Source organism: Tenrec ecaudatus, chromosome 15 (assembly GCF_050624435.1).
Source record: "Tenrec ecaudatus isolate mTenEca1 chromosome 15, mTenEca1.hap1, whole genome shotgun sequence".
Classification (NCBI taxonomy): Eukaryota; Metazoa; Chordata; class Mammalia; order Afrosoricida; family Tenrecidae; genus Tenrec; species Tenrec ecaudatus.
The window spans coordinates 92,561,456-92,633,544 of NC_134544.1; the positions used below are offsets into that span (position 1 = coordinate 92,561,456).

A 72,089-nucleotide genomic window follows, 5' to 3' on the forward strand; every position below is an offset into this window, starting at 1 on the left:
TCCAGAAGTCTTATCCCTGTGTTTTCTAAAACCATGTGATCCCTATAGATCACTGTCATTATGTCAGGGACATTGTGTTTGTGACGGCACTGAGTCCTCTCACTGTTGCTCTCACACAGCAATGGACCGCTGTGGCCTCGGGGTCATTGTGCTCAGCTGCAGCGAGAACTGCTTGGTGGGCATTCTGGAGCTTGAGCATCACTTCCTTATGGATGGGTGGGGTTTCTTCTACTAGAATATATCGCTCACAAACTACTAAAACCTCTTCTGCAGGTTTTGGGAGTTCCAGCTCTGGCAACATGGAGTCATCAGGCACCGTGAAGCTTAGGGAGAGGATCTGTGAGGGATTCATCACTCCTGGGTCCAAATCTTGGACAACCGGGAAAAGGGAAAATAATCACTGATGACAAGTAATGGAATCCTATGGCAACCTATTTTTGGAATCTTGACACGACTAGTGAGAAGTGACCACTAGGCAGAAGACTTTCCACAGGAAATTCATGACTTATGGACAAGGTCAGTGGATCCTACAGAACTCTGCTCGTGATGTAACATTTTTCACTATGCTTGAAATTTCACCTGGAAATGGATGAGGTACTTTGCATATTAGAAGCCCATGGAATAAAGTACAGATGTTCCTAGCCTTCTCAGACACTGAAAAGCGAAAGGATGACCCCATCATCTTCTTTGGGATAAAACCAACGTGAAGTTCACTGCCATACAGCTGATTCTGACTCATAGCGACTCTAGAAGATAAATTATAATTTTATGTTGAAAAGCACTCAGGAAAAAGAAATGTGTGAAAAGCATGCAGGAAAGGGGGAGCTGAGTACAAGGATCTACATGTGACATCCTCCCTGGGGGATGGACGACAGAAAAGTGGGTGAAGGGAGAAGTCAGACAGGGAAAGATATGACAAAATAATAATTTATAAATTATCAAGGGTTCATGAGGGAAGGTGGTGGGTAGGGAGGGGAAAAATGAGGAGCTGATGTCAGGGGCTTAGGAGGAGAGCAAGTGTTGTGAGAATGATGAGGACAATGACTGTACAAATGTACTTTACACAACTGATGTATATATGGATTGTGATAAGAGTTGTAGGAGCCCCTGATAAAACAATTTTTTAAAAAAAGAAATGTGTGACATGGTACCAACATGACTCTTGCTGAGAAACAAAGACAGGAGCTGCATGACAGTGACAGGGGTCTGCTTTCCTTGGAGCGAGCAAGGACTGAGCAGGAAGATTCCCCAAGGTAAGCTCCCGAAGAAGACAGTGGACCAAGTTTACAGTTTTAGGCAACTATACCAATAAATTGGTATTTATAGGATGTAATATATAGGATGATGAATGTTTAACACATTTCACAGGGATGGTCAGTGAATACAAATTAGGGTGGGGTTACGATTCTTTACAAGATAGGGTCTTTGTAGTTCGTGGTTCCAAATGTTGTCTTATTTGGTCTGGTGACGTATCTATGGTGACTTTTGGTTCCTTGAACAAAGTTCTTCTCTTCCATGTGATCTGTGACCTGAAGGTGGACATGCTAGCCTGGCCAGGGATAGTGAAACTGATATGTATGTGGTGTAAAGGGATATTTTTCTGAGGAAAGGACTCAACAGAGGCAGAGTCTCAGGAAAGAAAATGCAGAATAATTCTAGGCAATAAATGAGGTATTCCGACATTCTGTGACAACATCCCATATCCAAGGGGAAGCTCAACAAATTGTGGGATCTGCACTTTTACACAAAGTTAAGCAGGTTGGGGAATGGGCTCAAACAGATTGTTCAATGTTCATGATTGTTCTTATTCTGTAGTCAGATTCCCTCTAGCTATTTATTATATTTACAATAAATAGAATCTTGCCACAAAAGATTAGTTGTTGAAGGCATAAAGATAACTTTTCCCAGAGATGGTAAGTCCATTGTTATTGTTCCTTTTCTCTCTCTCGTTCTTTCTTTTTTTTTAAGGAATTTGGCAGTGATTGGTAAATATCATTTCTCAAGAAATGTACATAGTATTTCCTTTTTCTCTTCCTCCTTCCAAAGACCAAACTGGAGTTTGAGTTAATAATCAAACAGTTTATTGCAGGAACCACGCAATCCTGGAATGGACAATAATAATTGTAAGGATCCACAAAGTACTGCAGTGAAGAACTTTTTCAGAGTTTAAATTCCAAAAGATCCTGACACTTCCAAGAAAACTCCAATTGTTTGATATTTATTACTTTTGTCACAAATAGACAAAAGATTGAGTACTTTGAAACGTTTTAATTTATTTTGTTTTTTAATATTGGGGGTGAGAATGAATGCTCTTCCTCACTGCTGTTGTGAGAGTAACTGGGAGGAAGGAAGGAGGATGACTGGAGGTTTCCTGAGCTATGCTGATTTAAAAACTCAGTTCAAAATAAACAGTAATCATATATAACTAAAAAAGAGTTGGAAACTTGCCTGCATCTTTTGTAAAAGCCTTTCCTTGTTTGAAGAGAGCTCTTTTGCTCTCTTAACAAGGAAAAATAAAGTGTTGATGGGGAGAGGGGGCTCACAAAATCATGGCTGGTGGCAGGTTAACTAAACACGGCCTCAGGTTTGACTTCCAGAGGAAGCAAAGGACCATGATTAGGATGGGGACAACAATGAAATTTTAACACCCCACAGGATTGAATCACAACCTTCTCTTTTCCAGATGTGAATCATGAAATGTTAGCCTACTACTCCAATATCTGTCAAACGCAATCCAGGATACGTAAGCTCCAGAGAAAGTGCTATAATGAGTAAGTCTCTCCTCTTCCATCCAGAAGAGACTCACCAATACCCTTCAGAACTTTACATGACCTTTTTTACATTGCAGGTCAGGGGTCAGAAATAAGCCATCAAGGCTGAAAGCATGGAGATTCAAACTGAATTTAGTGGGCTCATTATGCTCAGGTGAATGAAGGTACTAGTAAAGGGTGCTGCTAGTACTATGGATTTCCAGAATAACAAACAGATGATCTTTGGGTTCAAGGATGGCAAGACTTTGTCTCATGTACCTTGGACATGCTCTTGAGAGAGAAAGTCCCTGGAAAAGGACAACATGGACGGAAAAGCTGTACAGCAACTCAAAGAGGAAAACCCCCAAGAAGATGAATGGACACATTGGCTACAACAATAGGCTCAGACTGAGCCACAATGTTCGGGATGATGCAGGACTTGGCAGTGTGTCAATCTGTGAGCATAAGGTCAGTGATTCAGACCTGACAGGAGAGCACTGTGTTAGTCTGGGTAGACTAGAGAAACAAATCCTCATAAACTCATATGTATATAAGAGAGAGTTTTATATAAGAGCTGAGTGTACATTAAGAAAGCAACCCAACTCAGGTCAGTCGAATCCCACAAGTCCGACCATTAGCCCTTATGTCCGACAACAGTCTACAAAGCCCTGCTCAAACTCACAAAACACACGCAAATGTGCTTCAAATGCAAGCAGGGTCACCCAAAGAGAACACGTTTCAGCAGGGTTTCCAGACTAAGAGGAAACCACTGAGAAGGAATCCATTGCCACTCCAGGCCCTGAGCCGCACCTCCAGGCCCCACCCTCCAGGTCGCCCTCATTATCTCCAGGCCACGCCCCTTCGCTCAGACACCACCCCACCCCCTCCCAGGTGATGCAATTTCCTGCTGACCTCACTTCTTCTGCCTGAGAAGGAGCCCAGTGAGCGCCCCAGGAGTTTCTACCAGTGGGTGAGTTTCTGCGTTTCTGTGCGGATCCCGGGCGCGGAATCCCCGCAGGCCTGGCGTCCCCAGCTGTGTCCGGCTTCCCCCGGACTTTATGCTTCCCGCACTCTGTCGGTCAGTGTTTTAGGTCGCTGCTACCCCCTGGGACATTTCCGGTGAAACCCTTTCTGAATTGGGTGCAGGCCTCACTTGGGTCTGGAGACTGCTGGCCGCTTTTCTTGCTCAGAGCTCCTCCTGCACCCTCACCCCTGGCTCCAGAAAGGTGCGATTGGGTGGGGTTCTTGCCTGGGCCCTTTCCCTCCACGTCAGGTCTCGGGCAGGAGAGCAGGGGACCCCGGAATGGCCTTTACCGAAGGGAGAGGCCAGCCTTGCAGTCATCAGGCCTCTCCACTGCTGACCGAGGTCTGTGTTAGAGCTTAACTTCTCAGCACCTTCCTTTGAAAAACGGTACCATAGCAGTGACGGCCCCAGATCCCCGCACAGACTGAGTCCTCACTGGAATTGCAGAGTCCCACATAGAGTAAACCTCATTGAATGCCTTCTGACCAGGAAGCAAAGTTGTAGGTAACTTGACCCTCAGGCAGAGGGTGTTAGCTAGCGAGACCCTCCCCAGTCCACTCACTGAAACAGAGATGGAAACGTTAAGGCTTTATTCAGACAAATTTGAATCTGGGCTCTCACCAGCAACTGAGGCAGGCTCAGTCTGTAAGGCGAGAGCACCGAACAGCTTCAAAGGGAAGTTATTATACTTCCTTGTGGGGCGTCTTGCCAAGCAAGGGGAGGGGGAAGGCCAGTTCTTGTGTGAAACTGGCAAAGCATTCTCAGAAAAGTGAAACAAAACAGTTTTTAAGTCTAACAAAATAAGTTTACATTTAAGGTCAGTTTGAACCCAGTGGTCTGCCAAACGATACTGTAGGTAGGCTAGGCTGCTTCTTGGAGCGTAAACATCCTGGGCAGGCTGCAATTTAAAGATTTTCCATTTCTGACAGGGGAGGGGGGTGTCCTGCCTGTTAGTGTTACATGGCACCCATTCTTGACTAAGCCGGGGTGGCCTGCCTGTTATTGTTACAGGGCACAGTGTCACAGAGGGCTTTGGAGAGTGTTTTTGGAGTGCGGCCAGCTCCAGTAAAACTTTCCATTCGATCCTTTTCGGAGTGGTCCTGATTAATCCTCAGACCTCCATAGAACAGTTTCTTGGGACCAAATTCTAAGTATGTAAATGATTTTTATCCTGTTGGATTTTTTCATATGTTAACTGTTTTTTTTTCATTTTCTTTGAATTTACTATGCAAGAACTGTGCCCTATTAATAGCAGCTCATTTTAAAAATTGTGTCATAATCATTTCTAATAAAAGGCAACATCCAAATATATATATATAACTCATATATAGTAAGAAAGGATCTTATTTAAAATCTACCATTTTCTCTGTGCCCCACTGCATGGTAGTGCTTGAATGTTCTAGCCTTTTATCCACGTGTTCTTGATAAGAGGCTTGTTTTGTCCACTGCTCTACAGTGGGTTCTGTGAGTGATGCCATAGCACCTTACACTCCTCCTTAGGGTTTCTAGGCTATAGTCCATGTGTTACCAATGGCCACCTCATGGAACACAACTGCTTTCATTTCATATAGCTGCCAGTCCTCTAACCACTGGAGCAAGATGGCTTCTTCACAGACTAATTTAGATGGGCCACTCTGACATGTTTTTCATTATAGACATGGCGATTCTTAATGGGAATTATGTTTGTTATTCTGATTTAGTCATATTTCCAACACACTATCCATGTGCATACATAGACATGAATATGCGATCATCATGTTCAATTTCCCCTTTGGTTAGGTGCCATGAAGTTAATTCCATCTCGTGGCTATGTCATGTGAGTTCCATAGTGTTTCTGGAGCATCATATTTGTGGAAGCAGATCTCCTGTGCTTCCACAGTAATGCGGGCTGTTTACCCCATCAAGCCTCAGTGGAACAGTCTAGTGCAAGCTATTTGTGCCACCTAGAAACTTTCATTGTCCCTAACCCGCCAAAATAAACTCACTGCCCCAAAGTCAATTCTCACTCATAGTGTTCCTTTGTAGGTGTGCGAGATCAAAATCTGTACAGAAGCAACCAGCCTCATTTTCCTCTTGCAGATGTGCTGGTGTGGTTGAACTGCCAGCTTTCAGGGTAGCAAATGAAGCCAGCATTCATTTTCCCCCCTAGAAATGAACCAAATCAAGCAGATGCCCTGAAACCCACACCAGCTCCTGCAGACTCCATGTGAGTCAGAGTGCAGGGATATTGCAGAGGGGTTTGTGTGACTGGTTTCTCAAAGTGCATCACCCAGGCTTTCTTCCCTGGAGACCCTGAGTAGACACAAACTTCCAATCTCTTCTTGAACACCTATCCATGTTAACCATCTGTAATGCTCAGGGACACCAAAAACTAAGCAAGGGACACGTGTGCAAATACACACACTTAGAAAACCCAGAACCTATATAAGTTGGAAATCTTTCAGAGAAGGAAAACTCAGACTATAAAAAACTATAAAATGAGGTTGAATTTCTAACTATAACATGAGAAACCACACAGTTGAATTTGTAAAATTTGCAGGACCCAGAAAAATAGTCATTCCGTTAATTTTCGGATATCAAGTTTTATGTGAATTGTACAGATATACTGTAACCTAACTGATCTCTTTACCATAGCTAGATAATAAAATCAATATCAACTTTAATAGATCTTCAAGAGAGATGGTATATGTAAATAGCTTAATATTCTTCCTGAGTTTTCATGGAAGATGAACAGGTATCCTAAAGTTTTTTAAGATGTACAATATTTGAGGAATTAAAAATGTATTACATTATTCTATTTAGCATGATCCTGTACTGTGTAGCATAATCTATTAGGAACAGATATGCAGTGGCTTAAAAGGTTCATGGATAAAGTCCATTTTTATTCCATTTTTCCTTAACCTTTTTGAAAGCCCCTTGTGCATTCATGGCATAAAGGATTGGCTACCAATGAGCTCCTTGAATCTCAATTAGATAATACTTGATAAATACCATTTGCCTATCATTGGATTTCATATGGTGACTATGTGGTTTCAGAGTAAAACTATACTCCGTAAGATTTTCGTTGGCTAACTTCAGAAGTTGGTCGATTTCTTCTAAGGTTGCCTTCATTCTCCAATATTTTATTTGGTAGCTGAGCGCTCAGTTGTTCCCACTACTCAGGGACCTCCTTTAAGGACCTACATCTTGAAGTGTGAGTGCTTGCTGTCAGAGCCCTGTGTTGTGTCAGGAATTAACGTCCCTTACAGATTGGTGGGCCTTTTCTGGGGCTTCTTTTCTTTTTCTGTTGGTCTTTTATGTGTTCCTGTAATGATACTTTATTGTATGTGGGATATATGAACAAGGGAACTTTTTTGTCACAGTGCGTTAAATATTGGGCTGCTGACTGCAAGGGCAGCTGTGCAGACTCACCCAAAATGTGCAGAAGAAGATGAGTCTGCCTGCTGCAGTAAAGATGGGCAGGTGTGGGAGTCCTACAGGGAGTTCTACACTGTCTGATAGCTCTGCTGTGAGTTGGCCGGATGTGGTGGGAGGGTTATGTGTGGACAGCGCCAGGCCTTGTTCTTGACCACTTATTAGCTATTTGAGGCTAAATGCAATTAGATTCACCTTTGGTGGACTGTTGTGAAGTGCGAAAAAAAATTTTTGGTGACAGTTTTGGGAACTGATCTATTGGTGAAGAATAGTTGTTGTGGAATATGCTATTTTTAAAAAAATCATTTATTGTGGGCTCATACAACTCATCACAATCCATACATACATCCATTGGTCCGAGGTCTCCCTTCACCCACTTTTCTGTTGTCCATCCCCCAGGGAGAAGGTTAGATATAAATATATATGTAATTGGTTCCCCTTTTCGCCCCAGCGTCCCTCCACCCTCCCAGTTTTGCCACTCTCAGCACTGGTCCTGAAGGCATCATCTGTCCTGGATTCCCTGTGTTTCTGGTTCCTATCTGTACCTGTGTACATCCTCAGGTCTAGCCAGATTTGTAAAGTAGAATTGGGATCATGATAGTGGGGGTGGGGAGAGGAAGCATTTAGGAACTAGAGGTAAGTTGTATGTCTCATCGTTACTACACTGCACTGTGACTGACTCATCTCCCTGAAATTCTTCTGTACGGGGATGTCCAGTTCCCTACAGATGGGTCTTGGTTCCCAATCTGCATTCACCCTCATTCACAATGATTTTATTTTTTTGTTCCGATGATGCCTGATTGCTAATCCCTTCTACAGCTCGTGATTTCACAGGTTGGTATGCTTCTTCCAAATTTGGGGCTTTGTTGCTTCTGAGCTAGATGGCCACTTGTTTACCTTCAAGCCTTTAAGACTCCATATGCTGTATCTTTTGATAGCTGGGCACCTTTAACTTTCTTCATCACTTTTAATGATATATCGATTTGTCTTCAGTGATCGTATTGGGAAGATGAGCACATAATGGTATGATTTTTTTGGAACATGCTACTTTTTTATTTATTTCAGTCTTTTTTTATTTCTTCATTGAAGTCTCAATGACACACCTTTCTGGCGTCCTTTATCCTTATTTAAATTTATTAGATCAGCCTGGGGTTTGACTATCCTTAAAACAAAATAAATACTTTCCTTCCTGATAGCCTGTGGTCTGGTATTTTCTCCTCTAGGAACAAACTCTTTTGGGCTATCCATTGGTTAATTCCCATCATATCCTTCAAATCACTGTTTTCAATGAATTCAATTAATTAGACTACTGAGGGCAGATAACGAAAACCACCACTAAGAAAAAGGGCCCGATAGGCAGGTACGCAGAATGATTTCACAATGGAAATCAGCTGAGAGAGTGCCTATGTTCAACCCCCCTCTGTTTTCAACTTGTGCACCCATGGTGGTGTAGTGTGCTATGTGTTGGGTTGGTACCCACATGTTCAGACATTCAAAACTGCTAACTGGTCTACAGTAGAAAGATGAGGCTTACTACTCCCTTAAAGCCTCGCAGTTTCAGAAACGCACTGGGCCTGTTCTACACTGCTCTATAGGAATGATTTGAGTCCGAATTGACTCAATGACAGTGATTTTTATTTTTAATGTACAACAGAAAAACAAAACAACAACAAAACATGCCCTGTGACCTCCGTACTCTGAGTTCAACATGGTCAGCTTTTTTCTCTGAGACTGAAATGGTGAGTTTGGGCTCATCACAATTTTGTCATGAACCTGAAAGTCCTCATTTGCATTTCTTGTAATAACGCCTCTTTTGTTTTACTTTCTTGCTAGTGCTTCTTCATGCTCCATTTATTTTTCCTGTGTGGGATTTCCAAGAATACTTATTGCTAATGAGCTTTTCATTTGGTGGGTGATCATGGAACTTCCCTCTCCTGGCCATGAAGACCTGGGTGCTCTGAGACGCCTTTGCTTGTACGTTTGAGAAAGGAAATCAAGCTAAGTATTTGCAAACTCATCACAGAACCCCCCTACATTGTTAGAATTTCCTCATCATGCCAAGGTTCACTGGCTAGTTTCCTAAAGTGATCATGATTGGTCATGGTTTGCTTTGATTTGCTCAATGCTGTGTCTGCTTTGTCTGGGTGTTATATTTCTTCAATCAGTTGAATAAATGCAAGAGCCAGTTACATGGGCCTGAGGTAAGCAGTATTGTTTGAGACTCATGGCTTTTACAGGAAAATGAGTTCCAGTTATCTGAACTGAATACAATGTTTTCTTCATCTCCTCCTCGTACTACACAGATCTCTAGATAATCTCTGTAACCGATGACTGACAGAATAACAAACTGTCGGTGTATGAACAGAAATGTAGTTGCCAGGCACTTAGTTGTACGTAGACATGGGAACTTGTATGCTGACTCGATTCAACAACTTACCATTTGAGCAGTACTGAACATGTACTTAATGGTTCGTGACTTTCTTCAGCTATATCCCATTGGAAGCAACATCTACTTAAAAGAGACAAGAGACTAAATGAGCCAATGTGGCCATATTTTGGGGGAAATTGCTTCAAAATCGTGGTTGCGGAATAAATGCAGTGTTTTATCATGAACATGTTGTGTGGAAGAGACTCTAGTGGTTCATTGGTTGAATTGATTGGTTGCAGGCCATACCCTCTGTGGCTCCAGCATACAGGGCGCATCAAAATAAGACAATGAGGCTGCATGACGTACAGACTGGGAAACACTAACGAGCAGTTTCACTCCCTGTTAAATGGTCAAAATGAGTTAGAATGTACTCGACAGCACTACATTTGGTTTGGTTCATCATGAAGGAATGGGAAGGCTTTAAAACATGGCACCTGATGCACTGCTGTGGATGAGATTTTGAAAGGCTCATTGGATCGACATTAGGTTACACTGTTGTAGCAGAATTGTAGAGTGACGGGGGCAGGTCATGTGACTTTATGTTATAGCTAGTTGGCGATGCAGTGAAATTTTATCATGAAAGTGAAACCTTTTCTATGTTGTTTTTAGGTGGCATCATGTCCATTCCAACCCCTAAAACCCTCTATTCAACAGCATGAAACACTGTCCTGTCCTGCACCATCTTCACAAATGTACCCACGTTTGAGCCCATTGTGACAGCCCCTGTGTCGATCCATTTTGTTGAAGTCCTTTCTCTTCTTTGCTTCTCTCTCCCTTACCAAGCATGATGGCCTTCTCCAGGGACTGATCTATCCTTAAAAAATGTGGGAACAAAAGTCTGACAAGTCAAAGAGGCCAGTCCCACAGCTGAGAGAATGCTAGTGGTCATCATGTTCAGCTAGTCTGCCTTCCATGACCTGCAAATGTGAAAAAGTCTTTAAAAAATCTAAAATGTGAAAACATCTCAAAGCCTGGTGTGTGAGTACTAGGATCCTAAGACAGTTTACCAGTCAAATGCATTGAAGTTCAGTCTACTTATACGAAAATTGGAATCGAACTATATTTTCCAAATCAGCAAAAAGAAGGACATGCTATTATGATATTTCATAGATTGTGCTCTTTTGTCAGTATATCCTGTGAGCTTGGAGTATATTTATGTGTATGTCCAGTGTTTTTTGAGGGGAGCAGTCCATAATAATTACATGACAGTAGCTTTGTGTCTCAGAGTGGGAAAACTTGGAGGATACTTATTCTTTTTGTTGAGATTCTTTTTTTAAAAAAAATCTGTATATTAGGGGCTCATAGAACTCTTATCACAATCCATACATACAACATATGTGTAAAGCACATTTGTACATTCATTGCCCTCTTCAATCTCAAAACATTTGCTCTCCACTTAAACCCTTGGCATCTTACACTGCCCGAAGTCTCCCTTCACCCCCTTTTCTGTTGTCCTTCCCCCCAGTGAGAAGGTCACATGTAGATCCTTGTAATCGGTTCCCCATTTCCACCCCACCCTCCGGGTATCTCGACTCTCACCACTGATCCTGAATGGATCATCTGCCCTGGATTCCCTGTGTTTCCAGTGTACAGGTGATATCTATATTTTATTGTTACCTTTCACTCTTGCCCCTTTCCCCTTTTTTTTTTTTTTGCCCTGTTTCCCTGCTAACTCCAAGGTTAGCGGTTCAGAATTACAAGTCACCCTGGGGAGAAAGGCAGAGTTTCCAATCTTGTAAAGAGTCACAGTCTCAGAAATCCACAAGGAGACGTTACACCTCCTTTTAAAGGGTCGCTGTAATCAGAATCCACTCGCTGGAACTGAGTTGGGCTTAAGGTTTTTGTTGCTGATGACAGTGACAACTCTGTCCATTTGCTGCATCCCCACTTTGATTCAACTTCCATTGAATTCTTTCTGATCATTAACCAAGAATGTTGATCATCTTCCCCTTGGGGAGAATGCCTTAGAAAATAGATTGTCTGCACTCCTCTCCAGCCAGTTCTTTCCCAGGGCCTGCCTAGATGTACCCTTGATGGAGCTCACCTTACTGAGGACAGCACAGGGGCCGTTGTTATGAGTCTGGCCTTGATTGCCTCAGTTTGAAGGCCCTGGACCAATCTTTTAAGTCCTTCTATCTAATAATGTGCATGTCCCAATTATGGTCCCATTCCTGCTGCTACTGCTCCGCCTGTAGCTGTGATGTATTGATCTGCCACCAATCATGATCTGTGACATGGTCTTTTGTTCTGTGCCCTGTTTATCCAGGGTCTCGACTGAATCCTCAGTTGCATTTGAACTGCTTATGGCCTCCCTTATCCATATGATGTATGTGTGTGTTTCTTTTGTTGTCTCTTAAAGTTTAGTAAATGTTCTCCTTAAATTATATTTGACAAAGGGGTTACTTTTCTACCCTAAAGCACAATTTAGTCATTAGTGACTCAAGGTACAGTTCTTTGAGACAGCATCTTGACAGCCACCCTGCAGGTGAGGTCAGGCCCTGCAACCCCCTGGCTTCTGTCCTGAATGGGCATATGTTACAAAGGTCTTTTCGTTCTGCGGATAAATGTTCACTCTGCACATTAGCCTTACACCAAACACACTCATCTCTATGTGGGTTGGCAAATCTAGTTGCCCAGATAAGTACTCGGATGTACCCCCAGTTCACCTCCTAACCTCCTGCCCAAAGGCACTCGGGTTTCTTCCCAGGCCACAGCTACACTCTGCAGCGGAGTAGAAAGCCATGTCACTCATGGTAGAAGGAAGCCCCATCCTGCTTTTGAGGAGAAATTGGTGGTTTCCAACTGCTACCTTGCAGTTGGCAGCCCGACAGTCACCACTATGCCACCAGGGCTTCTTTGGAGGAAGTTAAGGGGACATAGCTAGAAAGACTGTATACTTGTATAGGCCAACTGTCTAACTCAGTGATTTTCAGCCTTCCTAATGCCGTGCCCCTTTAATGTAGTTCCTCATGTTGTGACCCTCCAACAATAAAATTATTTCTGTTGCTACTTCATAACTAATTTTGCCACTGTTATGAATCAGGCGACCTCTGTGAAACAGTCGTTCCACCCCCAAAGCAGTCTGTACCCGCAGGTTCAGAATCGCTGATCTCACTGCATTAGGAACTACAAATAATGCTACATTAAAAACGTTGATCTCTATTGGGATTCAAAGTATACTTGCTATTGGGGAAAGTATACTTCTTTATTTCAAAATATATACATAAATTTCAGTCTAACATGTCATGTGTTTATTATGGAGCCTTGGCTTTGACATGTGTTAACAGTTGGACTGCTATCCTCAAGGTCAGAGGTACACAGCCATTAGCTTCCTATCCTGGCTTTAGAGTCTCGGAAGCCTGGGCCCTATCTGCAGATTATATGTCTAACTCTACTTGATGGTTAGTTTTAAAGTGTTTCTAAAGTGATTTTACGATTTATAGTTCTTCTATGAAATAATCTTTCATTTATAATAGCTCTTTATATATCCCATTTTAAATGTTTCCAGATACTTTACTTAACATAGTCATCTTCAAAGTTCATTGATTTGTTATTCTCCTGGAGAGTCACACAGTAAGGAATTGGTAGTTCTGTATGGGGTGAGGTAGGTATCCAACTTTTTGGTTTCTTCCTTTTTGACATTTATATTTGATTGCCCAATCTCTATTTGTTATAAAGTCATCTTATATTCACATGTTTGAAAATTTTGAGATTTACATTTATTGCTCATTCAGGGGTCCTCACACTACAGCCCGTGGGCCACATGTGGCCTGCCAAGGACATTTTTCCGGCCCGCCAGGTGTTTTTGCTGCCGCTGCCTATCCTGCTTAGCAGCTGACTCTCCCAGTGTGCATAGGAATTTGTTCAAAGTTTTTTTAAAACTATAGTCCGGCCTTCCAATGGTCTGAGGGACAGTGAACTGTTTTAAAAGTTTGAGGACCCATGGCTCATGTTATAAGCATGCTTTCCATCACTCACTAAGGGAATCATTAACATTATTGGGGACTTGGTGTAAGGAGAGGGACAAAAAAGTAACTGCATCTGGACCTACAGGTTATGTATTACTCACATTGTATTCTCTCATCAACCGGCAGATTGTGCATCACCAGGAGCATAGAGAAAGGAGGAAGAAATGCCTGATTCAGATGTTATTATTTTGGGGAGATCCTCATAAGAGATTGTAATTTGTGAACATAATTGAAGCTGATCAGATGGGACAAACATAAAGCATCCCAGTTGCCGGCAGTGTCCTAAGGACCTAAGAAGATGACCAAGGCCCAGGTGATTCTGATGTGTTTTATCTTTTTCTGTATTAACTACTAGGAATGTAGAAGCCTGGATAATACTGATTCCGCTCAGTGGGAAAGTCAAAATTTGAAATTAGAGATAAACTTTGACTCTGACTTCAACATTTGGATGGAGAAGATTGAGAATATTTTGATCATAGGATTAATACATCAATGACGATTCTTTGGATGACACTATCTTCCAACTCATAATGCATCATTCTGTGGCCAGCTCATGAGAAGCTTTCAAATGATATGCTGTACGTAGTTTTTAAGGTGAAATAAAACCACGTCTTTAGGAGAATTCCCTATTCCATCGGATTTTTGTCTGATTAAGTGTCTTTAACGCTTCTCTTTGAAGGTGATATTTACATATTTTCCTGAACAGCAGCATTCTCATTAATTCATCTAAAATGGGCCTTGTAGCGATACTGGTTTAAAATTGGTTTACACCTTCTCACCTCCTGTAACTATTACCTGCAGGAGAGAGGATCAACCATCAGCAGCAGCTCTGATTCCTATATGGGAGAGCTTAAACATACCTGTACTCTCCAGTGGTTTTCCAGTTCTGACACCAGTATCTTTGCCACAGCCCTCTCCTACTCAGCTCATTAATTTTTTCCAGTGGTCATGGCCTAATTGCAGCTCAGAGTCACAGGTACATGTTTTATTCAGTACCAGAATATAATTTGGTGTCAGAATCAATAGGCTACACATTGGGATTCATATTACAGAACCATGTAGGCAAATTTGATCTTCTTCAGGGTAGGTTTGTTCTCTCTGTCCCTCTCAGACATTTTACCCCCTGAAGTTAGGCTCATTTCTTTCTTCCATCTGTATAGGCTCCTCTCAGCTCCTTGAGGATATCCTCCTCTTCATCTTGCCTGCCTGCCCCACTATGTTGGCTGAAAATCTGTTCTGGACCTGCCACCATTGGCTCCGTTGCTGTGTCTTTTCTGCCCTGATCAGTATCTGCATTGGTACAGCTCTTGACCCATGAATAGTACAGTTCATTTTGCAGGAGCAGTAGTAGACCAGTCCCTAGGAGGTAGAGGTTTAAGCTGTTCTATGATTTTCCCTGCAGTATCTCAGAAAACTAAATAGCCATCAAGTAAATAACTCTTCAGGATGTGGAAGCTGGTGAGTCCCAAATTTGTATAGAGGTCAGGGATCAGTCTGTAGTGTTCTCCTCATTCGTGTGCTTGCCATGGATGATGAACCAGATCATCAGGGCAGAACTCAGTCCACTGCCTCACAAAGTGAAGTTATTGAATCTGGTCAGATAATAAGTTGTAGCGGCTGAGGAATCCAAATGGGAATGTCAGGAAGCAGGCTGTTGGCTCATAGAGTTGAGGGAGCTCTCAAGTCAGGTCACGTAGGCAGCTTGCAGTTGCCATTCAAGGAAATGGCTCATGAATTTCTGGAAGCTGGCAAATCTCTAATCCAAGGGTTCATTCTGAACTCCGAGACTATAGGGGCTAACAAAACCAAATCAACAGATCAAATGACAGGCCAATGTCTCTGTCTCTTCTCAAACCATGCTTGCAGGCAGTTCTCTCTCTCTCTTGATATGATGGCTTCTTGGGTCAACCTAGCGCCTTCCCTGCCTAGGCAAGGTTAAGAGAGCTGCAGAGGTCGAGCCAGTGGAAGAGAACTGCAAGGGAGAGCATGTGGTGAAAGATGGCAGGTCCAAGAGGACCTTGCAATTAAAGCTAAGGCAAAACTGTGTGAAGGTGACTCAGAAGAATTTGTCCTAAGGTTGTCAAGAGGAGCTTGTGCTCCTCTTAAGAACTTAAGAACTTAGAAAGTCATTCTGCATTCAGGAAGGGAGATATTGCCTCTGAACATTCTGCTCTTGGTTCGGAGATAGAGCTTCTTGTTTCTGATCCCAAGGTGTACCTGTTCATTAATAGACCCCTTTGAGCTATTTAGTTTTGTGTGGCCATAGCAACAGATTTTCAAACCCAGAAGTGAGACAAAGAGTGGTGTGGGAGGAATGACTTGGGTAAGAGTTGACTAAAAATATTGGTGAACTGAGGTGTGTTCGACCACCCCCATATGAACTGTTCCTGATAATCATTGCCACTGGAGATACTGAGCCTTTTATAATGGTGATACTGCTAGAATTCCCAATTCCATTTCACAATGTACTGTAAACTTGTTTGTTAATATAAACAAGTGTGTGAATATAAATCTACTTTGTGTGAATATAAATCTCAGCTATTTCTAGCACATTCAGGTAATTTCACTGGTATTCAAAATTCTAATTTTATGAGTGGTTGCATTGTTTTGGGGCATGGAGGTCCCCAAGACTTGAACGGTGATCCTCAGGAGTGACATTGCAATTGTGGCAAATATTAAAGACAGCGCAGTGGGGCATGGGGCTCCTCATCCTATGTCAGGACTGAGAAAGTGAATGTATTTTCCAGTGGGTATATGTACTGGAGTTTACAGATCTTTCCATAAGGCGTACATGCCATGCAATTAGTGTATACATAGTCAATGGGTAATAATATCGTAAGTGGGTAACATAATAAGCAAGACTGTGATTCACCATCTTGACCTAGTGCTAGTTGACTTGAAACCCACCCTGTGCCCTCCCCAGGCATTTGCTACATTTATGGTGGGTTGGCTACAGAACCTGATTGCTCTGATCTACAGAGAACCTTCAGGCACAGTGAAGTAGCCAGGCACAGAAATGATTCATCTACTATGAGATCTCCTTTAAGACTGCTCCTTAATGGAGAGCTATTTTAGGGGGTGGGGCTGGGGCACATTATTTGGCCTGGAGAATGTGTATTTGAAAATATTTATCAGAACAATGGAGATCTTTCTGAAAATAGGGCTAGTTTTCCGTCCCATAATTGCGAATGTAGAAATAAAGTTAAATACTTTCTACCAAGTCCTCAGTTTGCCACACATTATGGAATATACAGTTTTTACTACTGTTTTGCTTTCTTTACTGTAAGATAGTTTTAAAAAATCTTCAAATGGAAAGTACACCATTAAATCGACTCCTCTTACTGTAGGAATCACTGACATTCAACGATGTGGCTGTAAAGTTCACCTGGGAGGAATGGCAGCTCCTGAACCCTGCTCAGAAGACCCTATATCAGGATGTGATGTTGGAGAACTATCACAATCTGGTTTCCATCGGTGAGGAAAATTCTGAAGTCATTGGCTTTTCCTAGCTTATGTGTTCAAATCTTTGTAGTGTCTGTGGTGTTCTCAAAGAGGGAGATTCTTGTTGCATTCTCTGGTTCTAAGTTAGTAGGTAAGGTCTCCTATGCTTGAGAGAACACCCTTTGCTTTGTTCCCTTGAACATGCTTTTCGTAGAAATACTGTATTCTGCACGCTTTACAAACTTTAGGTTAATTTTGCTGTGTCTAAGATTCTGTAATTTCTCATGAACAGGTTATCTAGTTGTCACCCCAGAAACATTCTCTCAAATGGAACAAGAGAACTGTGGTCGGTATTAGAAACAAGCTGTAGTGGGATTTTTTTCAGGTGCATGGTCAAAATACCTTAAGGGGAATTGGCTGGGGGCGTTGATTCAAGTAGTAGAAGGCCTCACATCCAAGACAGGTGTCGGAAAATGCATAAAAGTGTGTACTTCTTTGAATAGGAGAACTCACTTTTCCTAGAAGTTGAGAGAAGTACTCCTGTAGCTCTTGAGATTAGATTTCCATTTATTTGATTTATAGTACTGTTTGTTTGCTTCCCTAATTTTCTGTCTTTAAGATTCTCAAAACCTACCCTTTTTTATATGCTTCTATCTTACTATGAAAATCCATCTTGCAAGCCTCTCTCCAAACAGAGAACTCTGATTTTGTAACTGGCCTCGGAATACAGCACATTCCTCCCCTACTGAGTAAGAATGGCTTGCCCTTTTGTTGTTCGCAACACAGTCTAGGTTCTTGAACTCCCACCATGAATGAGTCCGTCTCTTTTGGGCTTCCTTAGCTTCCCCCTTGGAGTTTCTCTAAAGGTTTTAGTGTCCATTTTCTCATTTGTTTTCCTGTTTCTTTAAAGTTTTCTTCATTCTGGTGAAATAAATTCTTTCTATTTTCCTATAGAGATGGTCAAATTGCCTTCTCTGTTGGAATTCTTCAACAGACATGTTTCTCCATATTTTGCTCCTGTTGGTGAAACACGTTTATGGCTTCTGTTATTTTCAGGTCTTTAAAATCACCTTTCTAACAAGAAAATTGTTATCAGCTTAGGATATACTTTAGCTCTCTACCTCCAATTTTGTTCTACTTGGAAGATTTTATTTTATTTTTTTACATTTTCGAATGCTCGGTTTATTCACTGCAGACACATATCACACCATCCAAAAATTAATAACTCAAACTACTAAAGATAAAAGGATTGGAGCAAGTGTGATCATAAGTATGAGCATAGTATCTACTTGTAAGATTTTAAAAACATTTCTGTTCCTCCGATAATTTTTAAGTGGAAAGGACATTTTAACATCCTGAGTTGTTGGTTTCTTCATTAAACACATATCTACTATATATTCCTTACTGTGCAGTGTGCCTTCCTTAGGCCCACCCCGAAAGATGACTTTTGATGCTTCTAAAGAACATTTTTTTCTGTATGTTCCAACAGATTTTTTTGTTGTTATTCAAACAATGCATAGTATATTCAATATTGCTCTCTCTCTTCTGTCTTTTGAGTAGCCTTTTGGTTTTCATATGTAAGATGTCTTTCGTGTTGTCCCACATCTCATCTCTTCTCAGTCATTAGTCTTCTTTCAGCAGTCTTTTTATTTTTTTAGTAATAGAAAAATCCCCAGAATTTATTTTCAATTTTGGTCAGTGAGGATGTAAATAATAAAGAAAATCAACCAGTCAACAGAAGTATCAAAAACAGGACAGTCATTCAAATATACAGAAGATATAAACAGTATAGATTCATTTCCACTTGATTTAATCCTATTTACACATTTAAAATACAAAACAGAGTTTAATTGGTCAAGGATCTTACACAATTTGCACCAGGAAAGGAACTTTAGTTCATTACCACGTCCTCAGTATCTTGGCACAGAAAGAAATCTCATCTAATCGATATGTATTACCATCAACAATTAAAAAAAAATCTGGAGAGTAATTACTGTCATCCCCAATTCCCCGACGATGCAGAGGGATCCGTGTCTTCAGCTTGATGGTGCTACTTGATGTTTCGGACAACCCTCCGACAGTGCTTTGTTTTCATCTCTCCCAGTGCTTGTTCCAGCTGCTGCACCAAATGGAACAGGGTCACTTGGTACAGTCTGCAGAACTCTGGTGGTGTGATCTCTATTCTGATGAGGTGTAGCTTTATAGTCACTGATGACTTAATCTGTTGCCTGAGACTTCTGCTTGCGAGCTGTGCATCTAATCTCCATTCAAGGCTGTGGTAACTGGGGAGCCTTGATGCCAATTCGCTCAGAATCGTTCAGATCTCCTTTCGGTTGTCCAGGTAAAGCTGAAGCAACAATCTGTTCAGTTCTTCAGAGAATCCCAGAACAAACACGGAGTCCTGGAAATCCAGTTCGGAAGTCATGAGCTTCGAGCTCTCATTGAGGAGATATGTTAACCCTTCCACAATATGCTGGAAGGTGTCCCTACTCACGTTGAGTTTCCTCGCGGCGCCTTCGTCGATCTTGGGGTTTGACCCTCACCGCAGGAATTCCACCGCGATGCGCCCGAACTCGGTGACCACTGTGAGGGAAGCCAGCGCGCTGGATCTGTCAGCAGTCTTTTATTCCTCAAGTTTATTCTTTACATAGTCTCTCAGCTCTGTGATCTAGCTACTTTTCCTAACTTCTACTTGGATTTGAGCAATTGATGATCTGTTCCACAGTTAACCCTTGGGTGTGTTTTGACTAATGAGCTTCTCCACCATTTCTTTCTATGGATATGGTGGATTTGATTTTTGTTTGTTCATCCATATGTATAGTTTCCATTTCTTTTGTTTAATAAAAATTTGCTTTGAATTCATCATTAGTCTCAAAATTTTATCGGTAAACTTGTGTGTCATTTCTGTCACTAAGGCTGCATTTTCCAATTACTTATATTGTTCCCAAATTTTACATTCATCTGTGTACATGATTGTATGTATGGTTGATCAATGTCAGGCTGCAAAAGGTATGCAAAATTTTCTAATGTATATATATTTATTTAGTTAATTGTATTGATACTACCATGGTTTCAAAATATTTTCTTCTTGAATTCCTTGATATCACCTGCCCGTATTCCCTCCCTCTCCCACCCTCAATTTCGTTATTGTGGAAAACAGAACCTGGATGAAAGTGTAAGCAACCTTACCTCTATACTCCTGACTTCATGGCTTGGGAGACCAGTACTAGTGTTAGAAGAAAACCTCCAAGCCCCAAGGATAAAGCTAGAGCTGAAATGCACAATCTCCAGATAGAGTGGTCTCCACAACTGCTCTCCAGTAAGATGTTAGAATATAGCTCCTACAGGGACCTGACTTCTTGCTACTCAGCTAAAAGATGCCTAGCTTTAAAAGCAATCAGGTTCCCTTTGTTGCTATCACTCAAGCAATCAACTATCACTTTGTCTCTTAAATTCCCTCTGGATGGGTCTTAAGGGATGGTTGTATAATTGAAGGGCAGACATAAAAAGGCTTTGTATTCTTTCACCAATTTTTATAGTGTCAGGGCATGCAGCCCCGCCCCCACTCCTTACTCACAGTGATGCCTACCTACTTAACAAGGTAGGCAGTGGCTTTACCCTGAAGGTCCCTGAAGTGATTGGGTGAGCAACTAAAGACCAGTGCTGAGGCTGAGGGCAAGTGAGGGAAGTAACTATCCACTGAGCAGGGAGAACAATAACAACATATCTGCTCTTATAGTTAAAGCTGCTCGCAGATGGTAATAGTCATGTGTTGTATGAGGTATCATTAAGGTAGCACTGTAATGAAAGGATATTGTGGGGATGATTTTTAATTAGGAGAATGTAATTGGGGCTCTTCTCCAACTTACAAATGTGAATGCTTCCCTCCAACCAGATACCTGGCCTTGCAATCTTTAATTCTATCTTTAATTCTGAGAATAAAGAATTGGTCTGCCTCCAATCTCTTCTTGATCTTGTTTCCCACAGCCTGATACTTATCATGAAGTGTTCTAAAAGAGTTCAACATATTCCCACATTCACATCTGTCTGTTCTGTTGTCCATGCTTTCTGGAGGCTCGCACACCTCGCTGCAATATAAACTCACTGGTAAATGACCTCACTATCTTATTACAGCATCGGAGATGAAGCCACTCTACCCCGTTTTTGCTGTCTGCTTTATCTTTCTTACTTGCACATGCTATTCCTACGAGCCTTTTGACTCTGGGACTGGACCCCACACTTTGTTTGCTAAACAGTTGGTGCACAAATCTAAATAACACTTTTGGTAACTGGTCTTACTTGCAGGCATATGAATGTTAACCATCTGCTGACAGAATTACACTTAAGGGAAGATCTTCCCATATACTTTTTGATGAAGAATATGATTTTAGTCTTCTTTAATTTGTCAATCTCAGCTTTATAAACCACTTGATTATCTAATTAAAAAGAGCCAGTATCAGTCTATTTAGTTGAATAATTGGCAAGCCTTATCACATCTGTGGTCTATTGGTCTCAATTTCTTCCTTCTTAGGCAAATACCAAATCTGTGTCCATTCATCACTTTCATAGCCAACCTGATTTCTACAATAAGTTAACTATTTAGATTGTTTGCACTGTTGTGTTACCTCCAATGGGCAATAAACATTAAGCATAGTGTTTTATTCATATAAAAGGGTTGTCACTAAAGATCTACTTTGTATCAATGCATATTTTAAGAGACCTGTTGTCAATCAAGATGGTGAAAAGAGTCAATGTTCTTTTGCTTTACAGAAATCCACAAAGATGATGATCATTTGCTTGAGCACTCGCAATATGAAAGTTGCATAGACAGAACAGAACGGTGTTATAAATTTAATGCATTGGAAAGTATTGTTTCTCAGCACAAAAATAATTTTCCTCCAAAGGAAAATGATGAGATGTTTGGCTTACATGAAAAAATCGTAAAATCATATTTAATCATCCTGGAATTAAATCAGAATAGAAGCAATAAAATACAGAAGTCAGTTGTGCTCAGTGAAGATGAGGAAACTTTTCTCCATGTTGAACAAGAGCAATGTTGTACTGAAAAGGAATTCCCTGAGTGTGAACAATCTAGGCTCATGAAGTCACAATGCCATCAGCATCAGAAATCTGATGAAATTGAGAAACCGCACACAGGTGATAAATGTGGGACAACCTTCATCGAGGAGTCTGTGTTCTATGAGCACCGGATCACTGATACACTAGGTAAGACCTATGAATGTACTCAGTGTGGGCAAACATTCAAGAAGATTGAGGTCACTGTTCATCAGCGAACTCATACTGGAGAGAAACCCCATGTGTGTGGTGAATGTGGAAAAGGCTTTATCAAGAAGACTTCTCTCACTGTTCATCAGCGAACTCATACTGGGCGGAAACCCCATGTATGTGGTGAATGTGGAAAAGGCTTCATTCGGAAAACAAATCTCAAAACTCATCTACTAACTCATACAGGAGAGAAACCCCATGTATGTGGTGAATGTGGAAAAGCTTTTATCGGGAAGAAAAACCTCACTGTTCATCAGTGAACTCATACTGGAGAGAAACCCCATGTATGTGGTGAATGTGGCAAAGGTTTCAACTGGAAAACACATCTCAAAACTCATCTACGAATTCACACTGGCGAGAAACCCCATGTATGTGATGAATGTGGAAAAGGCTTCATTCTCAAAAAACAGCTCAAAACTCATCAAGTAACTCATACTGGAGAGAAACCCCATGTGTGTGATGAATGTGGAAAAGGCTTCACTCGGAAAACATATCTCAAAACTCATCTACTAACTCATACAAGAGAGAAACCCCATATATGTGGTGAATGTGGAAAAGCCTTTACCTGGATGACTTCTCTCACTGTTCATCAGCGAATTCATACTGGAGAGAAACCCTATGTGTGTGGTGAATGTGGCAAAGGTTTCAACCGGAAAACACACCTCAAAACTCTTCTACGATTTCATACTGAAGAGAACCCCTATGTATGTGGTGCCTATTGCAAAGGCTATATCAGGAAGACTGCTCTCACGGTTCATCAGTGAACTCATACTAGAGAAACCCTATGTGTGTGGTGAATGTGGAAAGGCTTTTACCTGGATGATTTCTCTCACTGTTCACCAGCAGACTCATACTCGATAGAAACTGTACATATGTGGTGAATGTGGAAAAGGTTTTATCAGATAGAAGGACCTCAGTGTTCATCAGGGAACTCATACTGGAGAGAAACCCCATGTGTGTAGTGAATGTGGCAAAAGCTTCATTCAGGAAGGAAATCTCAAAACTCAGCTACAAATTCACAGGAGAAAACCGCTATGTATGTGGTGAGTGTGGTAAAGCTTTCAGCCAGAAAACATAGCTTATAGCATATCAGAAACTTCACACAGAAGCTAAACCCCATGTATGTGGTGAATGTGGGAAGCCTTTTTCAGGAAGAATAAGCTCATCGTTCATCAGAAAACTCACCATGCAGAGAGAGAAACCCTGTTTGTAGTGAATGTGTCAAAGGCTTCATTCAGAAAGCACATCTCATAACTCATCTATGAATTCTTTGTGGAGAAAAACCTTAATAGGTGTTGAGTGTGGTAAAGCTTTCAGCCAGACGTGATGCCTTACAGTACACCAGAGATTTCACAAAGAAAAGAAGCTCTTTGCATGAGTTAAATGTAAAAAATCTTATATGTGGAAGTCAGGTTTCCTTAAACATTAGACAGTTTCCAAGAAGAAAACCTTTCATTGGAGTTAGTGTAACAAAGCTTTCAAAAGAGAGGATGAGGTGCTAGAGTTTGGCCTGGGCCAAGCGTGGGAACAGACAATTGTGACCATATGGGGATCCATGTTCTGCATTGCTGTCCCTCTATTGGCATGACCACCCTTGTGGGGAGAAGACCCTCCAGACTTCCACAGAGTGCATAGGTACCTCATTGCTCTTCCAGTTTTCAGTACCCGAAAGAGAACAGAACCTAGTGTTTCTGGATCCACAGCTATATCACGCAGTAGAGTGCCCACCCAGATGACACTTGTACCTGCCCTACCTGCATGCTCTTTGTTAGCCACCAGAGACAGCACAGAAGTACCATAAAATAAGAATAAAGAGAATAGAAGATGTATGGGGACAATTATTCCAAAGGATGAATGGAACACAGTGAACCTCAGACTCCACAACCGTGAGACCAGAAGAACTAGATGGTGCTCGGCTTCCAGTGCTAATTACTCTGAAAAGGGTCACAAAAGAGAGTCCTGTGTCGAGTGGGGAAGAAAGTGGAAGAAATTGGAACAAACCAAAACCATAAAATAGATCAGGCTTACTGGTCTGCTGGAAACTTGGAATCTACAGATTGTGGCCTTTAGCGATGTTTCACTCTTGGACCTGTACTCACTCCTCTGACTCAGCTTTCAGCCCAACTATATATAGACTTGGAGGGGAAGAATAACATACACTCCCTGGAAAATCAACCATACAAAATCAAAGGAACAGCATTTGCTTATGGCTAAAAACTTATAAAAGCTAGAAGAAACATGACAAAAGGATGAATAGTATAAAAACACAGGGAGTGGGCAGAAGTGGGAAGAAAGCTGGTGTATCTTGGGGACTGCAATCAATGTATGAACTGTTGAATAGAAAACCAATTTACTCTGTTAAGTTTTAAATCATAAAAAAAACATTAAAAAAATTTAAACACTTATGTCTCATCAATGATTTCAGGTAGGATAGTTACCATGAAACTGCATTGAATGTGGGTAAAACTTTTACCTGTGCTTCTAAGTTTTCTTCACAGAAACACACAAAACTGAAAACATACAAAATTCACTCAAGATAGGAAACTACAGGAAGTCATGTGACATCTCATACCAGTGATCTCAATAAGAAGGAAAGCTCTGGCAATATAGTGACTTTGCAAATACCCTCTTTGGTTTCTCTCAGTGTGTCACTAGACTACATTGGGATTTTAACGAATGTAGTTCTGATTGTCTGGCCTTTAGCCCGAAAGGAGTCATGTGACAATAGAGGATTTGTACAGCAGAGAAACCATATGAATACAGGGCATGTGGCAGTGCGTATGCATTTAGTGATTGGCAGTTACTGCAGTATCCAATTATATTTTCTTTGATGTTCCCCAAAGCTCATAGGATAAACTGACGCAGTGATTGGACAGAAGGGCTGAACAAAATGTCTGTCACAGTGTATGACTGCAATGTAAATCCTGCAGGAAATCATGAATACAGCTACTGGGAAAGCCTGATAGACTCATCCTGTGTGCATATGTACCTTGATACCAAGACCAATATTTCATTTTACATTTGATCATTCCTTTGACCCATATTAACTACATTAACTGGAGAAATACTGTGACCATAGAACAGGAATGTGAATGGCCTTGCTCCCATGCAGAATTCTTTGGAAGGTGGATTATTCAGATGCAGTTAAGTTAAAATATGACCCTTTATCTTTTGAGAACCTTTTTCACCCATTTTAAATCTTGCAGTTTTAAACATTCCTCTTATTTTCAACTGAGCTTTACCTCTGTTTTAGTATGTTGTTTTTAAAAATATATTGCTTTGTGTATGAATTCCATGGTGTCTAATTGTGGTATTGTTGGATCAAATGGGACTTCAAGCTTTGGTTATTTTAAGTAGTGCCACATTGATTTCCACAGTGGCTGTATGTATCTCTAAGTCCACCGCCAGTATATATGAATCCCAATCCCTCCATATCCTCTCCAGCATTTGTTGTTTTGCTTCTTTGTTTTGGGCTTGCATTGCAGGGGTGAAGTACTATCTCATTGTGGTTTGAATTTGCATCTGAAGGCTAGTGAGCATGAGCATTTTTTATATGTTTGTTAACCATCTGTATTTCATTTTTGGTGAAGTTAATCATGTGAACTTCATTTGCTTATCATTATTAATCATTTGTACTTCAATTTTTTCATATCTTTTCCCCATTTTTTTATTTGGTTTCTTGTTATTTTCTTATTGAGATATAGAGTTCTGTATGTTTTTGTAATTGTCCCTTTGGCTGATGTGCCATTGATTAAAAAAAAAAAATTTCCCTGTCCACGGGCTCTCATTTTACTTTTCTCATGTAGTCTTCTAATGTGCATTAGTAATGCAATTTTTATTTATGTCCAAATTGGGAGTCTTTATTATAGCTGGTGGCCTTTGGGAGGATTCAAATCTCGGCTAAATTACTCAAAGCTGAAAATTATATTCAGGTGAGTTTATAAGGGCAAAAACCGCTGTTGGTTTGGCGATTAGGAGTGGTTGAAGCTATTATAAAGCTTTCAGTGTGTATGTAGGGAAGGTTGGGGGATTCCACATTCCTTTCAGCAAGCAGTTTACAGAAGCTAAGATAAGCGTAATCTTTTTAACTTTGTGAGGCAGGGTGGAATGGGGTATGGAAAATGTGCACATTCTGAGAACAGGAGGATATTGACATTTGAATAATAAAACATTGCGATGGCGCAAAACTGGGTGTGGTAGACAAAGAGGTTACATACTTTAGTGATGAAAGAGGCCAGAACAGCATTTTAAAAATTCTAAAATGGGGCATGAGTCAAGCTTAAGAGAAGTTCTTTACATCAATTATGTAAAGCACATTTGTACATTCATTTCCCTCATCATTCTCAAAGCATTTGCTCTTCACTTAAGCCCCTGGCATCAGTTCCTCATTTTACCCCTCACTCTGCACTCCCCCTTCCTCATGAACCCTTGACAATTTATAAATTATTATTTTGTCATTTATTACACAGTCCGATGTCTCCACCCACTTTTCTGTTGTCCCTGCCCCAGGGAGGAGGTTATATGTAGATCCTTGTAATCGATCCCCATTCCCACCCTCACCCCTGCCACCCTCCATCCTCCTGGTATTGCCGCTCTTACCACTGGTCCTGAAGGAATCTTCCACCCTGGATTCCCTGTGTTTCCAGTTCCTACCTGTACCAGTGTATATCTTTTGGTCTAGCCAGATTTGTAAGGTAGAATAGTGGTCATGATAGTGGGTGGGGAGGAAGCATTTAGGAACTAGAGGAAAGTTGTATGTTTCATTTTTACTACACTGCACCATGACTGGCTGATCTCCCCGCGACCCTTCTCTAAGGGGATGGATGTCCAATTGCCTACAAGTGGGCTATGGGTCCCCATTCTGCACTCCCCCTCATTCACAATGACAAGATTTTTTTGGTTTGGAGGAGCAAATGGGACTGACAGTTCCAGGGGGACATGGGAGAGGGGGAGGTTGGGGGAAAGAAAGTGGTGTTAACAAACTCAGGGAGAAGGGAACAAGTGATCCAAATCGGTGGTGAAGAGGGTGTAGGAGGCCTGGTAGGGCATGACCAAGGGTACTGTAACAGAGAAGAATTACTGAAACCAAAATGAAGGCTGAATATGATCGTTGAATAAGAGGAAAGCAAAAGGAAATAGAGGAAGGAGCTAGGAGGTAAATGGCATATGGAGAGGTTTAAATAAAGGCATGCATGTATGTAAATATATGTATGAGTATGTGGAGATAGATCTGTGTACATATATGGATAGGTTTAGTATTAAGGTACCAGATAGACATTGGGCCTCCACTCAAGCACTCCCTCAATGAAAGAATACTTTCTTCTATTAAACTGGCATTCCATGATGCTCGCCTTCCTGACACAATAGCTGAAGACAAAGCAGGTGCATAAGCAAATGTGAACAAAGCTTATGGTGCCCGGCTATCAAAAGGTATAGTGAGTTCGTTCTCAAAGGTCTTAGCCTTTCAAATGGGAATGCAATTCTACTCTGTGCACAACGGGACACAGTGAATCAGAATCACCTCCATGGAATCCAAAACAGTTCTAGATTGGTTTTGTTTTGTTAAATTGTTATGAGCATATAGAAACCCTGGGTTCACCGTGGGTAGGGCATTGACCACCTGAAATCCAGCATCTGGGAAGCATGATTAAAGGGTCTACCTCCAAAAAAATGTACAATCCAGAGTCTACAATGTTCCTATGTGTTAGAATTGACTTTGATTTTGTTTATGGCATAATTGTATGATTTGAGTCCTAGAGAATGTTTCCTCCAATTTTGTGGAGCTGATTTAACAGCCCAAAACTGAAACTATTTTCAGGAAATAAAAGCTTTTTTTCACAAAGCTTTAACCACTAAGTGAAAGAAGAGGAAAAAAGGACAGCAAATGAATTGTCAAAGTCATTCACTTTGTCCTGGGTGTCTGGCATTTTCAGGATGTGAGTTTTCATTGTTTCTTGCATAGTCATAGGTGACAGTGTCCTCAGACTACAGTCTGATAATCTGAAGATAGGATGTGTTGACTGAAATGACCATGGAGGAGACATTTCCTTCTCTCAAGCCCTCAAGGAGGTGCATTGATACAGTGACTGCAATAACAGTCTCAAACATAGCAAATAATATTTTGATGATCCTTTGTAATTGTTAGGGGTCCTGTAGTTATTTCTGATTCTCTGTGAACCTGCATAGAACAGTCATAAATGCTGCTTGGAGTTAGATTTGGTCAGTCATCCTCAAGGTGCACTAAACCTCCCAATATTCTGAAATGTGGAAATGATGGCAGAAAATATGATTCCAAGGATAATACAATCCAATTGGATGCAGTTGTGTTCTGTTAATTGGCAAACAAGAATAAAAGTTTACAGGATAAAATTCTAACTACTATGTTATTGTTTGGTTTTTCTGATCTTATCTAGTGCCTGATTGAAAATCTCTACAGATGAATGGAGCCTTTTCTCCCAAGATGGCTTTGTCTTAAGTCTGGCATGCTGTCCTGGCTGTAATCTAGGAATGCATACAGGCTGAGGGCCAGGACCTTGATCTAGAACCTGAATCTCTCCTTTGGACTGAGATTCCACCCAACATGATCCCTGAGTGTTTCCTGAAAGTCACGAGATAAATTGAAAGTTATATTAAAAGTTACTGATTTAAATTAAAATTATGAAATAAAATTATTTCGGTTAATGTGGTCTACAACAGTGGTTCTCAACTTGTGAGTCACAACCCTTTTGGGGGTCGAACAACCCTTTCACAGGGATCTCATGATTCATAACAGTAGTAAAATTACAGTTATGAACTAGTAACTAAAACAAGTTGAACTGTGTTAAAGGTTTGCGGCATTAGGCAGGTTGAGAACCACTGCTCTAAGCGATGTGTAATGACAATGCAATTCTGAACAAGATTCCAGCATCCATCGTTAAGGACATGGAAATTATCAAGTTTAAAAAGAGAAATCAAATAGACCCAGGATAAGCAAGGTCACAACAAGCATTAAAGGATCCATGGGTCTTTGAATCTGCTGTAACCCCCTGCATCTGCCGGTCTCTGACCTGATGGGAGACCCAGCTACATCAGGAGGAGTAGAAAGGAGGTAGACATTTCTGTATCAAAGACTGACTCAGAAGTCTCTGGGATCCCCTGATTGCAGGGTGGTGAAGGTGGTGGCCTCATTTAAGTAACAAACCACAACAGGCATTTGCCTATGAGTGTTCCTGGCTGTGATACGAGTGAGGGACTATGAACAGTTTGCTAATGCGCAGGCACCACAGCTCCACCAGAAAGTGTCTCCAGAGCTGGTTGTTGAAACAAGTTGGGTGACAGAGATGGGAGTGATGTGACCCACAGGCATACCTTGAATTAGTAGGCTCCATAGAGTCCACATTTGCAATTAGAAAATTATGAGTTCCAGTGCAGCATTATTGTTTGGTTTGAACATATGCATCCACTAATGTATGCATTAATTCATTCTTTCTGAGGTCTGAGCGCTATAAACACCCCAGACATTCTTCTGCATTGAGGGAAAACCAATAGAGCAAGCAGCTGAGCTAGGAAACGAACAAGCTCTTTCTCTAAAACCAAACCACTGTGATTTCATCTTTTCTGCCTCATAGGAACCTTAGAGGACTAAGAAGTACTCATTAGGCTTTCTCTGACTGTAATTATTTACAGCAATAAACAATGTCATCTTACTCGGGGAACCGTTGGCTGGTTTGAATCCCTGACCTTGTAGTGAGCAAACAAATCTTATCCCACAGCACCACCATAGCCCTTTTTATATCTGCACCAACAGGCTCATATTACAGGACTTCTTAAATGTCCCTTTTAGAAGCCAAGTTAAAATTTTAAATATTATTATATGAATAAGGAAGGCCATAAAAATGATGACCTTTGACTTATGGTGTTAAAAAGAATGATGAAAGTACCGTGGACAGGCTTTCAATAAAAAAAACATCTGTTTCGAGTGAAATACAGCCAGAGAGTTCCTTAGAATCAAGGAGAGTGAGACTTTGTTTCATGCAACATTATCATGATCCCTCCCAGTCCCTTGAGAAAGACCTCCTCCATGATAAAGTAGGGGATCAGTGAAGAAGAAGCTACATCATGAGCTGGACTGACACGGTGGCTGTAACGATGGGCTCAAAAAGAGTCCTTGTGATTGTGGTGCTGAACTAGGCATTCTTTAGTTCTGTTGTCCATTGACTCACGTAGAATTGGAATGCACTCTGGCATTTAACAGCATCAAAAACAAAACAACAACAAATCAAAACACAAGGTTCTTCTCAGGTCGGATAACAATGCCGGGGGAAAGGGGAGATGTTTTATGTGGGGAAACACAACAACGGGAAATTTGTAACAGAACACACTGTCTTGATCATTGCTTTCTACTTGAGCCCTTGGTATCAGCTCCTCATTTTTTCCCCTCCAACCCTGCTCCCGCCCTCCGTCATGAACCCTTAATAATTTGTAGATTATTTTGTTATATTTTACACTGACATCTCCCTTTATCCACTTTTCTGTTGTCCAACATCTTGAATATTTCATGGAAGCATTCGAGCAAGACTTCATTGCACTCATTTGGTCATGTCATCAGGAGGAACTAGTCCCCGGAGAATGATCTTGTGCTTGGTGAAGTAAAATGTCAATGAAAACGAGAGAGACTATCAATGAGATGATTATCACAATGGCTGCAGTGATCAGTCCAAACAGAGGAATGATTGTGCGCATAGTGCACGTCCGGGCAGCATTTCATTGTGTTGCACATAGGATCTCTGTGAGTTGAAGCCAATTCAAGCATACCTAAGACTATCAACACATACAATATTATCCAGGTCACTGTAAGTTAAAATTATTGCATAAATATACATGTGTGAGCATATATGAATGAATACATCCGATTGCTTAGAGAAAATTTGGGACTCACAAGAGAGATTTTTCCAGCATTAAAGTTTCTTTAAGGATCCCTCTTGTGTAAAGTAGTTATGCTTTGGGCTGAGATCTGCACGTACACAGTTTAAAACAACCAGACGTTCCATGGCTTTTTACTCCTGTAAACAGTTATAGTCTCGGAAACTCACAATAGCATCACTGTAAGTTGGCATAGACTCTGGTGGTGTTTGGTGTTTTGGAATATCTCTGGCTTTGACAACAAATACTAGTTAGTACAGTCAATTGCAGACATATCTTATCAAGACATATAACTGTGAACTCTGTTGTATATATGGTCAAAGACAGACAAAGCCCATTCCAATGAAAAGAAGACATTCAGATGCATGAAGTTTCCCCAGAGTGTATACATGATAATCCCTAGAGATGTGCTGAAAATGTGGGGGAAACTGCAGCTTCTGAGCGGAAAGCATCCCTGACTCCTCTCTTGCGTGGCCTGGAACCATGGCCTGATGCAGGGAGGTTTGTGCCTGGGCTCACACTGACTTCCCATTACTGTGTCTCTAGCACAGTAATACATGGCTGTGTTCTCGTGATTCACAGAGCTCAGTTTTAAATAAACTTGGCTCTTGGAGGTGTTCTTGGTGATGCTGACTCTTGACTGGAGAGATGGATTATATATAGTATGTTTTCCCATCATAAGCTAATACCCTGCCCCACCCCAGGACCTTTCCTGGAGCCTGGCCAATCCAGTGCACATAATAGCCAGTTAAAAAGAATCCAGAGACAGCACAGGTGAGAGACCGGGTCTGTGAGGGCTTCACCAGTCCAGAGCCTGACTCTTGTAGCTGCACCTGGGCCAGGACACCTGGGGATAAAGAGAAACACCGTGAGTCATGTGCTCAGATGCTGCATCCACAGACTTGATGTTGGAATCCCAGAAGCACTCACCACCCAGAGTTGCCACTAGAACGAGGAAAATCCGCACATGCTTCATGTTCTTGTGGATAAGATTCATGACACCCAAAAAATGCTCTCCGGGCTGATGAGGACTGCGCATTGTTAAGCATATGTGTGCTGTGGCTTCATCTGGCTGCCAAAGAGGAATTCGCATGTTGGAGGTGCATTTGTTCATCAAGGTGGACAGGATGAAGTGAGGACCCTGGGTGTGCTCCTCCCACTCAATGCTGCTGGCAGTGCCTTTAGGATAATCCAGAGTTTTTCTGAAGTCTTCTCTTTATCCACTGCCCCGTTCTCTTAATCCACACAAGAGTGTAGTCTGTTCTGGGAGGTATATGCAGCCACAGATTGAGGACATTTTTATTCCCAGTGATAGGTAGAGACATCACTAGAGAGAGAAACAAACAGCCAAACAGAAAGGAGGATAAATGGCTATGTAAATAGATAAGAAATGAAAATATTCACCACAAACCAGGGCCATATCTCTTCTGATTCATGACACCTACATTAGTCTATATTTAAACAATGGAATGTTCTAGTGTGGCCAGACAACATACAAATGACCAAAAATATTGCTAAATTGGGTAACCATGTCTTTACTTAAATCAAATGTACTGCCATATGTCGTCATACCAAGTTTAACTCAAGTGATGGTATTTTCAATTGCTTCATGTGCTTGTGAAAGTTGAGCATTGAGTAAAGAATAGTAAAGAATCATTGCATGTGAATTGTGGTGCTATTGAGGAATATTGGAATTACCATGGACTGTCAAAGGAACCAACCATGAGGATCGCAGAGTAAAGGTTAACTGATGAACCACCAGCAGCAGACGCTTTTCAGGAGAAAGACTGGGCTTTCTACTCCTGTAAACCTTTACAGTCCTGGAAACGCACAGGGCGGTCGCTATGAGTCAGCACTGACTTAATGCTAGTGGTTTTGGTTTGGCCAAAGGAACAAGCAAATCTTTCTTGGAATAGTACATCCAGAATATTCCTTAGAAACAAGATGATGGTACTTCCTCTCACATTTTTTTTAACATGATATCAAGAGAGACCAGTACTTGGAAAAGGGTATCATCCTTGGCAAAGTAGAGGACAGTCAAATAGAGTAAGGCCCATGAGGAGATGAACTGACACAGTAGCTTCAATAATGGGCTCAAACTTAGGAATTATATTGAAGATGGCTCAATAATGTACATTATTTTTGTTCTTTTGTATACAGGGTTGTTACAAGTTGGAAATGAATAAACAGACCTAACCCAAAAAAGCACACTCAATGTGGTAGTTACATAATCTGTTGTCAATTTTAGACTTAAGAGTGAAGGGGTGGAGGTTAGCCTGTCAATCAGGTCGCAGCTTCATGACCTCATTTGTAGGCACTAAAGAGATAAATAGCTCACTGGGGGTGGAACACACACACTTCCTGCTAGACTTCGCCCCTTGGAGAGAGGCTGATGGAGCCAGAGGCCTGGGAGATGTAGGAGCCATGTAGAGACCCTTGCCAGCACCGAGGTGCTTCTACCGCCACTGGATCCACAAGACTTTCCACCCACTGGCTTGTGATCTTCCTGTATTCAGCATTATTGCTAAGCTGCATGAGTGTAATGAAAAATTTATGGACTAGTATTGGACATCTGGGTTAATATTGGGTGTATGGACTTGATCTGGACTGGGCTGGAATGTTTCTTTAATACCCAATTAGTTTTGTATATAAAGCTTTTTCTTATACACATATGTGTGTCTATGAATTTGTTTCTCTAATCTACCTGGACTAACAAACACAATATGCTGAAACCAACATCCATTGATTCTATCCTGCAAAACATACTTACACAAATTCATACAAAGGCCTCACAGAGGATATTCATAAAAGGATTGCATATGAATGAGACAAGCATGAATTGAATAAATATTGGGAATACTGAAGCACATGATGAACTTTCATGATTCCGAATTTTACTAGTTAAACTAACTGAATACAAGCTCAATATATATACTACCAGAATCATCCCTTACTTGTGTTCCTAAAGGCAGGCTGGCAATTATTCACAAGGCGTTCGAAGGGGCTGAACGTGGAAATCATCCCAGATTTGTCATCTTTGGATTAACAGACTAAATAAAATGTGGTCTTCTCTGATGTCTTCAAAAGTGCCACCAAACTGTATGTTAAGATGGATAAAAAACAGTGATCATGTTAAGTAATAATGTTCCTGAATGGAGAGATTGAAAGGGAAGTTAGTGGTGTCCCTCTTAAAATAAATAATAATAATATCTTCAAAAAGACTTGTTGCAGAAGCAGGACAACCAGAATTCTCATTGGGAGTTAAGAGACAAGGTTCTTTCACACAGACTTTGGACACAATATCAGGAGGGACTATTCTTGGGAAAAGGACCTCATAGATGTTGAAGTACAGGGTCACCAAGGTGGACGAACCCTGTGACTATAACAATGGTATCAGACATTGTAAAGACTGAGGATGGTGCAGGACAAGGCACTGTTTCATTCTATTGTACGTAGAGTCTCTATGATTCGCAACCCGTTCAATGAAAGCTAACAACAGTCTACTGGTGGAAGCATGATGTCTTAATAAAGTTGTAATGAAAGCTTATTGGTTAAAAGTTAAGAAAACTCCAGAAATAAATAGGAAATAAATCTATGTTAATACTTGCTTTCTGGGAATAACTCCAAGTTCAGTGAACTATCAATAACGATCTTGCCCTCTGCTACTTCGACTGGGTTGGTTCGTATGTTTCAACCATCCTGTGCACCCTGCAGACTTGCCCCTTCTGAATGAGATGTTTGTGTTGATCTCACCCTGAGCTCTACTCACAGGTGTTTGAAGAACTAGCACTCATGTTTCAACTTGCTGGGTTAGTTTTTCTAGCTTTGTTACTGTTTTGTCTTCTGTTCACAAGGTAAAAGGGATACTATGGTGTGGACAGCTGGGGATGCTTGTATAGATCATTCATACATGGACTGTGACCTTGTCATTGCCACAGGTGGTAAGGTGAGGTAACTCCACCTTGAGCTTGATTAATGCGTGTGGTAGTTACCTAATCTGTTGTCAACTTGAGACTCTTAAAGAGTGAAGGGTCGCAGCTTGATGACCTCATTTGGAGGAGCTAGAGATAAATAGCTCACTGGAAGTGGGGCACACACCCAATTCCTGCTAGACTTTCCTACTGACAGGACATATGGACCTACTGTAGAGTCCGGGAGCTGGAGGAGCCATGTGCCAGCGTTGAGATGCTTCCACTGACATGGATCTCGGAGACTTTCAACCCACTGGCCTGTAATCTTCTTGCACTCAGCGTCATTCCATGCTTTGCATGAGTCTAAAGAGGAATTTACAGTCTGCTACTGGACATACGGGCTAATATCGGACTTATGGTCTTCATTTGCATGGGGCTGGAATGTTTTCTTAATATACAAATTGTATAGTACATAAAGCTCTTTTTTTAAACAATTTATTAGGGGCTCATACAACTCTTATCACAATCCATACATATACATACATCAATTGTATAAAGCACACCCATACATTCCCTGCCCCAATTATTCTCAAAGCATTTGCTCTCCACTTAAGCCCATTGCATCAGGTCCTCTTTTTTTCCCCTCCCTCCCCTCTCCCCCCTCCCTCATGTGCCCTTGGTAATATATACATCGTTATTTTGTCATATCTTGCCCTATCCGGAGTCTCCCCTCGCCCCCTTCTCTGCTGTCCCTCTCCCAGGGAAGAGGTCACGTGGATCCTTGTAATCAGTTCCCCCTTTCCAACCCACTCACCCTCCATTCTCCCAGCATCGCCCCTCACACCCTTGGTCCTGAAGGTATCATCCACCCTGGATTCCCTGTGTCTCCAGCTCCCATATGCACCAGTGTACAACCTCTGCCCTATCCAGCCCTGCAAGGTAGAATTCGGATCATGGTAGTTGGGGGGAGGAAGCATCCAGGATCTGGGGGAAAGCTATGTTCTTCATCGGTACTACCTCGCACCCTATTTAACCCGTCTCCTCTCCTAAACCCCTCTATGAGGGGATCTCCATTGCATAAAGCTCTTATACACATGAGTCTCTGAATTTGTTTCTCTAGGCAACCCAGAATAACACCATTATCAGATGAAGATAATCAATATGGGGAGGGGTTGTGGAGAGTGCTCAAACATGCATGGGGACTTGGTGTGCTGAACTGTATGATACATACATGTGTACACAAAAAAAGAATTACTGTCATCAAGTCAGTTTTGTCTCATAGTGACCCTATGAGACAAGGTTGAACTGTCCCTGTGAATTTCCAAAACTGTAACTCTTCATAACAATAGAAAACTTATGTGTATACAGAGCTAAAATTTATTGAACTATATACATATACTTGTGCACTTTAGATATGTTAATTACTAAGGATAGGAATAAAAAGACATGAAGGTGAATGATCTAAGGCATGATAGCACTTTATCAAACAAATAGCTCTCAGGCTGAGCAGCCCACGTGGGGCCACCCTGTGTGTGTGGGGGGGCAGAGTTCTATCTGGCAGGAAGATGGAGTGGCAGAGAGGGACGTTCCAAGTTTCTCTAATTATTAGAAGGGCACACCCCCCAGGAGGCATCACCAGGCTGTGACCTGATCGACGGGTTGTATTCCACCACTATATTTTCATACACCTTCAAGTTGACATAAATCTATGACAGATTTAAGTGACATAAGTATACCTGTCAGAGACCCACACAGTCAAATGCTTTTGCGTAGTCAACAAAACCCAACAATAAAACTGGTAGCTTTCAGTCAATACCCACCTGATGTCAGCAATGATATCTTGTTTCACATTCTTTTGTGAATCCACATTGCATTTCTGGAGGCTCCTTGTTGATGTACTGCTGCAATCATTATTAAATTATCTTCTGCAAAATTTTACTTGCATGTGGTTTTAATTTAATTAGTTGATAATTTCTACATATTTGGTTAATTTTATTTTTCATAAAACAAATGTAGATCTCTATCGTTTCCGACCGCTGGGTGCTGCCTTGAGCCCATTTGCGCTGGACCTCCTCACCTTTGCGCCGCGCCCCGCCCGGCCCGGCCCCGCCCATCGCTCGCCAGGCACTGGGGTTTGTGCAGCGGTAGAAATGGGCGGGACAAGAGCTGCCTTGAGAGGAAGTGAAGGCGGAGACCCTACTCCTCCCTGACCCTGCAAGCTCCTCCCACCCCGGGTCATGCCCAGACAGGGCCGGAAGTGGCAGTGTCCTCGCCGGGACTGCAGCTCACATCGCAGATTCTGCTGACCTGGATGCTGCACGTGGTGCCGAGAAGCGCCCACGGCCTGAGCACCCTGTTGCCAGCCCTCCCAGGTAGGGGGTTCCGGGGACGTGCGTGTGGGCGTAGGCCATTTTAGGGTGACCCTGCTGCACATAGCGGTCTGCGAGGACCCTTTGTCTCCTCCCCCCAACCGCTGCCTGCGCCCCGCTCATGGGCAGAGGTGGGCGGTGTCCCCGAGGCCGGTCCTATTTGTCAGCTTTTGGGTTGCTTGGGGTTCATGGTGGGAATCCCTGTTGGAGAAAGGAGAAAATCCCAGTCTGGGATTTTGGGTTTCGGGGTTCCCAGATTCGTCGCTTTGCGGGTCTCCTAACCCCACCCATTGTTTCCTTTCCACACCGCGCCGCCTCCTCCCTGAGATTCCTGGCACCTCTTTTTCTCTCAGAGGTGAGCCCCGGGGTCTTGCTTCTGTGACCTCCCTCTGGACCCGACCAGAGTCTGTTCTAGGTGCAAGATCTATTATGACAAAGACGTCTTCCCTGGCTTTTAAGATGTTGAGGGTGGCCCTATTTTTACTGGTTGTATTTTTGTCGGTACATTACTATGGTTTTATCCTTCCCACACTGTTTCTTTTCCTTAGTTTCTGTTGGGCTTATCAGTTGGTGGAGCACCGAAGGAGTGGATGCCTACAGATAAGAAATGATGGGAGGGCTTATAGGCATGTCAGCTGTGGGGTGGGGATGGGGTTGCTGAGTTGGGGAGGAGGAGGGGATTTGGGGAGTAAAGAATGAGGGAAGGAGGGAACTGAGCACTAGAACAGAAGGTGACTACACAGGTCATTTGAAAGGCGATTTAATCGTGGTGGGAAAGAAGACAATGGTATGAAATAATTCTAATGATTGTACAATTTTTGTTTGAACTGTTCAATTGTGGAATGTATGGATCAAGTGCCCCAAAATGTGTTCAAAGAGAAAAGATCTCCATCACAAAAACTAACTAAATAAACTGTGTGCCAAAGAGTCAAACAACCAAACTGAAACAAACAAACCCAAAACTAGATAGTGCCAAATTTTTCGACCTTTCTGTGGCATGAAAACAGAAGTGGGTTTTGAGTACTATGTGGCTGAAGGACAGTTTATTTGGAGCTGGTGGCCTTTGGCCACTACATTCTTGGCCAGTTGGCCAGGCAGCAGTCGGTGCACGACCCCCTGGATGTGCTGGGCAGTGATGATGGTGGAGTGCTGTTTGGAATGTGCCAGTTGAGATGCCTGGCAGGTGATGCGCTCCAGTGGGTTGTTGAGCAGCAAGTTCACGGTGCCCATGGCCCTGGACGAGATGCTGGAGTCCAGGTGGACCTACTTGAGCACCTTGTACACACACACGGAGTCAGGTCTCCTTGCTGCTGCACTGGCATTTCTTGCTGTGCTTCCTCTGAGCCTTAGCTTCAGCCTCCTTGGGACCCCTATTGTTACGTTTGAACCCAATAACTTGAATTTAAACAACAGAACAGTAAAAAGGTGTTTATTCATCCTCTCTCATGAAATTTTATTTTTAGTTTTCATCTATCTCATGAAATTTTATTTTCATTCAATCGATTATAGACCTTCAAAGTAGTCTGAAACCCACTCAACTGTCATCAATGCCTTGCTCTGTTGGATCCTCTGTGATCTTCCAGCTGAGCTCTCAGTGTAGAGAACTAGATGATTTTCACTTCCTTGAAAGACAAAAGGCCACGCACAATTGAGTGTGTTTCTCTTATACTAGAGTCCACATTCGTGATAGTACTCTGCCATATGGCATGCTGTGTGGACCTTACAGAATTCCCTCCAGCTCACCTCCAAAAGAACGATAAAATGAGGGGTAGGTATGGATTGTGACAAGAGTTATATGAGCCTCTAATAAAATGTAAAAAAAAAATGAGGGGTAGGAATTCCTCAGTGATCTTGTTGACACTTTTGTCTGTTCTGAGTTTTTTTTTTTTAACTTTTAAGAAACCTCTTCCCTTTTTTAATAAAATAAAAACGCTTGTGTTTAGTGTTTACTCGTGGCTTCTAAGGCTGTTGTCATGTTAGCTGTCATTGAGTCAGCCCTACCCGACAGGAACCGAGCACACAACAGAACAAAACACTGCACTCTCCTGTGCCATCCTCACAATTTAGAATGAACCCATTGTTGCCGTCACTTTTTTAATCCATTTAAGAGAGGGATTCTTTTTTTTCACTGCCCCTCCACTTTACCAAACATATAATTTTCTAATTGAAAATACTGGACTCTATGGAGCCTACTAATTCAAGGCATGCCTGTGGGTCACATCACTCCCATCTCTGTCACCCAACTTGTTTCAACAACCAGCTCTGGAGACACTTTCTGGTGGAGCTGTGGTGCCTGCGCATTAGCACACTGTTCATAGTCCCTCACTCGTATCACAGCCAGGAACACTCATAGGCAAATGCCTGTTGTAGTTTGTTACTTAAATGAGGCCACCACCTTCACCACCCTGCAATCAGGGGATCCCAGAGACTTCTGAGTCAGAGTCTTTGATACAGAAATGTCTGCCTCCTTTCTCGTCCTCCTGATGGTGCTGGGTCTCCCATCAGGTCAGTGGCAGGCAGATGCAGGGGGTTACAGCAGATTCAAAGACCCATGGATCCTTTAATGCTTGTTGTGACCTTGCTTATCCTGGGTCTATTTGATTTCTCTTTTTAAACTTGATAATTTCCATGTCCTTAACGATGGATGCTGGAATCTTGTTCAGAATTGCATTGTCATTACACATCGCTTAGAGCAGTGGTTCTCAACCTGCCTAATGCCGCAAACCTTTAACACAGTTCAACTTGTTTTAGTTACTAGTTCATAACTGTAATTTTACTACTGTTATGAATCATGAGATCCCTGTGAAAGGGTTGTTCGACCCCCAAAAGGGTTGTGACTCACAAGTTGAGAACCACTGTTGTAGACCATGTTAACCGAAATAATTTTATTTCATAATTTTAATTTAAATCAGTAACTTTTAATATAACTTTCACTTTCTTTATCTCATGACTTTCAGGAAACACTCAGGGACCATGTTGGGTGGAATCTCAGTCCAAAGGAGAGATTCAGGTTCTAGATCAAGGTCCTGGCCCTCAGCCCTGTATGCATTCCTAGATTACAGTCAGGACAGCATGCCAGACTTAAAACAAAGCAACCTTGGAAGAAAAGGCTCTATTCATCTGTAGAGCTTTTCAATCAGGCACTAGTTAAGATCAGAAAAACCAAACTAACACAGTAGTTAGAATTTTATCCTGCAAACTTTTATTCTTGTTTGCCAATTAACAGAACACAACTGCATCCAATTGGATTGTATTTTCCTTGGAATCATATTTTCTGCCATCATTTATGTTAAGGCTTGATAGAGTAAAATAAGTTGTCTTAAGTTACTCCATTTTGAAAAGCTTAAGTGCCATCCCCCGTTCTAAGAGAGGTATGTTATTTTAGAAACTTGCTTATATTCGCTTGTAAATGTAAGCAAAAAGTTTTGCAAGATCATCTGGTTCAAGATAAGCTGAGCAGGACTTGCCGAACTACCTGCATCCCAACACCCTGTGGTTTTAAACGTTTGCCTTTGCCTCCCCAGAACCTTTTCGTTCTGAAACCCAGGACACCTAAGTCTCTAAATGACTTAGTATATTCTAGACTACTGAACGAAAACCATTTTAAGAACTGAGTTGAAAGTCGTAGCATGGGTTGAAAAGCAAGGGGGAAAACAGGATGATTGGTAATAGGTTTTTTGTTTTGTTTTGTTTTAAAAGAGGGGAAAAGAGAGTAGTTTTGTCTTAAAGTAGAATGTCTGGTTGTGCCAGAATGTGAACGATAGTAAAGCTCAACTTGAGGGGATGTGGTAAGTTGTAGAAGGTTTGAGGGGAAGTGAACTTGATTTGCCTTGGTTTTCAATACCAGCAAATACTGCGTATGGAAAGAGGCGATGAGGTGTTGTGAAATCTTTACAGAGTAGATCAGTGGTGGTGGACTTATTCACAGGATAGTGAAAAAGGCTGGTGAACCTCTTCACTGCAGAATGCTATCTGACTGATAAAATGTTGACTATTGTGTGAAATATATTTGGCCAGAGGAAGTGTTCCCCAGAACGAGACCAGATTGGGACCCTAATACCTCTGCAGGAGATAGGAGCCTCACCCAATACCGCTCAACTCTATTAAAGGATCTGAAAGGTGCAGGGAAAAAGCCTACCAATTTGTCTAAAGTCACTGAGGTTAAACAGGGGCCTAAAGAAAGCCCTACTGCCTTTCCTGAAAGGCTGCAAGAGGCTTACAGGGTGTACACACCCATAGACCCCAGCGCCCCGGCTAATCAGGCGGCTCTAGTTATGCAGTTTGTCGCACAGTCAGCTCCTGATATTAGAAAAAAGTTACAAAAATTAGAAGGCTTTGAGGGTAAATCTCTCTCTGAGCTCCTGGCGGTGTCCCAAAAAGTTTTTGACAACAGAGAAGATCCAGCTGAGGCATCCCGAGCTCTTACTCAAAAAATGGCAAAGGTGCTTCTAGCCACAGAAGTTGGGGTCCGCCGCCCCTGGAGCCTCGCCCCACCAAAAAAAAAAAAAAAAAAAGAGATTTCGGCCAAAGACAGCGAAAGCCCACCCAGTCGCGTTTAGGAAAGGATCAGTGTGCTGTGTGCAAGGAAGAAGGACACTGGAAAAACGAGTGCCCTAACCGAGGACAAAGGAAACCCAAGAAACCCTCCACCCCTGTCTTAGTGGAGGAGCTGGAGTGACGGGACCGGGGTTCAGCATCCCCCCACCTAAACCCAGGGTAACTCTCATGGTGGAAAACAAACCAATCAATTTTTTAGTAGACACCGGAGCAACCCATTCCAAGGACACTGCTAAAATTATTGGAGCCACGGGAAAAGTGAAGACATACCCATGGTCGTCAGCTAGAATTTCTAACCTGGGAAAAGGAACTGTGACTCACTCTTTCTTAGTCATTCCAGAATGCCCTACCCCCCTCCTGGGACAAGACCTTGCTCAGCAAGCTGAAGGCCACTATTTCCTTCAAAGAAGACTCCATGCAGGTACAAACGGGGTCAGGGCTCTGCTGGTTTCGTTTCCAATTGAAGAAGAGTCTCGCCTCTTCCTTGCAGCAGACGCCGAAAAGAAATACCAAGACCCTGGGGGACTCCTGGAAAGATGGAAAGCCACAATCTGTAATGTGTGGGCAGAAACAAACCCCCCGGGGCTGGCTAAACATCGGGCACCCATTGTAGTTCAATTACAGAGCTCTGCCACTCCAATTCGAGAAAAACAATACCCAATAAGCCAACTAGGCTATAAGGTTTCTGCCAAAAAGGCCCAGCTGTGTGCAAAAATCGTCACCTACCTAGGGTATGAGTTAAAGGATGGCAATCGGACTTTGTCCAATAGCAGAATCCAGGCCATCCAAGCTCTACCCAAACCCACCACCAAAAAAACAGGTACGTGAATTTCTAGGAGCAGTAGGATACTGCCGCCTGTGGATCCTGGGTTTTGCAGAAATAGCCAAACCACTCTATGCAGCTACTGGAGGAGCAAAGGCTGAACTAATATGAACAGAGGTAGAAGAAAAGGCTTTCCAGAAGCTGAAGACTGCACTGGTAAGTGCTCCTGCCCTAGCCCTTTCTAACCTCGAAAAGCCCTTTCACCTTTTTGTTGCAGAAGCAAATGGAGTAGCAAAAGATGTGTTGGTACAGGCTCTCAGGCCCTGAAAACGGCCCTTAGCGTACCTCTCCAAAAGACTCGAACCAGAGGCTGTTGGATGGCCTAACTGCTTGAGGCAATTGCAACCACCGCCCTGCTGGTGAAAGAAGCCTCAAAGCACACTTTTGACCAGAACCTCGTCATCACTGCTCCTCACAATGTAGAGCAACTCCTCCGGGCTCCTCAAGACAGATGGCTCTCAAATTCCAGAATCACCCAGTACCAAGTATCTAACAGCAACAGACTGGCTGATCAGGCTGCGTGCCAAGCAGCCAGCTCCGAAACCCTCCTGCCTCTGCTAGAACCCTCTAACAGCCTCGAGCCTCCCCATTACTCACAAGCTGAACAAGAACTGGCCAAAATTAGCAGAGCTCCTGCACAAGGATTATGTAATTAAAGGACTGTACCAGCTAACCAGAAGTGAAGCTGCAAGGTGCCCGTTTGTGCCCAGGTAAATGCTAATCCTGTCCCAGTTCATCACTCAGGACAAAGATACCGAGGAAAAGCTCCAGGTGAACACTGGAAAGTAGATTTTACTGAAGTCCCACGAGCACCAGGCAACTACAGGTATCTCCTTGTTTTTGTGGACACTTTTTTCTGGCTGTACAGAGGCCTATCCAACAAAGAGAGAGACTGCCCTCATTGCAGTTAAAAAGTTAGTCTTTGAAATTATTCCCAGATTCGGACTCCCCATGTTCATAGGATCTGACAATGGCCCGGCGTTCACCGCCCTGTTAACAAAATTACTAACTGGGGTGCTAAAAACCAATTGGAAGTTGCATTGTAGTTACCGACCACAAAGCTCTGGACAGGTAGAAAGAGCAAATAGAACAATTAAGGAAGTTCTCACTAAATTAAAGTTAGAACCTGGCGGAGATTGGGTTAGCCTCCTACCTTTTGCCTTGCTTCAGGTGAGATGTACACCTCAAAAGCATGGTTATTCTCCATTTGAAATAATGTATGGGTTTCCACCCTCATTGTTACCTAAGATTGGAAGTGAAGTGTTAAGCGAAATCAAATTGCATAACATGGTTAAGTCATTACAGGCCTTGCAATCAGAAACAACGTGCCGTCCGACCAGACTCCAGCCCGTGACAAGGAAAGCCGAAAGCCCCTCTTCAACCCCAACCGACCGCAGTTCCCTATTTCTAAAACCCACCGACTAGGCCTAAGGTTACTTTTATTGCAAACAAAACTAAAATTGTTAGGAAAATCCAAGCAGAAATAAGGAAAAAGTTAAAGTTTGTGCAAGGTCAAGTCAAACTGAGTCAGAAAAACTGAGTATGCCCCCAGACCAGTAAAGAATGATAAAGTATGTGATAAGAATGTAAAGAGTATGTGATAAGGATGTGAAGAGCATGTGATGAGGATGTGATGTGATGGAGAAGGTAATAAAGGAGTTGAAATTATTCTGAGTGATAACGAAACTGAGAATGTTCTAGGTGGTAAGCAAGGTGCGATTGTTCTGGGTAAAACTGTTCTAGGTTTGCAAAAGAAACAAACATAAAAAGCAGGATGATCCCAACCTTGCATAAAGTTCAGCTTAACCAAATGTTCTGCTTCTGTGCCCTGCAGCTTTTGGGAAAAACTACAGCTTCAGCAGATAGCTGCCTTTAAACTCTTCAGTGTTAGCTAGAAAATAAAAAGGGGGGAATTATAGAAAATCACTGAGTTTTAACTGAAGTATATTGGTAACTCTCTGAAGATACTGTGTCTTTATGCTTTCCCAAGTTCTGAGATGCATTAAGTAAACTAGAACCATGCTGGGAAGGACCCTACCCTGTTGCCCTGAGTACCCCGACTGCGTCAAAGGTTGCTGGAAAGCAGCATTGGATTCATCACCCCAGACTAAAGAAGGGGCTGACTTTACTTCCCTCAGCCTGCAAGTTAATCATGATCTCCAGGCTCTAGAAAAGTCAGTAACTGCTCTTAAAACCTCCCTAAGCTCCCTAGCCGAAGTGGTGCTACAAAATAGAAGAGGCCTAGACTTGCTGTTTCATAAACAAGGGGGTTTGTGTATGGCATTAGGAGAAGCATGCTGTTTTATGTAAATCACTCCGGTGTAATTAGAAAAAGTATAAGTCACCTCCGAAAACAACTGCAAGATAGAGAAAAGGCCCTAACCAGTCAAGAAAACTGGTAGCAACGAATGTTTTCAGCCTATCCCTGGCTCACATCTTTACTTAGTGCCATTGCTGGGCCCCTTATTCTGTTCGTACTTGCCCTCACTGTGGGCCTGTTTGTGTTCAACGTCCTTCTCAAGTTAATCGGAACTCGCTACAAGATATCAAGTTGATGGTTGTTAAAACCAATGATCAGGTTTTAGCAAATAAAAAAGTTAGGGAATGAAGCATTTGATTTAGTTACTAGAAGAGGAGGGAATGTTAAGGCTTAATAGAGTAAAATAAGTTATTCCATTTTGAAAAGCTTAAGTGCCATCCCCCATTCTAAGAGAGATATGTTATTTTAGAAAAGCAAGTCACTGTGACCTTGCTTATATTCGCTTGTAAATATAAGCAAAAAGTTTTGCAAGATCATCTGGTCTAAGGTAGCTGAGCAGGACGTGTGGAACTACCCACATCCCTCTTATCTTGTGTACACACCCTTTCCCATTCCTTGCTCTACCCCCCTCGCCTTGCTGGTTTTAAGTGTATAAAAGGGAAAGAAAAATTTTGCCGGACGCTTCAGCTTTGGACCCTGTGTGGCCATGCTGTAGCCCAAATCCGGATTTGTCTATTTGTATTTTTGTCTTTCTGTAATAATATTTTGCTTTGTTACTTTGCAGTTGCTTGTGGGTCAGTGGTCTATGTTGGGCGCGACTCCGTAACAATTTCCACATTTCAGAATATTGGGAGGTTTAGTGCACCTTGAGGATTACTGACCAAATCTAACTCCAAGCAGCGTTTATGAATGTTCTATGCAGGTTCACAGGGAATCAGAACTGACTACAGGACCCCTAACAATTACAAAGGATTATCAAAACATTATTTGCTATGTTTGAGACTGGTATTGCAGTCACTGTATCAATGCACTTCCTTGAGGACTTGAGAGAAGGAAATGTCTCCTTCATGGTCATTTCCGTCAACACATCCATCTATCAAACTGTAGTCTGAGGACACGGTCACCTATGACTATGCAGGAAACAATGAAAACTCACATCCTGAAAATGCCACACACCCAGGACAGAGGGAATGACGTTGACAATTCATTTGCTGTCCTTTCCCCTCCTTCTTTCACTTAGTGGTTAAAGCTTTGTGAAAAAAAGCTTTTATTTCCTGAAAATCGTTTCAGTTTTGGGCTGTTAAACCAGCTCCACAAAATTGGAGGAAACATTCTCTAGACTCAAATCATACAATTAGGCCACAAACACAATCACCGAGTCAATTCTAACTCAGGGGCATTGTAGAGTCTGGATTGTACATTTTTTGGAGGCAGACCCTTTAATCATTCTTCCCAGATGCTGGATTTCAGGTGGTCAATGCCTTACCCACCGTGCACCCAGGGTTTCTATATGCTCATAACAATTTAACAAAACAAAACCAATCTAGAACTGTTTTGGATTCCATAGAGGTGATTCTGATTCACTGTGTCCCGTTGTGCAGTGTAGAACTGCATTCCCATTTGAAAGGCTAAGACCTTTGAGAATGAACTCATTATAGCTTTTGATAGCCGGGCACCATAAGCTTTGTTCACATTTGCTTATGCACCTGCTTTGTCTTCAGCTATTGTGTCGGGAAGGTGAGCATCATGGAATGCCAGTTTAATAGAACAAAGTATTCTTGCATTGAGGGAGTGCTTGAGCGGAGGCCCAATGCCCATCTGCTACCTTAATACTAAACCTATACATATATGCACACAGATCTATCTCCACATACTCATACATATAATTACATATGTACATGCTTTTATTTAGACCAATCTATATGCCCTTTGCCTCCTAGCTCTTTCATCTATTTCCTTTTACATTCTTCTTATCCAACGATCATCATGTTCAGCCTTCATTTTGGTTTCAGTAATTCCTCTCTGTTACTATCCTTGGTCATGCCCTACCAGGCCTCCTACACCCTCTTCACCGATTTGGATCACTTGTTCCCTTGTCCCTGGGTTTGTTAACACCACTTCTTTTCCCCCAACCTCCCCCTCTCCCATGTCCCCCTGGAACTGTCAGTCCCATTGTTTTCTCCTCCAAACCAAAAAAATCATGTCATTGTGAATGAGGGGGAGTGCAGAGTGGGGACCCAAAGCCCACCTGTAGGCAATTGGACATCAACCCCTTAGAGAAGGATCGCGGGGAGATCAGCCAGTCAGGGTGCAGGGTAGGAAAGATGATACAACTTTCCTCTAGTTCCTAAATGCTTCCTCCCCACCCACTATCATGATCACTATTCTACCTTACAAATCTGGCTAGACCAAAAGATGTACACTGGTACAGATAGGAACTGGAAACACGGGGAATCCAGGGCGGAAGATTCCTTCAGGACCAGTGGTGAGAGTGGCAATACCAGGAGGGTGGAGAGTGGCAGGAGTGAGGGTGGGAATGGGGATCGATTACAAGGATCTACATATAACCTCCTCCCTGGGGCAGGGACAACAGAAAAGTGGGTGGAGACATCGGACTGTGTAATAAATGACAATAATTTATAAATTGTAAAGGGCTCATGAGTAAGGGGGAGTGCAGAGTGAGGGGTAAAATGAGGAACTGATGCCAGGGGCTTAAGTGAAGAGCAAATGCTTTGAGAATGATGAGGGAAATGAATGTACAAATGTGCTTTACATAATTGATGTAAAGAACTTCTCTTAAGCTTGACTCATGCCCCATTTTAGAATTTTTAACATGCTGTCCTGTCCTCTTTCATCACTAAATTATGTAACCTCTTTCTCCACCACACCCAGTTTTGCCCCATTTCAATGTATTATTATTCAAATGTCAATATCCTCCTGTTTTCAGAATGTGCCCATTTTCCCATGCCCCATTCCACCCTGCCTCACAAAGTTAAAAAGATTACGCTTATCTTAGCTTCTGTAAACTGCTTGCTGAAAGGAATGTGGAACCCCCAACCTTCCCTGCTTACACATTGAAAGCTTTGTAATAGCCTCAACCACTCCTGATCACCAAACCAGCAGCAGTTTTTGCCCTTATAAACCCACCTGAATACAATTTTCAGCTTTGAGTAATTTAATCGAGATTTGAATCCTCCCAAAGGTCACCAGCTAGAATAAGACTCCCAATTTGGACATAAATAAAAATTGCATTACTTGTGCACATCAGAAGACTGCATGAGAAGCGTAAAATGAGAGCCCATGGACAGGGAAATTTTTCTTAATCAATGACACATCAGCCAAAGGAATAATTACAAAAAAATACAGAACTTTATATCTCAATAAGAAAATAACAAGAGACCAAATTAAAAAATGGGGAAAAGATATGAACAAAATTGAAGTACAAATGATTAATAATGATAAGCAAATGAAGTACAAATGATTAACATCACCAAAAATGAAATACAGATGATTCACAAACATATAAAAATGCTCACGCTCACTAGCCTTCAGATGCAAATTCAAACCACAATGAGATAGCACTTAACCCCTACAATGGAAGCCCAAAACAAAAAAGCAAAACAAATGCTGGAGAGGATATGGAGGGATTGGGATTCATATATACTGCTCGTGGACTTAGAGATACATACAGCCACTGTGGAAATCAATGTGGCACTACTTAAAACAACCAAAGCTTGAAGTCCCATATGATCCAACAATACCACGATTAGACACCATGGAACTCATACACAAGCAATATATTTTAAAAATCAACAAATTAAAACAGAAGTAAAGCTCAATTGAAAATAAGAGTAATGTTTAAAAATATAAGATTTAAAAGGGTGAAAAAGGTTCTCAAAAGATAAAGGGTTATATTTTAACTTAACTGCATCTGAATAATCCACCTTCCAAAGAATTCTGCATGAGAGCAAGGCCATTCACATTCCTTTTCTATGGTCAGAGTATTTCTCCAGTTAATGTAGTTAACATGGGTCAAAGGAGTGGTCAAATGTAAAATGAAATACTGGTCTTGGTATCAATGTACATATGCACACAGGATGAGTCTATCAGGTTTTTCCAGTAGCGTATTCATGATTTCCTGCAGGATTTACATTGCAGTCATACACTGTGACATTTTGTTCAGCCCTTCTGTCCAATCATTGCATCACAGTTTATCCTATGAGCTTTGGGGAACATCAAAGAAAATGTGATTGGATACTGCAGTCACTGCCAATCACTAAATGCATACGCACTTCACATGCCCTGTATTCATATGGTTTCTCTGCTGTACAAATCCTGTATTGTCACATGACTCCTTTCGGGCTAAAGGCCAGACAATCAGAACTACATTCGTTAAAATCCTAATGTAGTCTAGTGACACACGGAGAGAAACCAAAGAGGGTATTTGCAAAGTCACTATATTGCCAGAGCTTTCCTTCTTAAGATCACTGGTATGTGATGTCACATGACTTCCTGTGGAGTTTCCCATCTTGAGTGAATTTTGTGTGTTTTCAGTTTTGTGTGTTTCTGTGAAGAAAACCAAGAAACACAGGTAAAAGTTTGTTACCCACATACAATGCAGCTACATGGTAACTATGCTACATGAAATCATTGATGAGACATGAGCGCTTTAAATTTTTAAAACATTTATGATTTAAAACTTAACAGAGTAAATTGGTTTTCTATTCAACAGTTCATACATTGATTGCAGTCCCCAAGATGTACCAGCCTTCTTCCCACTTCTGCCCCCTCCCTGTGCTTTTATACTATTTATCCTTCTTTCCTGTGTATTCTAGCTTTTATGTGTTTTTAGCCATAAGCAAATGCTGTTCCTTTGATTTTGTATGGTTGATTTTCCAGGGAGTGTATGTTATTCTTGGATGTTATTCTTCCCCTCCAAGTCTATATATTGTTGGGCTGAAAGGTGAGTCAGAGGAGTGAGTACAGGTCCAAGAGTGAAACATCGCTAAAGGCCACAATCTGTTGATTCCAAGTTTCCAGCAGACCAGTAAGCCTGATCTATTTTATGGTTTTGGTTTGTTCCACTTTCTTCCCCACTCGACTCAGGACTCTCTTTTGTGATTCCTTTCAGAGTAATTAGCAGTGGAAGGTGAGCACCATCTAGTTCTTCTGGTCTCAGGGTTGTGGAGGCTGAGGTTCACTGTGTTCCATTCATCCTTTGGAATAATTGTCCCCATACATCTTCTATTCTCTTTATTCTTATTTTATGGTACTTCTGTGCTGTCTCCGGTAGCTAACAAAGTGCATGCAGGTGAGGCAGGTACACGTGTCATCTGGTGGGCACTCTGCTTGGTATAGCTGTGATCCAGAAACACCAGGTTCAGTTCCCTTTTGGGTACTGAAAGTTGGAAGAGCAATGAGGTACCTATGAACTCTGTGGAAGTCTGGAAGGTCTTCTCCCCACAAGGGTGGTCATGCCAGTAGAGGGACAGCAATGCAGAACATGGATCCCCATATGGTCACAATTGTCTGTTTCCACGCTTGCCCAGGCCAAACTCTAGCACCTCTTCCTCTGTTTTGAAAGCTTTGTTACACTAACTCCAATGAAAGGTTTTCTTCTTGGAAATTGTCTAATGTTTAAGGAAACCTGACTTCCACATAGAAGATTTTCTACATTTAATTCATGCAAAGGGCTTCTTTCCTTTGTGAAATTTCTGATGTGCTGTAAGGCATCACGTCTGGCTGAAAGCTTTACCACACTCAACACATATTAAGGCTTTACTCCACGAAGAATTCATAGATGAGTTATGAGATGTGCTTTCTGAATGAAGCCTTTGCTACATTCACTACATACATGGAGTTTCTCTCTCTGCACGATGGGGTTTCTGATGAACAATGAGCTTATTCTTCCTGAAAAAGGCTTTCCACATTCACCACATACATGGGGTTTAGCGTCTGTGTGAAGTTTCTGATGTGCTATAAGGTATGTTTTCTGGCTGAAAGCTTTACCACACTCACCAAATACATAGCGGTTTTCTCCTGTGAATTTGTAGCTGAGTTTTGAGATTTCCTTCCTGAAGGAAGCTTTTGCCACATTCACTACACACATGGGGTTTCTCTCCAGTATGAGTTCCCTGATGAACACTGAGGTCCTTCTATCTGATAAATGTAGGGAACTGTGTGTGTCCCCCCACCCTGGATTTAAGCCATGTACGACCTTTATGAATTTACTCTCAGTTTTCTGCCATACAAACTGCCCTGAGATTTTACTGCCCTTTGTTCCATTCCCGCCAGAGGGTGGCTGCCTTGACCCTTGCTAGGATTGGTGCTCTTTCACTAGCAGCTGCTATGTTCATTGGTCAATATATGACTGATGGCATCCACCTCCCAGGCACCAGGTATGCTTCATTAGCATACTTATCTGTTCGATCAGTTGCCGGCCATTTCTTCCTTATTTGGCAATGCACGACTATTGGCTACCTCAGTTGTACCTTACTTTACATGTGACATAATGGTGCCCGCCCTTCGCTGGCAATTTAAACCTCTGCTCTCAACTCAATAAAGGAGGCTTGATCAGATTCCTGTCGTGCTTCCATCTCTCCTCGCCCTTACCCATCTTCATTCCCAGTCCCTCTTTCAGGTTCCCACGTTGTTGATGTCCCACGGGATGGGACAGATAAAACCTTTTCCATATTCACCACATATGTACGGTTTCTATCGAGTATGAGTCTGCTGATTATCAGTGAGAAAAGCCATCCAGGTAAAGGCTTTTCCACATTCCCCACATGCATGGGGTTTCTGTCCAGTACGAGTTCGCTGATGAACAGTGAGAGCAGTCTTCCTCATTTAGCCTTTGCCACCTTCACCACATACATAGGGTTTCTCTCCAGTATGAGTTCGCAGATGAGTTTTAAGATGTGCTTTCCGGTTGAAACCTTTGCCACATTCACCACATACGTGGGGTTTCTCTCCAGTGTGAGTTAGCTGATGATTAGAGAGCACAGTCTTCAAGATAAAACCTTTTCCACACTTATCACACACATGGGGTTTCTCTCCAGTATGAGTTCGCTGATGATCACTGAGAGAAGTCTTCCTGATAAAGCCTTTTCCACATTCACCACATACATGGGGTTTCTCTCCAGTATGAGTTCGCTGATGATCACTGAGAGAAGTCTTCTTGATAAAGCCTTTTCCACATTCACCACATACATGGGGTTTCTCTCCTGTATGAGTTAGTAGATGAGTTTTGAGCTGTGTTTTCTGAATGAAGCCTTTTCCACATTCACCACATACATGGGGTTTCTCTACTGTATGAGTTTGCTGACGAACACTGAGCTTGTTCTTCTTAGTAAAGGATTTTCCACATTCACCACGTACATGGGGTTTCTCTCCAGTATGAGTTCGCTGATGAACAGTGAGAGCAGTCTTCCTGATAAAGGCTTTTCCCCATTCACCACACACATGTGGTTTCACTCCAGTATGAGTTCGCTGATGAACAGTGACGTTCTTCCCGATAAAAGCTTTGCCACATTCACCACATACATGGGGTTTATCTCCTATGTGAATTATCTGATGTGCTCTAAGGTGCTGCTTCTGGTTGAAAGCTTTAACACACTCACCAAGTACATAGGGTTTTTCTCCTGCATGAATTTGTAGATGACTTTTGAGATGTGCATTCCGACTGAAACCTTTGCCACCTTCACCACAGACATGGGGTTTCTCTCCAGTATGACTTTGCTGTTGAATAGTGAGGTCCATCTTCCTGATGAAGGCTTTTGCACATTGACCACATACATGGGGTTTCTCTGCAGTATGAGTTCGCAGATGAGCAGTAAGATCAGTCTTCCTGGTGAAGCCTTTCCCACATTCACTGCATATATAGGGCATCCCTGCCACAAGAGTTTCCCGATATCCCTTGAGGTAGTATTTACTGTGATAAGCTTTGCCACATTGCTTTTGTCCTTCATGGGCTTTTTGATGTTCATTGATTTTGAACACTTTCTTGAATTTTTGCCCACACTGACTGCATTCATAGTTCTTATCTAGTGTATCAGTGATCCGGTGCTCATAGAGCACAGACTCCTCGATGAAGGTTGTCCCACATTTATCACCTGTATGTGGTTTCTCAATTTCATCAGATTTCTGATGCTGATGGCATTGTGACTTCATGAGCCTGGATTGTTCACACTCAGGGAATTTCTTTTCAGTACAATATTGCTCTTGTTCAACATGGAGAAAAGTTTCCTCATCTTCACTGAGCACAACTGACTTCTGTATTTTATTGCTTCTATTCTGATTTAATTCAGGAATGATTAAATCTGATTTTATGATTTTTTCATGTAAGCCAAACATCTCATCATTTTCCTTTGGAGGAAAATTATTTTAGTGTTGAGAAACAATAATTTCCAATGTATTAAATTTATAACACCGTTCCGTTCTGTCTATGCATCTTTCACATTGCAAGTGCTCAAGCAAATGATCATCATCTTTGTGGATTTCTATAAAAGAAAAGAACATGGACTCTTTTCAACATTTTGATTGACAACGGGTCTCTTAAAATATGCATTGATACAAAGTAGATCTTTAGTGACAACCCTCTTATATGAATAAAACACTATGCTTAATGTTTATTTCCCATTGGAAGTAATACAACAGTGTAAACAATCCAAAGAGTAAAGTTATTGTAGAAATCAGGTTGGATATGAAAGTGATGAATGAGCACAGATTTGGTATTTGCATAAAGAGGGGCATGAAAATGTACAACAAACATAATAGAAGGGAGACATCGAGACCAATAGACCACAGATGTGATAAGGCTTGCTAATTCCAGTTGCTAGAGGTCAGATGTATTCATTTCATCAATCATTAATGAAAGACAACTAAGTACTAGACAAAGTTGGGAATGTGAAAAATGTAGAATGTTCTACTTGGGAGAAAACTATTTTTACAGGTATATATGAAAGGTACTATGGTACAGAAACATATTGGTTATGTTTCTGGAGCCTGTATTCTAGCTGACACCACCCATCTTTCAGTGTTGTCCTGTGGTAGCTTGCATGTTGCTGTGATGCCAGAAGCACTGCCACCCAGTGTTTCAAACACAAGCAGGACCACCCATGGTGTACAGGTCTTAGTAGAATCTCCAGAAACAAGGACTGGGAGGAAGACCCGGTGATCTACTTCTGGAACATGCACCCCTCAAGTTTAATGGCAATGAAATAACACTGAAGAAGTACTAAATCCTCAAAGTACAATCAACAGTAATGATGTGGATGTAGGAGAGCTTTGGGGAGCTTCTGTGGTTGACATGGCATGACTGAAAATGAGAAAAAGTAGCTGTAAACATCCTCTAATAATTGGAAGATGGAATATATGAAATATTATCAAGAAAAAATTGCAAGTTGTTAAAACAAAATGTAATGTTTAAAAATTGATAGTGTATGAATTATTCAACTAAATAGACTGATACTGGCTCTTTTTAATTAGATAGTCAAGTGGTTTATAAGGCTGGGAGTGACAAATTAAAGAAGACTAAAATCATATCCATCTTCAAAAAGTACATGGTAAGATCTTCCCTAAAGTGTAATTCTGTCAGCGGAAGGTTAATATTCATATGCCTGCAAGTAAGACCAGTTACTAAAAGTATTATTTAGATTTGTGCACCAATTGTTTAAGCAAACGAAGTGTGGGATCCAGCCCCAGAGTCAAAAGGCCCTTAAGAATAGCGTGTGCACTTAAGGAAGATAAAGCAGACAGCAAAAACTGGGTAGAGTGGCTTCATATCCGATGCTGGATAAGATAGTGAGGTGATTTAACAGTGAGTTTATATAGTAGCGAGGTGTGTGAGCCTCCAGAAGGCATGGACAACAGGGCAGACTGATGTGAATGTGGGAATATGTTGAACTCTTTTAGAACACTTCATGATAAGTATCAGGCTGTGGGAAACTGCAGCTCAAGAAGAGAGTGGAGGCAGACCAATTATTCTCAGAATTAAAGATTGCAAGGCCAGGTATCTGGTTGGAGGGAAGCATTCGCATTTGTAAGTTGGAGAAGAGCTCCAATTACATTCTCCTAATTAAAAATCATCCCCACAATATCCTTTCATTACAGTGCTACCTTAATGATGCCTCATATAAGCACATGACTATTACCATCTGCGAGCAGCTTTATCTATAAGAGCAGATATGGTGTTATTGTTCTCCCTGCTCAGTGGATAGTTACTTCCCTCACTTGCCCTCAGCCTCAGCACTGGTCTTTAGTTGCTCACCCAATTACTTCAGGGACATTCAGGGTAAAGACACTGCCTACCTTGTTAAGTAGGTAGGCGTCCCTGTGTGTAAGGAGTGGGAGCGGGGCTGCATGCCCTGACACTATATAAATTGGTGAAAGAATACAAAGCCTTTTTATGTCTGCCCTTCAATTATACAACCATCCCTTAGGACCCATCCAGAGGGAATTTAAGAGACAAAGTGATAGTTGATTGCTTGAGTGAAAGCAACAAAGGGAACCTGATTGCTTTTAAAGCTAGGCATCTTTTAGCTGAGTAGCAAGAAGTTAGGCGCCTGTAGGAGCTGTACACTAACATCTTACTGGAGGGGATTGTGGAGAAAACTCTATCTGGAGATTGTGCATTTCAGCTCTAGCTTTATCCTTGGGGCTTGGAGGTTTTCTTCTAACACTAGCACTGGTCTCCCAAGCCCTGAAGTCAGGAGTATAGAGGTAAGGTTGCTTACACTTTCATCCAGGTTCTGTTTTCCACAATAACGAAATTGAGGGTGGGAGAGGGAGGGAATACGGGCAGGTGATATCAAGGAATTCAAGAAGAAAATATTTTGAAACCGTGGTAGCATCAATACAATTAACTAAATATACATACATACATACATACATACATACATACATATATATATACATTAGAAAATTTTCCATACATTTTGCAGCCTGACATTGATCAACAATACATACAATCATGTACACAGATGAATGTAAAATTTGGGAACAATATAAGTATTTGGAAAATGCAGCCTTAGTGACAGAAATGACACACAAGTTTACCGATAAAATTTTGAGATTAATGATGAATTCAAAGCAAATTCCTTATTAAACAAAAGAAATGGAAACTATACATATGGAACTTTCTGAATGGAACAAATGAAAAGCAAATCACATCCATAGAAAGAAATAGTGGAGAAGCTCATTAGTCAAAACGCAGCCATGGGTTAACTGTGGGACAGATGATCAACTGCTCAAATCCAAGTAGAAGCTAGCCAAAATACCTAGATCACAGAGCTGAGAAACTGTAAAGAATAAACTTGAGGAATAAAAGACTGATGAGTGAAGATTAATGACTGAGACCAGATGAGATGTGGGACGACACAAACGACATTTTACATATGGAAACCAAAAGGCTACTCAAAAGACAGAAGAGAGAAAGCAATATTGAATATACTATGATTATTTGAACAACAACAAAAATATCTATTGGAACATACAGACAAAATGTTATTTAGAAGCAGCAAAGGTCATCTTTTGGGTTTTCGAACTGTTAAGAAGGGGTGGGCCCAAGGAAGGCACACTGCATGGTAAGAAATATATAGTAGGTACACGTTTAGTGAAAAATATAAAATAACAATGCAGGATGTTAAAAATGTCCTTTCCACTTAAAAAATTATCGGAGGAATAGAAATGTTTTTAAAATCTTACAAGTAGAACAAAATTGGAGGTAGAGTGCTAAAGTATATCCTAAGCTGATAACAATTTTCTTGATAGGTGATTTTAAAGACCTGAAAATAACAGAAGTCATAAATGTGTTTCGCCAACAGAAGCAAAATATGGAGAAACATGTCTGTTAAAGTATTCCAACAGAGAAGGCAATTTGATCATCTCTATTAGAAAAACTCAGTAGGGGAGGAATGTGCTGCATTGAGGCCAGTTACAAAATCAGAGTTCTCTGTTTGGAGAGAGGCTTGCAAGATGGATTTTCATAGTAAGGTAGAAGAAAATAAAAAAGGGAAAATTTGAGAATCTTAAAGAAAGAAAATTAGGGAAGCAAACATACAGTACTATAAATCGAATAAATAGAAACCTAATCTCATAAGAGCTATAGTAGAACTTCTCTCAACTTCTAGGAAAAGTGAGCTCTCCTATTCAAAGAAGTACACACTTTTATGCATTTTCCAACACCTACTGTGGATGTGAGGCCTTCTGCTGCTTGAATCAATGCCCCCAGCCAATTTCCCTTAAGGTATTTTGACCATGCACCTGAAAAAAATCCCACTACAGCTTGTTTCTAATACCGACCACAGTTCTCTTGTTCCAATTGAGAGAACGCTTCTGGGGTGACAACTGAACCTGTTCATGAGAAATTACATAATCTTAGACACACCAAAATTAACCTAAAGTTTGTAAAACCTGAAGAATATAGTATTTCTACGAAAATCATGTTCAAAGGAAAAAAGTAAAGGGTGGTCTCTCAAGGATAGAAGACCTTACCTACTAACTTAGAACCAGAGAATGCAATAAGAATCTCCCTCTTTGAGAACATCACAGACACTACAAAGATTTGAACACATAAGCTAGGAAAAGCCAATGACTTCAGAATACTCACCGACAGAAACCAGGTTGCGATAGTTCTCCAACATTACATCCTGATATAGGGATTTCTGAGCAGGGTTCAGGAGCTGCCATTCCTCCCAAGTGAACTTTACAGCCACATCATTGAATGGCACTGATTCCTGCAGTAAGAGGAGTCGATTTAATGGTGTATTTTCCATTTGAAGATTTTTAAAAAATATCTTAAAGAAAGCAAAACAGTAGTAAAAACTGTACATTCCATAATGCGTGGTAAACTGAGGACATGGTAGAAAGTATTTAACTTTATTTCTACATTCATAATTATGGGGATGGAAAACTAGCCCTATTTTCAGAAAGATCTCCTTTGTTCTGAGAAAGAAATATTTTCAAATACACATTTTCCAGGCCAAATAATGTGCCCCACCCCCACCCCCTACAATAGCTCTCCATTAAGGAGCAGTCTTAAAGGAGATCCCATAGTAGATGAATCATTTCTGTGATTGGCCACTTCACTGTGCCTGAAGGTTCTCTGTAGATCAGAGCAATCAGGTTCTGTAGCCAACCCACCATAAATGTAGCAAATGCCTGGGGAGGGCACAGGGTGGGTTTCAAGTCAACTAGCACTAGGTCAAGATGGTGATTCACAATCTTGCTTATTTATTATGTTACTCACTTATGACATTATTACCCATTGACTATGTATACACTAATTGCATGACGTGTACACCTTATGGAAAGATCTGAAAACTCCAGTACCTATACCCACTGGAAAATACATTCACTTTCTCAGTCCTGACATAGGATGAGGAGCCCCGTGCCCCACTGGTCTGTCTTTAATATTTGTCACAATTGCAATGTCACTCCTGAGGATCACCGTTCAAGTCTTGGGGACCTCCATGCCCCAAAACAATGCAACCAGTCATAAAATTAGAATTTTGAATACCAGTGAAATTATCTGAATGAGCTAGAAATAGCTGAGATTTATATTCACACAAATTAGATTTATATTCACACACACTTGTTTATATTGACAAAACAAGTTTACAATACATTGTGAAATGGAATTGGGAGGTCTAGCACTATCATCATTATAAAAGGCTCGGTATCTCCAGTGGCAATGATTATCAGGAGCAGTTCAGATGGGGGCGGTCAAACACACCTCAGTTCACCAACATTTTTTGTCAACTCTTACCAAAGTCATTCCTCCCACACCACTCTTTGTCTCACTTCTGGGTTTGAAAATCTGTTGCTATGGCCACACAAAACTCAATAGATCAAAGTGGTCTATTAATGAAACAGGTACATCTTGGGGTCAGAAACAAGAAGCTATAGCTCAGAACCAAGATCAGAAAGTTCATAGGCAATATCTCCCTGAATGCAGAATAACTTTCTAAGTTCTTAAGTTCTTAAGAGGAGCACAAGCTCCTCTTGACAACCTTAGGACAAATTCTTCTCAGTCACCTTCACACAGTTTTGTCTTAACTTTAATTGCAAGGTCCTCTTGGACCTGCCATCTTTCACCACATACTCTCCCTTGCAGTTCTCTTCCACTGGCTTGACCTCTGGAGCCCTGGGCAGGGAAGGTGCTAGGTTGGGCAAAAGGTGCTAGGTTGGGCAAAGAAGCCATTATATCAAGAGAGAAAGAGAACTGTGTGCAGGCATGGTTTGAGAAGAGACAGAGACATTGGCCTGTCATCTGATCTGTTGATTTGGTTTTGTTAGCCCCTGCAGCCACGGAGTTCAGAATGAACCCTTGGATTAGAGATTTGCCAGCTTCCGGAAATTCTTGAGCCATTTCCTTGAATGGCAACTCCAGGCCACCTGTGTGACCTGACTTGAGAGCTCCCTCGACTCTATGAGCCAACAGTCTGCTGCATGACATTCCCATTTGGGTTCCTCAGCCACGTCAACCTATTATTTGACCAGATTCAACAACTTCACCTTGTGAGGCAGTGGACTGTGGTCTGACCTGATGATCTGGTTCATCATCCATGGCACACACATGAATGAGGAGAACCCTACAGACTGATACCTGACCACCATATAGATTTGGGACTCACCAGCTTCCACATCTTGAAGAGGTATTTGTTTTCTGGATGGCTATTTAGTTTTGTGAGATGCTGCAGAGCAAATCATGCAGCATCTTGAACCTCTACCTCATAGGGACTGGTCTACTGCTGCTGCTGCAAAAGGAACTGTACTGTCCACTGGTTAAGAGTTGTGTAATGGAGACAATGGCCAGGGTAGATCGGACATGGTGACGGAGCCAATGGTGACGGGTCCAGAAAGGATTTTCAGCCAAGATAGTGGAGCAGGCAGCCAAGATCAAGAGGAGGATATCCCTAAGGAGTTAAGAGGAGTCTATACAGATGGAAGTAAGAAATTAGCCTAACTTCAGGATGTAAAATGTCTGAGAGGGACAGAGGGAACAGACCTTCCCTTCCCTGAAGAAGATCAAATTTGCTACATGGTTCTGTAATATGAATCCCAATGTGTAGCCTATTGATTCTGACGCCAAATTATATTCTGGTACTGAATAAAACATGTACCTGTGACTCTGGGCTGCAATTAGTCCATGGCAACTGCAAAAAATTAATGAGCTGAGTAGAAGAGGGCTGTGGCAAAGATACTGGTGTCAGAACTGGAAAACCATTGGAGGGTACAGGTATGTTTAAGCTCTCCCGTATAGGAATCAGAGCTGGTGCTGATGGTTGATCCTCTCACCTGCAGGTAGAGTTAGAGGAGGTGAGAAGGTGTCAACCAATTTTAAACCAGTATCGCTACAAGGCCCGTTTTAGATGAATTAATGAGAATGCTGCTGTTTAGGAAATGTGTAAATACCACCTTCAGAGAGAAGCGTTAAAGACAATTATTCGGACAAAAATCCGACGGAATAGCGAATTCTCCTAAAGATGTGGTTTTATTTCTCCTTAAAAAATACGTATAGCATATCAATTGAAAGATTCTCATGAGCTGGCCATAGAAAGATACATTATGAGTTGGAAGATAATGCCATCCAAAGAATCCTCATTGATGTAATAATCCTATGGTCAATATATTCTCAATCTTCTCCAGTCAAATGTCAAAGTTAGAGTCAAAGCTTATCTCTAATTTCAAATTTCGACTTTTCCACTGAGCTGAATCAGTATTATACAGGCGTCTACAATCCCAGTAGGAAATACAGAAAAGGATAAAACACTTCAGAATCACCTGGGCCTTGGTCATTTTCTTTGGTCCTAACGACAATGCCGGCAAATGGGATGCTCTATGTTTGTCCCATCTGGATCAGCTTCAATTATGTTCACAAATTACAATCTCTCATGAGGATCTCCCGAAAATAATAATATCCCAATCAGGCTCTTCTTCCTTCTTTCTCTATGCTCCTGGTGATGCCCAATCTGCAGGCTGATGAGAGAATACAATGTGAGTAACACATAACGTGTAGGTCCAGATGATGTTATTTTGTCCCTCTTCTTACACCAGTCCCCAATAATGTTAATGATGCCCTTATTGAGTGATGGAAAGCATGCTTATAACATGAGCCAGGGGTCTTTAAACTTTTGATACAGTTCACTGTCCCTCAGACCGTTGGAAGACTGGACTACAGTTTTAAAAATAAAACTTTGAACAAATTCCTAGGCACACTGGGAGAGTCAGCTGCTAAGCAGAATAGGCAGCAGCGGCAAAAACACCTGGCGGGCCTTATAAATGTCCTTGGCAGGCCGCATATGGCCCACGGGCTGTAGTACGAGGACCCCTGAATGAGCAATAAATGTAAAACTCATAATTTTCAAACATGTGAATATAAGATGACTTTATAACAAATAGAGATTGGGCAATCAAATATAAATGTCAAAAAGGAAGAAACCAAAAAGTTGGATCCCTACCTCACCCCATACAGAACTACCAATTCCTTACTGTGTGACTCTCCAGGAGACTAACTCAATGAACTTTGAAGATGACTATGTTAAGCATCTGGAAACATTTAAAATGGGCTATATAAACAGCTATTATAAATAAAAAATTATTTTATAGAAGAACTAGAAATTGTATAATTACTTAGAAACACTTTAAAACTCACCATCCTGTAGAGTTAGACGTATAATCTGCAGCTAGGACCCAGGAGAACTGCTGTACAGAGCTTCCGAGACTCTAAAGTCAGGACAGGAAGCTAATGGGTGTGTACCTCTGACCTTGAGGTCCAACTGTTAACAAATGTCAAATCCAAGGCTCCATAATAAACACATGGCATCTGTTAGACTGAAATTTATGTATATATTTTGAAATAAAGAAGTATACTTCCCTCAATAGTAAGTGCACTTTGAATCCCAATAGAGATCAACTTTTTAATGTAGCATTATTTGTAGTTCCTAATGCAGTGAGATCAGCGGTTCTGAACCTGTGGGTACAGACCGCTTTGGGGGTTGAACGACCGTTTCACAGGGGTCACCTGATTCATAACAGTGGCACAATTATTGTTATGAAGTAGCAACAAAAACAATTTTATTGTGGGGTCACAACATGAGGAACTACATTAAAGGGGCACGGCATTAGGAAGGCTGAAAATCACTGAGTTAGACATTGGTCTATACAAGTATACAGTCTTTCTAGCTATGTCCCCTTAACTCCCTCCAAATCATTTACCTGGGTTTGTCTCCTGCCAATGCTAATGAGGCAAAGGAGCCTTGGTGGCAAAGTAGTGACTGTCGGGCTGCCAACTGCAAGGTCAGCAGTTGGAAACCACCAATTTCTCCTCGAAAGCAGGATGGGGCTTCCTTCTACCATGAGTGACATGGCTTTCTACTCCGCTGCAGAGTTACAATCTTGGAAACTCACAGGGGCTATTCGACCCTGTCCTATAGGGTCGCTAAGAATCTGTGTTAACTTGATGGCAGTGAGTTTGTTTTTGTTTTTTTGCTTCAAGAGAAGTGGGCAGTTTACCCAACAATATATTGGTACCTTTGTACCTTGTGGTTATGTAAATAAACTGTCTGAAACCAAACCTGAGAATTAGTCACATTGGAAATCATGTTAGGACTAATTGAGTCATTTCAGAGACAGAAACTGGGATCTCACTACCATCAAAAAAGAAGAGGCAGAAGTAGAGGCCTTTGGATCCTAGATTCTTGCACTAAAACTTTTCAATCCAGAAGACAGGGAGCTGTGACACAAGAGAGGAAGTGATGGGGAGAAGCAGCAACAGAGACATGGTGGCAGCAGAACCAAGAGACTGAGACAGACCAGTGGGATTCCCAGGCCACAGAACAATAGAGCTGAGTGCATTTGGGCAGGAGGCTAGGAGGTGAACTGGGGGTACATCTGAATACTTATCTGGGTCACTAGATTTGACAACCCACATAGAGTTGAGTGTGTTTGGTGTGAGGCTAAGGTGCAGAGAGAGCATTTATCCGCAGAACTAAAAGACCTTTGTAACATATGCCCATTCAGGACAGAAGCCAGGAGGGTTGCAGGGCCTGACCTCACCTGCAGGGTGGCTGTCAAGATGCTGTCCCAAAGAACTGGACCTTGAGTCACTGATGATCCTAAATTGTGCTTTAGGGTAGAAAAGTAATCCCACTGTCAAATATAATTTAAGGAGAACATTTACTAAACTTTAAGAGACAACAAAAGAAACACACACATACATCATATGGATAAGGGAGGCCATTAGTAGTTCAAATGCACAGTCGAGACCTTGGATAAGCAGGGCACAGAACAAAAGGCCATGTCACAGACCATGATTGGTGACAGATCAATACATCACAGCTACAGGTGGGACTGTATCAGCAGGAATGGGACCATAATTGGGACATGCACATTTTGGATAGAAGGATTTACATGAATCGTCCAGGCCCTTCAAACTGAGGCAATCAAGGCCAGACTCATGACAACGGCCCCTGTGCTGCCCTCAGTAAGGTGAGCTCCATCAAGGACACATCTAGGCAGGCCCTTGGAGTGTGCTGGATGGAGAGGAGTGCAGGCAATCTATTTTCTAAGGCATTCTCCCCAAGGGGAAGATGATCTACATTCTTGGTTAATGATCAGAAAGAATTCAAGGAGGCTTAATCAAAGTGGGGATGCAGCAAATGGACAGAGTTGTCACTGTCATCAGCAACGAAAACCTTAAACACAATTCAGTGCCAGCGAGTGGAATCTGGTTACAGCGACCCTTTAAAAGGAGGTGGAATGGCCCCTTGTGGATTTCTGAGACTGTAACTCTTTACAATATTGGAAACTCTGCCTTTCTACCCAGGGTGACTTGTAATTCTGAACCGCTAACCTTCGAGTTAGCAGTCCAAACTGTAACCATTATGGCACCAGCCTTTTTCAAATTGGAATGCTCATAATTTAAGTTCTAATTATAAATGGTTATGTAACCAGTGAATTCTATCATTCATGGAGATGCGCAAATTGCTCGGACACTGACCATTGGGGCAGCTTGGGTCCTTGTACACTGGTGCTTTCCTGGGTTCAGACTCCAGGAAGCCCAGATCCATCCTCCTTCTCCTCTAGTTCCTCTGCCCAGCGCTGCCCCCAGGAACCCCAGGGATGCTCACCCTTCTTGGTGTCAGGTGAATGGATTTGGTTCACAACCCAGTCAGAAGTTGAAATCCTTCCTTGTCATGCTTCAAAGTGCAAAACAGTAGTAACAGATTTCTAGCTCCATTTCTCTGTGGCAAATCTTTGATCTGAAAAAGAAGAGGAGGCAATGGTGCAAAAGGCATATCAGGCCTGTACTTCTTGTGCTAAATAGTGACCACCCCCACCACCTAGGATCAAAATCATGCTCCAAGCTGAGGGTGTTTGCATTAAACAAAAGACCACTCTACCTTTAGAGAGCAATTTTACTAATTTCTCAAATATCATTATCAAGTTTGGATTCACATCCTATATATACAATATTTATTTTTAGAATAAAGTGGAAGTATTAAAGGCCTAAAGATTCTAAAGCTCCATTGAAGGTAAACATCTTCCTTTCACCAGCAATCTAACTGAAGAAAGGAATATTTTAGGAAGAATGTTCTTCACCAGCCCATACTGTACCTCAGACTGTAACCCTTGACATACTGGCTAAAGCGATCAAGCTGAATCATGCTCATACATGCCACTCCATCCCAGGCTGAGCTTGTCATCAAGTATAACCTGCCCCAATCCCCTTGCATCCTGGGTATTCTTTACAATATCTATTCTGTGTGAAGAAATGGCTAAGGTTGGGTAGCCCATTTATGCACAATAGTGTGGTAAGTAGAGAAAGTTTTTGTACAGGCGGACAACAAGAGACAGAGGGACACCAATAGGACATCCTAGAGGTGCCTTGGCCAACACAGAGATATCCTAAACAAGAAAACCTGACAGGGGAATGCTTATTTGCTACTCTCTTTAAGTTCTTGGGTTTACGCATGTCTAATTTTAAAGCCTTTGGGAAAGCCTGCAGCCTACAGGCAAGGAATGGCAAGGGGTAGGTAAAGGGCAGAAGCTTCAAAGTACAAGAGGGATCCAGAAAAGAGATGACTTATCAACAATTTTGTCAGCTTGGCCTAGATTCTGGATTCTGAACTTTCTAGGTAATGCTGACTGAAGGCAAACAACACACACTGTAGGAATGAGCTTATTGGCTTGGGTTCAAGGATGTCCCATCCATAGTCTCAGGTGTGAGTGACTACTTGTCTGTCAAGAGTAGTCATTAAAACATTTCACTCTACACTGAAGTGTCAGCTAACAAGACCAGAGGATCCAGCCAGAGCAAGTGATCTATGAGAGTTGAGTGGGTTTCAGAATGCTCAAAAGTCTATAATCAAATGAATCAAAATTAAATTCCATGAGAAACTTCAAGGCTAAGTATAAGGCAGATAGAAGTTTAAGATTCTGGCAGCTAGATACCAGAATGAATACCAATATGAATACCAATATGAATACCAATATGAATAAACACTTTATGTTTTTTGTCTAAGTTCACATTATTGGGTGAAACATAACAATGATTGTGAGAGTATACTTACTGACATTTTCTATGAGACCTGTAGTAACCTGTTAACAAGGTCAGATGATACTTTAAGAAAACCGTAGATCAATATTGATAATGGATCTACATGAAAAAGTTCTTGAAAATATTGGGAATTTAGTCATAAAACACGAACATAATTATATACAATGATTAATTGGAATCTATCCTACAGTTGATTTGATATAAGAAAATAAGTACTGTAATATACCAATTAATGTAAAAAATGAATAAATAATCTAAATAGACACATAAAACATACTAAACAAAGTCAAAGGCTTTTAATGCTAAGAAAATAAACCTCTACAAATCTAATATAAAACAGATATAGCTCAATATGTTAATATACTAATACACATTCCTAAAAGGAAACAGTCAAAATGTCATATTTTTTAAAAAAATCACTCTACGTCAGAAAATGGACAAACATGTATGTCCACTGTTACCAGTGATATTAAAAATTGACTGTATGTTCTAACTAGAGCAATCAGGTTAACATTTTTTTTTTAAGGAAGAGGCTTCCAAAAAGAAATAAAAATTCCTCTAATCATAATTTAATTATCATATCCATAAAATATTCACAATATGGCATAAATAGCTAATAAATATTAAAACGTAGTAGACTACATTTCAACACACTGAAATAACTCTTGGTACTTATTCACTATTAATTGCTAATCAGGAGGGGAAGGGGAAAGTGGGGGGAGAAATAGGGAACCTATCACAATGATCTATCTATAACCCCCTCCCAGGGGAATGGACAACAGAAAAGTGGGTGAAGGAAGACCTCGGTCAGTGTAAGACATGAAAAAATAGTAATTCATAAATTATCAAGGGTTCATGAGGGAGGGAATAAAAATGAGAAGCTGATACGAAGGGCTCAAGTAGGAAGAAATGTTTTGAGACCGATGATGCCAACAAATATACAAATGTGCTTGACACAATGGATGGATGTGTGTGTTGTGATGAGTTGTACAAGCCCCCAATAAATGATTTAAGAAAAAAGGAAAAAGAAAATACAGCATGATAAAAATTATAGCATTTATCCTACAGAAAAGTAAAAAATTATTCAGATTAGAACCTTGAAATGGGGAATTTGTTTCCACCCATTTTGTGGTGAAAGTCATGGATTTAGTGTCCTGTAGTTTTCTGTAGTGTTGAAGGTCCTTATATACTGATGAATTAAAATAAGGAATTTCTGGACACATATAATATTAGAGTGATTATATAGTTACATATATAGACATACATATATGTATATGATATACAGACATATATATATATTAAGCTTGACAGCAGAAAGGATTGATGTTCACCCAAAAACTGAAGTTTGGGGACTTGAACACACTGAGCCATGGATGTTCCAGCTAGCATTGGACCCATGAGCTTCAGTTGGACTGGGCTGTTATATTGTCCTGATAATAAGCCCTTTCTTATGCATGTGTAAGTGTCTATAGTTTTATTTTTCTAGACAACCCAGCCTAAGGCAGGTTCCCATCACATTAGTGTCATATGAGGGCAAAAAAGGTGTATCTGACATGCTGCTCTTGGAGAAAGGCACAGCACAAGGAGTGTGAAAAGATAATCACCAATTCCCTGATACCAATCCAATCCTATGTTCCTCTAAGTCTGTGGATTTTAGGTGGGTGAAAATCTATTTATAAGAAAAGTATCTGAGGGGCCACCCCTAATCCTAACTACAAGGTCAGCTACCCCTCCCCGCATAAGAATTTACTTCAAAGGACAACAATGAGGCTACAGATCAAGGAGAGGGATATGACTGATCAGAGCATGTGGGAGAAAATGAAGAGGGAGGAAGAGAGAGTGAAACACATCCTGGCCAACCAAGCGTTAAGGACAATATCCCCACTCAAAGCAGCCAATGCAAAGAGAGGACCTATGGCTGGCCCCACTATGAAACATGACATCCCTCACTTACCCATAGTCCTACAGCAGACGACGCTGGAGACACTGTGTGAGAATTGCATCCAATCTGACCCCACCACACCGAGGCAAAACACTAAGGGTGTGCAACAGAACAAGGGGAGCAGAGTGAGGAAGTCCCAAGGGAGTACCAAAAACAGACTTTTGGGCCAGGGTGTGGCAGCCCATCAGACTCCACAGGAAAACACTCCTAAAGGTCAATAAACAGACCTTGAACTTTTTACAGGCTTTTCTTTTTTTGTTTTCTTTTGTTGCTTTGTTTTGCTTTTTGTGTGCCTGTGCATATTATCTCTGCAGGTCTATCTAGATAAGATAGGCTGGATAAATGATGCTGAGAAGAAAACAATGGGACCCATGGTTGGAGGGGGAGGGGGAAGGGGAAAAAGGTGGGGTGAAGGAAGTGGTGTTATCAGTGGGTGTTAACCAACCCAGGGACAAGGGAACAATAAGTGATCCAAAATTATGGGAAACATTTCTCCCAAGTCATCTCCACAAATATATGTTAGACTTAGGATACTGCTATCATTTAATGGTAAATGATTGTCAAGTCACCTCCCTGAAGGCAATCAGTTGCCAGACTACTGTCTGGTCCCACCACAAATAGGGCCCACTCTCTGCTGTTAAGGACAATGGGCTACTTCTCCCTAAAGGCTTCAGTTTGGTCTCTGCAGGGTGGGTTTATACCCTACTGATAATGGTTTCTATAGTGAGCCAGAGAACAGGTCAAATCTGCTCAGTAACAGCCAAAGTTAGGCCACTCTCATACATTTCGGGTCTGCCCATCTTGTCAAATATATATCCTTATTCCCTCCTCTTCCAATAGCATTTGAACCCGTAGATCACCCCCCTGCCATTACTGCATTACCCATAACACAACCCTTTCCTGTGATGTATGTCTTCACCTGTAATTAGGGGGATTGCCCATCCCCAGAGAATATAAAAAACTTGGTTAGCAATAAATCTCTCTCTCTGCATGCGGACCACCAAGTGAGGCTGAGATAAGCATGCTACCATGAAATGTGTCTGACTCTATTATTTCAATCTCTCTTCTTTCTCTCATGCTATGACTTTACTATAATCTTTACTTATCATTACTGTAAATTGCACCTACCGGATCCGTGTTGATGTGTTAGGGGCTGGCCTTTCCTCTGACACAAAATCAGTGGCAAGGAGGGTGTAGATGCCTGGTAGGGATTGATGAAGGGCAATGTAACTGAGAGGAATTACTGAAACCCAAATGAAGACTGAGCATGATAGTGGGACAAGAGGAAAGTGAAAGGAAATAGAGGAAGGAGCTAGGAGGCAAATGGCATTTATAGAGGTCTAAATACAGGCATGCACATATGCAAATATATTTACATGTGATGATGGGGAAATAGATCTATGTGCATATATGTATAGGTTTAGTATTAAGGTAAGCAGATGGACATTGGGTCTCCACTCAAGTGCTTCCTGAATGCAAGAACACTTTGTTCTATTAAACTCTCATTCCATGATGCTCACCTTCCCAACCCGATCACTGAAAACAAATGGGTGAATAAGCAAATGTGGTGAAGAAAGTTGATGGTGCTCAGCTATCAAAAGATATAGCATCTGAGGTCTTAAAGGCTTGAAGGTAAACAAGCAGACATCTAGCTGAGAAGCAACAAAGCCCACATGGAAGAAGCACAGCAACCTGTGTGATCACCAGGTGTCGAAGGGATAAGGTATCAGACATCAAAGAATAAAAATCCTATTATTGTGAATGAAAGGGAGTGCAGATTGGAGACCCAAAGCCCATCTGTAAGAATCTGGACATCCCTTTACAGAAGGGTGACAAGGAGAAGACGAGTCAGTCAGGGTACAGTGTAGCAAGAATGAAAAATATTACTTTCTTCTAGCTCCTAAATGCTGCCCCCAGCCACTATCATGATTCCAATTCTACCTTACAAATTCAGCTAGACCAGAGGATGGACACTGGTACAGATAGGAACTGGAAACAAGGAATCTAGGACAGAAGGTCCCTTCAGGACCAGTGGTGAGAATGGTGATACCAGGAGGGTGGAGGGAAAGGTGGTACAGAAAGGGGGAACCGATGTCAAGGATCTACATATAACCTCCTCCCTGGGGGGACGGACAACATTAAAATGGGTGAAGGGAGACGTCGGACAGTTGTAAGATATGACAAAATAATAATAATTTATAAATTATCAAGGGTTCATGAGGGAGGGGGAGCAGGGAGGGAGGGAAAAAATGAGGCACTGATACCAAGGGCTCAAGTAGAAAGCAAATGTTTTGAGAATGATGAGGCAATATATGTACAAATGTGTTTGACACACAATGGATGTATGGATGGATTGTGGTAAGATTTATTCAAGCCCCCAATAAAATGATTCTAAATAAATAATGAAAGTCATCACGTTAACCTTGTAAAATACACAGAGTTCTTACAAGGCACAATGAACACATACTCTCTCTGCACCAAAGGTCAACACTCGCATTATTACGCGTAAGGAAACTTAGCAGACTCATAGTCACACTTGACATAAGAAGTTATTATAACGCTATGCTTTAGATTCATGGGGGAAATTCCTACACTTGTTTATATAACAAAGTATTCCCATTACTCAGGCCACATACTGCAGTAGCATCAGTGAGTATCACACACAGATAGACACACACACACACAATTTTCTTTTCTAATGAAAATATTCATACCTACTGAGATCAGGTTTCTAAAAGTTTCCATCCCCACATGTCTCTATAGTTTCCTCTAAGAAAGGTCCAGCAATGCCCATACTTCCTAAGAGAAATCCACAGCCACCTCTTCAACAGCCACAGTGTCCTAAAATATCCCATATACTCGGGTTCAGCAAGGTGCCATGCATTCCACTATGTGAAAGGATGAAGATGACAGTCCTGGGAAATAGAGACTTCATTTCACATGGATTAGACACAGGGGTCTTGTTCTACTAAAGATTTCCAACAGGGTTTAAATAACCCACTTCACCCACTAGATCAGCGGTTCGCAACCTGTGGGTTGCATGCAACCCCTTTGGGGGTCGAAGGACCCTTTCACAGGGGTTGCCTGATTCACAACAGTATCAAAATTACAGTAATGAAAATAATTTTAGGGTTGGGGGTGACCGCACATGAGGAACTGCATTAAAGGGCCGCAGCATTAGGAAGGTTGAGAACCACTGCACTAGACACATTTCCTCACTAATTACATGCTGTCCCAACGACTGCATGCTTCTAGCATAATGAATTTATTTCTGTACAGTTTGTCTGTGACCAACTGCAACCTTATTCCTATCTATCTCTGTTTCAGAATAGAGAACAGTCAGAACACACAAATCAGATAAATGACCAAAATAAAAAGCCTCAATTCCACATCATATCCTCTCTTCCATTGGAGGGAGGAGACAAATTCACCTCCTTGCACAGAACCAACCAGAATATTTATCAGAACATGAAGCACATGGTAAAAGCAAGATAACAAATAGGAAACACTGCAGAATTTGTGCTTCCCCCTGTAGTCCTTCCTTAGCCATTGGAGAGCTACTGATATGAACTAACAAAGTAGCATGCCAAAGCCCTGGATCCATGGTAGCCTCTTGGAGAATTCTACGTTATCAAGAGCTGATGCATTACCTGCTGACAGACATGATTATTTCAGGAATTATGAAATTTCCTGTAGTGTGTCTATGTTATTCAACTACTTTCCAGTCACTCTACTGTTGTACTCTATTGAACAGGGAAACAGAGCAAAAAAAGAAAGGGGGGGGGGGAACTGGCCAGAGTGAAAGTTAGCAATAAAATATAGATATCACCTGTAAACTGGAAATACAGGGAATCCAGGGCGGATGATCCATTCAGGATCAGTGGTGAGAGTGGAGATACCCGGAGGATGGAGGGAGGGTGAGGTGGATATGGATGGGAAACCGTTAATAAGGATCTACATGTGACCTCCTCACTGGGGGAAGGACAACAGAAAAGGGGGTGAAGGGAGATACTGGGCAGTGTAAGATGCCAGGGGCTTAAGTGGACAGCAAATGTTTTGAGATTGATGAGGGCAATGAATGTACAATGTGCTTTACACAATTGTTGTATGTATGGATTGTGATAAGAGTTCTATGAGCCCCTAATATAAAGATTTTTTTTTAAAAGTATCTGAACAAAAAGAATATAGGTATCCTCCAAATTTTCCCACTCTGAGACACAAAGCTACTGTCATGTAATTATTATGGACTGCTCCTCCCCTCAAAAAACACTGGACATGCTAATAAATATACACCAAGCTCATAGGATATACTGACAAAAGAGCACAATCTATGAAATATCATAATAGCATGTCCTTTTTGCTGATTGGGAAAATGTAGTTAGATTCCAATTTTCGTATAAGTAGACTGAACTTCAATGCATTTGACTGGTAAACTGTGTCAGGCATTGAGATGTT

At 41.5% G+C, this 72,089-nt stretch overlaps 2 pseudogenes; both read right to left on the reverse strand.

Annotated features, from left to right (window-relative positions):
* LOC142427595 (nicotinamide phosphoribosyltransferase pseudogene) overlaps window positions 1-301 on the reverse strand; it is a 9,751-nt pseudogene extending 9,450 nt beyond the window's left edge.
* An 18,774-nt stretch (window positions 302-19,075) lies between these two features.
* On the reverse strand, window positions 19,076-38,722 carry LOC142427596 (COMM domain-containing protein 2 pseudogene; annotated as a pseudogene).
* Window positions 38,723-72,089: the final 33,367 nt, after the last annotated feature.